The sequence below is a fragment of the Aegilops tauschii genome, chromosome 2 (genome assembly GCF_002575655.3).
Source record: "Aegilops tauschii subsp. strangulata cultivar AL8/78 chromosome 2, Aet v6.0, whole genome shotgun sequence".
Taxonomy (NCBI): Eukaryota; Viridiplantae; Streptophyta; class Magnoliopsida; order Poales; family Poaceae; genus Aegilops; species Aegilops tauschii.
Genome location: NC_053036.3, coordinates 35,912,658 through 35,984,404, shown reverse-complemented (window position 1 = coordinate 35,984,404; position 71,747 = coordinate 35,912,658). Strand labels below are relative to the sequence as shown.

The window sequence follows — 71,747 nt, the reverse complement described above, 5'->3', positions numbered from 1 at the left end:
TATGTTAGGCCAGAAATTATCCACCGCGGAGTTGATCCTCACCACGGTGAAGCTGAAATCAATCACGGTCGAGTCAGCCGTGGGAACAGATAAATGAATCGGCCGTGACGTTGTAAACCAGTGCGGACGAGCAAGTTGTCCTCCGCGTTGTAAACCGGTGCGGACGAGTGAACCGGTCGTCCGTTCATCGGGTAATGTGACACGGAGGAGAACACCGTTGTAGAACGTTGCCAGTGCGTGCTCTATACCCGCAGTATAACAATAATTTTACCTGTATATAAAAACACCAATAGGGCAGTGTAATGGTGCTTAGAGGAATTAAAATGTACTGATAAAATATATAGGAGGGATAACACCTGATTTTGTTTTTGTCGGATGAACGCAGATGCTGGTGCTATGTAATAGTGAATAGTATATGCACGTTGAGCTCCGCTGATGTGATGTAGCATAACATCCACGTGACCCTTTTTTTAGTATCTGACCACTTTGATTTTTCTTCAAACCAGTCCCCCTTAGAGCAACTCTAGCAGACCCCACATCCGCCCCCGACCCACAAAATAACCGCCAAAATGCGGGTACGGTCCGGAAAGCCTGCCCGACCAGACCCCGCATCCCGCCCCGGCCCGCAAAAATTTTTAGGGGGCGCGGCAAATTCCCGACCCCAACCCGGGAAAACGCGGGTTTCGCCCACGTGGCTGCGGTGCCCTGCATCATAGAGAAGCAGTTGGCGGGAGGGACATTTCAGCCCCGTGCTCTTTCCCCCTCCTTCCGCCGCCGCCCGCCCTTGCTTCCGCCCGCCCGCCGCCGGCGATTCCGGCCATATCTGCGGGCGGAATCTCTCCGCGGGCCCGCCCACACCCTCCCGCGCCGGTCCGCTGCACCGCCCCTCCGGATCCGGCGAGAAGAGCCTCCCCCCGTCGCCGCCGCCGCTGGGGATCGGCCACCGTCGAGCGCACCCCCCTCGTCGCCACCTGGGATCACCCGCCACCGGTCAGTCTCTTTTTGTGATTTTTGCGAACTGTGTGGTAGATTGACGCGCCGGTGTGCGTGTAGATGGAGTTGACCCCGTGCGAGAAGTTCTTGCTATCCAATTCGTCCGATTCGGACGACTCGGATGTGGAGACCATGCTTGCGACCTTTCGGCATCAAACATTAGTCATGGCGCTTGCCGTGAAGGAGCATGAAGACGAGTACCGGAAGAGGAGGCGAGGATCTACTGTCGGGCGTCTGTGCATTCCTCGGAATCGCCATCTTGGGAACGAGATGTTGATGCAAGATTATTTTGCGGAGAATCCTACCTATCCTGCACACCTCTTCCGCAGAAGGTACCGAATGCGCCGATCCCTCTTTGTGAAACTTGTTGAAGCTTGCGAGGCAAATTGCCGGTATTTTACTCAAAGAAGAAATGTCGCGGGCTTAAAGGGATTAGTGCATATCAAAAAATCTCCGCAGCGATGTGGGTGATTGCATATGGCGTTCTGGCTGACTATGCCGATGAGTATCTTCGCATTGGTGAAGATAGCACAATTGAGTATGTGCGTAGATTTGCGAAAGTGATCGTCCGTGTCTTTGGTCCTGAGTATCTTCGGGCACCTAATAAAGATGACACAAAGAAATTGATGGCAGCTAATGAGAGGAGAGGTTGGCCAGGCATGCTAGGTAGCATTGATTGTATGCATTGGAATTCGAAAAATTGCCCCAAGGCTTGGCAAGGAATGTATTGTGGCAAGTCTCGTGATGCAATAATTGTGCTAGAGGCCGTTGCATCCGAGGATTTATGGATTTGGCATTGCTTTTTTGGTATGCCTGGCACTCTCAATGATATCAATGTTTTGCAACGCTCTCATTTGTTTGCTAGGCTTGCTAGTGGTGATGCTCCTGCTTGCAACTACACTATCAATGGGCATGAATACACAAAGGGGTACTATCTTGCAGATGGTATATACCCTCCTTGGTGTACATTTGTCAAGAGCATCAAAGAACCCAAAACAAAAAAACAATGTGAATTTGCAAGGGTGCAAGAGGCAGCCCGAAAAGACATTGAAAGAGCATTCGGTGTTTTGCAATCTAGGTTTGCCATTGTCCGTGGTCCTGCTCATTTTTTGGATAAGAAAACCTTGAAGAACATCATGACATGCTGTGTTATTCTGCACAATATGATTCTTGAAGATGAGAGAGGAATGAACTTAGAATTCTTTTACGACAATGTGGGTAGCCGTGTTAGACCAGCTAGAGACCCAAAGCGCATTAGAGATTTTCTTCAGACATACAAGGAGATTGAAAATGCAGACACACACTTTCAACTTCAGGAAGATCTCATTGAGCACCATTCGCAAAGGGCTGGACAGTGACTAATTTTTGTATTCATTTGTATTTGTATTCATGACAAGTGACTAAGTTTTGTATTTGCATTATTTAAGTTTGCTACGGTGATTTGAATAATTAATTGTAATGCGGATGATTATTGTTTTATGTTCGATTTGAATAATTCAGATTGTTTTCGATTGTTGAATTATGTTGGATTTGATTTTTGCGGGCTGATGATATGCGGGATGCAACGGCGCAAAGAGCAGTCCCCGCATAGCCGACCCGTAAAATAGCATATTCAACGAATATGCCTTTTTATGGATCCGTTTGGGGGTCTGCATCTGTGCCAGCCCGAGCCGGCCCGCAAAAGCTGTTTTGCGCGAACTGCAAACGCGTTTTGCGGGTCGGCGGGATGCGGGGTCTGCTAGAGTTGCTCTTATCCCTTTTAGTAGGAATTGGGCGACTCAGTAGTCGAAGGAAAGCAGCAGGCGACCAGCGAGGTAGAAACAGCCTGCGCGGACGCAGCAGCACCCGTCAGTAGCGGCGAAAACCACGGCAGCACGGGCGGTTCAAACCCATGGCGGCGGAGAGCGGGTTGAGGCCATCGCAACAACTTGGAGCGGCAGGCGGCTCGATCGGGTGGAGCCCCTGCAACAAGGCGGCTCAGGCCATGGCCACGGCGGGTCATAACAATAGAGGCGGAGCTTGCAACCGCGGTTTAGAGCAGCAGGGCGGCTCGGCGACCTAGAGCGATGTGACTTATGTCTTGAATCGAACAGCAGAGACAAACAGAGGAGGCTCCGGTGGTATCAGCAGAAATTGATCTTGAGGCCGCGGAGACACGCCGGTTTAACTTGAGGCGAAATCGATGGACCGGCGTTGGTGAGTTGGAGCAGCAAAAAACGGGACTGCGGCGGTTTAACTTGAGGCCGTGGAGACATGGCGGTTTAACTTAAGGCCGCGGAGACGCGCCGGTTTAACTTGAGGCGGAGCCGATGGACATGCATTGGTGAGTTGGAGCAGCAAAAACGGGACTGCGGCGGCGAGTCACAGCAACTCGACGACGGCAGCTGAAGCAGGGACGCCAGGAGGCACTGCGGGTGACTGAGGAGCAGCACCAGAGTCACCCGGTCGGGGCGGCACAGGCGAGAGGCGAACTGCTGAAAAGCACGGGCGGCTCGTGGACGAGGAGGCCTCAAGCACGGCCGGCTCACGCAGCAAGGTTGGTGGCTTCAGAAGCATGGAAACGGGTGGGTCCCGCTCATTACGACCATGGTTACGTGACTCGCCGTTGTGGAATTTTGGCAATGGCAATGGAGCGGTGGGCGCACGTCCGGCGGGCGGAGGCAAGATCGCACGCGGGGAGCCACGCAGAGGCGGAGCTCGGCGGCTCAACGACGCGGCAACCCTGTGGTGAGTCAGAGCGGCCCTCCCGCTGTATTCAAGGTGGCAGACCACAACGGCGGTTTGAGCAGCACGAGGCAGAGGCCCGTGGCAGGAGACTTGACAGCGGTGGCGAGTAGAAATGGCTCCGCGCGGTGGCGGTTTGGCATGGTTGTCGGTCGACTTGCTACGGCGGGTCAACCAGCGCGAAGCAGCTCGAGGGCGAGGCTGCAGGGTAGGTCGTGGTGACGAAGGAGAACCGGCTGGGGACAATCGGAACAAGCCATGGCAGGTCTCGGTGGCGGCGGCGACTCAGACGCGGCTGGTTTGACGAGGCGATGGCGCCCACGAAGCGACGGCAGTTCAAGGCGGAGGCGAAGCTCTGAGCAATAAAGCGGCTTGGCTTAGGGGACCGGCGACTTAGCGCAAGGTACGTCAAGGCGACGGAGGAGAGCCGGCGATTCAGGCCCTGTTTGGTTCATAAGTCCTAGGATTTTTTTTAGTCCCAACTTATAAGTCCCAAGTCCCTAAAAAGTCCCTACCTGTTTGGTTCCTGGGACTTATAAGTCCCTATAAGACCATATTACAACTATAAGTCTCTACAAGACTCTCCTTGAGAGTATTATTTCATAAGTCCCAAATGCCCACTTTAAGTCCCTCCTGTTTGGTTTTGATGGGACTTATAGGGACTTTTTTTAAGTTCCTAAACCAATAAGTCCATGGAAACAAACACCCTCTCAAAACGAGGGCGACTCGATAGCAGGAAACTGAGCGCGTATTCCAATTCGGTTCCGGGTCGCGGCACCCTTTTTTTTCCTTTTCTCTTTACTTCCTTAGCACTACTACTCCATGGTTGATATTCTCTGGTAGCCCAATTTGCCTTGATCGACGCATAGCACAGGCGTGGATCTCCCGTCTACAGGATTTGGCCGCCGTTGTTGCCCTTCCCGTACACATAGCAGTGGGTAACAAATACTGTAGCTTGACGTGATGAGTACTAGTTGAATTACTAGTACTTGAATCGATGTGAACAGCTTGTAGTAGAAACCGATCTTCGATTGAAAAAAAATACGGACGGCCGCGACGCACGGACCAAAACGAAACGGTGCCGGCTTTGGCGGGTTACTGATGAAAACTTTGACACGCCAAGGGCCAAACAGGTCATAGAAGAAGATGATGTTGGCGACTTGTAACTTCTTTCCTGTTAACCTCAGCGGCTTAAGGTAGCGCACAGGCGCAGCCCTAATTCCTTTGAACCTTAAATCTCACAGATCTTGAACTCTGGACTAACCGACTTAAAACTGATGCAAATCCTTCTAAACCAGTTTCTCTTCATCCAGAAAATTATGAACTTCTCGATCCCTGTGAGAGATCCCTCCAAGAACTCAACACCACTGTGCGCAGGCCCCACGGTGGGCGCCTCCGGGCAGTGGATTCTCTGCCTTGCCGTGCCTCTACCTTTCTCCAACATTTAGTCGTTGGATCAAGAACGGACCATTAGAGTCACCCGCCCAGGAGGGGCCGGGTTACGTCATAATGGTCATCACGTGAAGCCTAGTACCAAGCTTGAAGATGGCGCGTCAGTAATGGGCTTGAGACCCGGAGGCAGCTTAAGGCCCGTAGTGATAAACCGCCGTTATGGCAAGACTTGTAGTGTAAGGCAAGAATAGTTAAGAGTCCGAGCCGGACACTGTTATAAGCCGGTCGGGACTCTGAGAGCCGCTGGGCGTCAACCTCTCTATATAAAGGGACAACCTGGCGGCGGTTCAGGACAGGCAACATCAGATTGATAGCCAGGCATAGCGGTTAAGCTCCCTGGTCATCGAAACCCTAAGTAATACCACCTCAACTGGACGTAGGCTTTTACCTTCACCGTAAGGGGCCGAACCAGTATAATCCTCGTGTCCCTTGTCCCGTTTAACCCCTTCAAGCTTCCTAGCAGCGATGGCTCCACGACTAAGTCCTTGCACGAGGACATCTGCCGTGACAATTCCACGACAGTTGGCGCCCACCATGGGGCCAGCGCACGGTGGATTTGAGTTCTTGAAGGGCAGCTTCGAAGGGCTCAAGGGATACGCTGTGGGCCGGATGACCAAGAGTCGTCGCGGCAAGCTCTACATCGACGATGAAAACTGGGGCCCCGACGCCGGCTCAATCGAGTACGGGTACCGGGTCCCCTTCGGCGGAATCCACGTTTTCATTGGCAAGATTGGCAAGCCGAGCCCTGAGCCAGACCTCTGCACCGACCTCATCGAGACGGCTCAGCGCGCGAGACCCGCCCGGACTCTGCCTGCCTTGAAGCGTGCTTTCGTGGGATGCGTCCATGGAGGACTCTCTGAAGGATCTGGATCTGGCGATGAGGCGACCGCACGCTCTGACGGCGAGTCGTCCACGGATGAAACCGACTCGTTATACCAGCTTCAAGATGGCAGGCTCAGGGGTTGTTCCCATGGTGACAGCATTCCGGACCCCTTTGAGCCACCCAGCCGGGTTGGAATCTTCATGGCCGGCGCACAACCTGTTCAAAACTCCGCCACTGGGGCAGGAGGCCCTGTGCACTCGCCGGCTCAGGTGCTGATGGATCTCACAGACAAGATGACGGCCCTGTTAACTGCTACGGTCGCCCCAGCGAATCAGGCTCAACATGATGCGGAGATAGCACAGTTAAAGCTGGATATAGCAAGAGCCAAAGAAGATCTGGCAGCGGAAGGGATCCGGATGGCTGCGGAACGGGCGGCTCTCGACGCCCAGACTCAGCTGATTCAGGCGCAATCTTTCCGGCTCACGATGGATCAGAACGCATCCAATGAGATCATGAGAAGGAGGCATCAGAAGGTTCAATCTCGACTCCCTCCGGTTTACGACCCTCGAAACCTCTTCAACATGCCTGGTGCAGGACCCAGTAACCCGCCGGAGATCATGGCACCTAGGGCTGGAACGACGATTCAGCCACAAGTGATGGGGCCTCCCCGGGTGAGCACTACCCCACCTCGGTACGTGCCAATACCCCCGGGTCATTATGCCAACCCATTGGAAAACATGATCGCCGCAGCGGCGCGACTGGCGGCTCTTCCAATCGAGGGCGACTCTCCAACGGCGGTCGAAACCCGCCGGGTCAGAGAACTTCTTCAGACGGCTCTGGCGCAGCAAGAGGCATACTCATATAGCCGGGACAGGATCCATTCGACCCCTCGTCCGAACCAGAGCCCAAGTTATAGCAGGCACATGGAATCAGCGACCGGCTCAAGCAACGTCCGGCGCCGTAACTTGCCAGCTGGCCACGACCCGGCGCATAATGAAGCCGTTAACATGGTAGACCATGACAGAGCACGACAAGAGGCGGAGCAGGCGGCTCAGCTGACGGCTTACCAGCCACTCCCGGCTTATCCGACGGCTTCTATCGACGCGGGTATACCTACGAGGACTGGAGGTGTCCCTTGTCTGGTGCCGGCTATCCGTAATGAACGTCTGCCCAAGGATTTCAAAGGGCCTAGGAAGGTACCTAATTACACGGCTGATTTACAACCCGGAGCGTGGATCGAGAGTTACGAGATGGCTATGGAGTTGCTGGAGGTCAGTGAAGCGGCAATGGCCAAGTACTTCACCATGATGTTAGATGGGACTGCCCGCACTTGGTTGAAAGGACTGCCGCCTAACTCTATCGGGTCATGGGCCGAGCTAAAGGCCCGGTTTATCCAGAACTTCAAAGATACATGCAGGCAATCTATGTCAATTGTGGATTTGACTAACTGCAAACAGCAAGAGGGTGAGTCTACAACCCGTTGGGTTCGCCGGGTCAAAGAGATAATACATTCATCTGATAAGATGGATGCCGGCTCTGCAGTCTTAATGTTGGAGCAGAATTGTCGTTTTGCGCCCCTGAAGATGAAGCTCGGGCGGCTTAAGCGTGATTGCAATGATATGGGTACGCTGATGGTGGCTCTGGTCAAGTACGCCGACTCTGATAGTACCAAGGATCCCGCATTGGATGATGAAAGGACAGGGAAGGGAAAACGGAATGGCAATGGCAAGGGCCCTCAGCATAACCCGGCGAACCAGGGAGGTAACAAGCGTAAGGCTGATGGCAGTATGGAGTTTGTGGCCAACGCCAATTCACAGGGTAACCACCACCGGCGTAAGGGGAGACCACCTCCCCGAGCCGGCGGGTCAGGCCCAACGCTTGAGCAGTTGTTGAATGAGCCTTGTCCAAGGCATGGCTCTAGGGAGAAGCCGGCCACTCATCTATGGAAGGATTGCACAATCATGAAGGCCTTTAAAAATTCCAATGCTTTCAATGGCAACAATTGCCCGAGCGGCGGCTCAGGTGCCGGCGGTTTTCATGGCCCAGGCGGCGGCTCAAATTCCAGCTCTCAGAATTTTCAAGGGGGCTTTAACCAGCAATCTGGCCAGGGTAATCAGCAGCAGCAACAGGGGGGATACCAGACCAATCCAAAGCAGCTCAATGGTGGAAAGTATCATGTGTTTACCACCAGTCTGTGCAAGCGAGACCAGAAGCTTCATAAGAGGGTTGTAAATGCTGTTGAGCCGGCGATTCCCCGTTATTTAAGATGGTCTGAGCAGCCTATTGTGTGGAGTAGAGAAGATCACCCTCCACGGGTTGATAATCCGGGTCACCTGGCCTTGGTGGTAGCTCCTCAGGTTGGAGGGTACAAATTCACTAAGGTACTCATGGATGGAGGCAGCAGCATCAACATTCTCTATTATGAGACTTTCCGTCGTATGGGTTTAACTGATAAAAACCTCAGCCAGTCCAACACTGTTTTCCATGGCGTGGTGCCCGGTAAGTCAGCGTATCCAGTAGGTAAGATCGAGCTGGAAGTGGCCTTTGGAAATGAGTACAACTATAGGGCGGAAAAAACTAACCTTTGAGGTGGTTAAAATAAAAAGCCCGTACCATGCTCTATTTGGGCGGCCGGCTTACGCCAAGTTCATGGCGCGGTCGTGTTACGTGTATTTGCAGCTCAAGATGCCGGGTCACAATGGGACCATTACGGTTCATGGCAGCCGAAAGATAGCCTTGGAATGTGAGGAAGGTGACGCTGCTTATGCTGAATCTGTTTGTGCAACAGAGGAATTGAAGTTTTACAAGGATAATGTTGACCCGGCAGATATGACGTCTTTGAAAAAGCCAACCACGGAGCATGAGGCGATAATGAAATTTAAGTCAGCTGATGAGACTAAACTTGTTGATTTTATTCCAGGTGACTCATCTCAACAGTTCAGCATCAGTGCCAATCTGGATCCGAAATAGGAAGGCGCGCTCATCGAGTTCATCCGTGAGAACAGGGACATCTTTGCATGGAAACCTTCTGACATGCCGGGTGTACCTAGAGAACTCGCTGAGCACACCCTCAATATTGATCCGAAATTCAAGCCGGTCAGGCAATTTCTCCGGCGGTTTAATGAGGAGAGGCGGAAAGCCATTGGTGAGGAGGTAGCCCGGCTCTTGGCGGCCGGGTTTATTGTTGAAGTTTTTCATCCAGAATGGTTAGCTAACCCGGTGCTCATGCTCAAGAAGAACGGCACTTGGCGGATGTGTGTGGACTATACGGATTTAAACAAAGCTTGTCCGGCTGATCCTTTTGCTCTGCCCCGTATTGATCAAATTATTGATGCTACGGCGGGTTGTGAGCATTTAAGTTTTTTGGATGCTTATTCTGGATACCATCAGATTAAAATGGCAGTTAAGGACCAGGAGAAGACAGCGTTCATTACTCCCTTTGGAGCCTTCTGTTATGTGTCTATGCCTTTTGGGCTCAAGAGTGCACAGGCGACTTACCAGCGTTGCGTGCAGAATTGTCTTCATAACCAGATTGGGTGCAACGTTCATGCCTATGTGGATGATATCGTGGTTAAATCCAGAGAGAAGGGGACCTTGATAGATGATCTGAGAGAGACCCTTGATAATCTCCGGGTCTACAAGATGATGCTTAACCCGGCCATGTGTGTTTTTGGTGTACCTGCAGGAAAGCTCTTGGGTTTCCTGGTTTCTCACAGAGGCATTGAAGCTAACCCGGAAAAGATCAAGGCAATCACCTCTCTGGCTAAGCCGGTGTGCATAAACGATGTCCAGCGTCTGGCGGGTCGCATCGCTGCCTTGAGTCGGTTTATAAGCCGGTTGGGTGAAAAGGCCATGCCACTGTACCAGATGATGAAGAAAATAGATGACTTTGTCTGGAATGATGTTGTTGATGCTGCTTTTGAGGATCTGAAAAGACAGCTAGCTGAGCCACCAGTCCTTGCTGCTCCTGCCGACAAGGAGCCTTTATTGCTGTATGTGGCCGCTAATACACGAGCCGTCAGTGTGGCTGTGGTGGTGGAGCGTAAGGAAGTAGGCAAGGAATATCCGGTTCAGCGGCCGGTTTACTACGTCAGCGAAGTACTCGTTGAGTCCAAACAACGGTATCCACATTGGCAGAAGCTTGTTTATGGGGTATTCATGGCAAGCCGGAAGCTTAAGCATTATTTCCAGGGTCACCCTATCACTGTGGTTAGTTCTGCTCCCCTAGGGGATATCATCCAAAACAGAGAAGCCACGGGAAGAGTTGCTAAGTGGGCTATAGAACTTGGGCCTCATGGCCTGAAATACATGCCGCGCACTGCTATCAAATCTCAAGCATTGGTGGATTTCATCAACGATTGGACAGAGCTACAGGTGCCTGAAGAGAAACCGAATAATACATACTGGACTATTCACTTTGACGGGTCCAGGCAGTTGGAGGGCTCGGGGGCTGGAGTTGTATTAGCTTCCCCTCGAGGTGACAAGTTTTGCTATGTGCTACGGTTGATGTTTCCCTGTACTAACAATGCAGCTGAGTACAAGACCCTGCTCCATGGTCTTCGGATGGCTAAGGAGATGAGCTTAAGCCGGGTAAGGTGCTTTGGCGACTCAGATTTAGTGGCCCAACAAGTGTCAGGCAAGTGGGATTCCAAGGACCCCCTCATGGCGGCTTACCGCCGCGAAGTGGATGCCATTGCTGGACATTTTCAGGGTTACCAAGTAGAGCACATCGACCGCAGGAAGAACGAGGCGGCTGATGCATTAAGCCGGCTGGGCTCTCAGCGAAAGCCGGTGCCGCCTAATACTTTCTTGGACATTTTGCATAACCCTTCTGTTAAGTTGCCTACAGAGGAAGACTTGGCTGTTCCTGACCCGGAAGCACAGTTGGTGGCGGCTCTCCACATTATCCCAGATTGGACAGTACCATACTTGGCTTACATGACCCGGGGAGAATTGCCTGAGGATGAAACTTTGGCCAGACAAATAACCCGGCGGTCTAAGTCAATGATAATTGTCAATGGCGAGCTGCATCGTCTCAGTGTCACTGGAATTTTCCAGCGTTGTGTTTCCCCTGAGGAAGGTCAAGAAATTTTACGTGAGATTCACGAGGGGGATTGTGGCCATCATGCCGGCTCGAAATCCCTTGTGGCCAAGGCTTTTCGTCATGGTTTTTATTGGCTGACGGCTCATGCGGATGCAGAGGACTTGGTAAGTAAATGTGACGGTTGTCAGAGGTTCTCACGACGGGCTCATGTGCCGGCTCAAGAGTTGAGGATGATACCAATCACTTGGCCATTTGCGGTCTGGGGGCTTGATATGGTTTGGCCTTTTAAAAGGTCCAAGGATAAGAAGACCCACCTCTTGGTGGCGGTCGACAAGTTCACAAAGTGGGTTGAGGCAGAGCCAGTTAGTAAGTGTGATGCAGCCACCGCGGTTCAGTTCATGAAAAAGGTGATATTTCACTTTGGTTTTCCACACAGCATTATAACTGACAATGGTACCAATCTGTCTAAAGGCGCCATGGAGGAGTTTTGTCAACGAGAGCATATTAGGCTTGATGTTTCATCAGTGGCTCACCCTCAATCCAATGGTCAAGCTGAGAGAGCCAATCGGGAAATCTTGAAGCGCATCAAGCCCCGGCTTTTGGTCCCTTTGCAACGGACGCCGGGTTGTTGGGTGGAGGAGTTACCCTCCGTGTTATGGAGCATCAATACTACTCCTAACAGGTCTACGGGTTACACGCCTTTCTTCATGGTTTATGGAGCGGAGGCGGTCCTCCCTAGCGACATCCGTCATGACTCGCCTCGAGTGGCGGCTTATGTTGAGGCGGATAATGAGCAGGCGCGTCAAGATGCTCTTGACTTGTTGGACGAACAGCGTGATGTGGCAGCAGCTCGCTCGGCGATTTACCAACAAGACCTGCGCCGCTATCACAGCTGCCGGGTTAAGTCCAGGGTCTTTCAGGAAGGCGATCTGGTGCTCCGGCTCATCTAGGATCAAACAGATGCACACAAGTTATCCCCGCCTTGGGAAGGGCCCTTTGTGGTCATCAAGAACCTGCACAACGGGTCATACTACCTTATCGATGTTCGGGAGCACAAAGATTCACGTAAGTCGGAGGAAGAGACCCGTCGGCCGTGGAACATAGCTCAGCTTCGGCCTTATTACACTTGAGCCACCGGCTCTCATAATATACATATTTCTATAGCCATGTATATATTATGATAAATAATAAAGCAGGACCTCTGTCCTTTTCTCCTCCAAAGGTAAATGTATCATTGTTATTTCCATTACAACATTACATGGTCACTTGGAGGTTGATCCGGCTTATGATCGTATCCGAATCTAGCCGTTAACAGTATGATCACTTGGGGGCTTCCTGTTCAAACATAGGTCGTATTCGAACCAAAGAGAACATAGCTGTCGATACCCACTTGATTGGCAAATTGCCGAGCTCATTGGGGAGTTTTTTCTTGATCATATTTGAATCATAGTTCAACCCCCTCTGAGAACCGACATGGATCGTATTCGAATCAGCGTCGTTAAACAACTCTCAAGGTCATTTGGGGGCTTCCTGTTCAAACATAGGTCGTATTCGAACCAAAGAGAACATAGCTGTCGGTACCCTCTTGATCGGCAACGCCAAAGCCACTGGGGGCTATATGATCGCATTCGAATCTTAGCTTAACCCCTTTGGGACGGTTCTCTGGTCGTATTCGAATCAGAAGCCCCTAAGTGTTTTATCTTTTGGTTTGCAACAAGTTCTTTTGATCATATCCAAAGTATGCACGGGTGATTCTTACTCCACCGGCTTAACTTTGATAATAATGTTGATAGCACACAATAAGCATTATAGGTGCTGGTGAACCGGGGTTGAGTTCTCAACCTCATTATTTGGGTTACATAAACTGAAAGTGTACCTGAAGGCTTACAGGTATGCTATTATGGTTATTTCAAAGATATAATTGAGAGCCGGTCTTTATGACCTTGGTTCATATTCCGGGTTATCTGTAAAATATATGACTCTCCATGCGGTAAGCCGCCTAGAGACTTGTGATTTGTTTTTCTATGCAGGACAATTAAAGACAGCTCTTTAAGCTTAAGAAAGTAAATGATCAAACATAACCCGGAGGAATATAAAAGAGCGGCTTCAACAGAGTTAAGCGCTGCACACATGCACGATGGCACGACAAAATTAAGTGTTTGTCCTACTCTATTATAGGACTCCCCGAGTCCAAAAGGTGAGGCATTGTTTTTTGGGCATAATCATGAGCCGCCTAAGAAATCAAAGCGCTTGTTGAGTTGAAGCTTCCGGCTCATCCCTCTCCACTCCTCCGGCTGTGTTCATAACCTGGAAGGTTGATGATTTCCAGTCAATGCCACTCAAGGCTTCAAATTGAGCCTCATCATCAATTAACCCAGCCGGGTCAATTTCTGGGGCGAAGGTATGCTTACGAGTCGGAGGGATCAGGCTGACTGCTTCATAGCGTGGAGTTGGGATCCTCTGATTCTCCGCGTCATAGCCCGGTTGATACTTGGTAAGGTCTGTGTCATTCCCAATCAAGGTGGCCACCGGACGCACGCTCTTCACACAGGCGGCGAAGTCTTTCTGGTCAAACGGGGTGCCGTCTTCCTTCAGGCTGGGGTATCCAAAAGCGATGTCGGCCGGGTCTAGCTCCGGTAGAAACGCCTTGGCCCGGCTCAGAGCAGCTATAGCTCCGGCTCTTGCAGAAGCCCGTCTCAGCTCTTGGAAGCGTTGAGGAAGTACGGCAGGCCGCCTGAGTACGTCTGCCAGGCGAGTGGGAACCTCATTTGGCAGAGCCACAACGGCTAAGGCACGCTGTGACCCGGTGTAAATTTGCTCTACCAAGGTATAAACCGCCTTCAGCTTGGTCAGCATGTTCTGATTGAGATTGGAACTTCTGGGACCTGCATGACAAAGTCAGGTGAGCTGACGGCAATGGTGAGGTTTATGGGAAATGAATGGTGTAAACTAGTTAGAAACTTACAGAGTAACTTACCGAAGATTGCGGAGACCATCTCAGACACATGGCGTTTCAAGCCGGAAAGTTCGGCGGTCCTTTCAGTAAGAGCGGCCTCCGCTTGTTCGGCCCGGCTGAGCAAGGCAGTCTTCTCATCCACCCAGGCTTTTCTTTCTGCTTCAAATTTTTTTCTTCAGTTTCTCTTGTGCAGAAACACTGAATTCAAATTTGGCATTGGCCTTTTGGGTCTCACTTTCCTGAGTCTTCAGGCGGTTCTTCAGATCAGAGATTTCCGATTCAAATTTCTTGCAGGCAGCCTGTACAATTTCCGGGTTACAGTTTGGGTGATTATCATGCAACATTAAAGTCCCAAGCACTTTGCAAGCAAAGACACTTGGCACTTGGGGGCTAATGTATGCTGAGAAGCTCTATTTACAATGTCGGTTTATGAAAATAAGTCCCAAGCACTTTGCAGGCAAAGGTACTTGGCACTTGGGGGCTAATGTGTAAGGTTGTTCAACTACTTGGTTAAAGTAAGGAAAGAACCAGGTGAACTATGCTGTTTAAGCCGGCCCTTGAGTGGTACCAGGTAAGCCGGTTTTCTTGCAGTAGTTATTAAGCCGGTATTAAGTCTACAACATATTTTATCATAAGTCATAGACTTGGGGGCTGGCATGGTAAGGGTAACTATGGAGTAAGCAAGAGAATCATACCTCAGATTTTTGCTGGATTTGCTTTACCATGTCAATTTCCAGGTCCCGGCTGTTGTGCACTTGATTAACATAGCCGGAGACAATATCTCCGATGCTCAAATTAGTATAGTCAGTGATATCCAGCCTGGCCCTGCGGCGTTCCAGCAGTTCTTCCTTGGCAGAGCATCTAGCTAACACAGTAGGTCTCCCCGGCTCGACAAACTCTGTCCGGGTGATTACAACGTCCGGGTCATCGGCCGGGTGAGCCGGGCTGGGGATCTCCGGGTTATCAAAGCCCTCCATGACTTGTTCTTCAGATGGAGCAGTGGTGGTTTCAGGAGCTGAGACAGACGGCGGCTCAGAGGCAGAGGCGTTGGGTTCAATCAAGACCGGCTCTTCGACCGGTTTATTTTTCTTTGCCCTCTTGCTGGGTTTTGCTTGTGCACTGAAAGTCAAAAGGTTAGTGCAAAAAACATGAGTAAGATAAGCACAAAATAAGCTGATCATCATTACCCGGGTGCGGTCTTGAAAGCCGGCAAGTTAGATTGCATGGAGTCATCGGAGGAAGGCGAAGTTTCCTGATAGTTTGAATCAGAAGAATTGAGTGGTTGACGAGTGACGCCCGCCAAAGGATGAAAAGGATATAAGTTGGAGATAACCTCGGTCCGGCGCTTCCTTGATGCTTCAGGTAAGCCGGAGGAGAGGTCTGCATCCTTGTTGGTCCGGGTTTGCCTCCGAATCTCATGAATCTGCCGCTTCAAAAGAAATTGAGGATCTTGATAAGCTAAAGGATGTGAAAATCTTACTTTCCGGGTTACTCTTCGGACTTTCAGCCTTGGCAAGGGCTCCGAGTCGGAGGAAAGTATAGTTACCTCTTCAATCACCGGGTTACTCGCTCCGGTATCCTCCTGCTGATAATCAGTGTCAATAAGGTGGTTAAAAAACAAACAAAAAACAAAAGAAGAGCCTAAAGAATCAAGGGCTACCTCTGACTCGGAGGTGTCATCCAGGTGAAGCAGGTCTGAGGTGCTAGGCTTACTCCCCTTCTTACGGGGAGCGGCTCTCCTGGCGGCTTTTTAACCTTCCTGGCTTTCTTAGCAGCTTCATGGTCATATCTGACCTTCCAGAATTTATCATTAGCCTGTAAAGGACAACAAAGATTAGTGAGCTAAGACAAAATCGTTAAAATGAAAGGAGAAGCATTCAGGTCGATGGTTTACCGCAGGAGCCGGGTTAGTCTTGCAGAAAGGGCTTAAGCCCACTCTCCCGCAATCTGCCAGGCTCTTGTTCAGAAGCGACTTGGTTGTATCATCAATAACGCCTTCAAGTAAGTCGTCTGGGCTGTGCCGTAGAGGGTCATCTTTCCGGCCTGTGTACTCACACATCAAGCTGGGGCGGCGGCTTAAAGGAATCACCCGCCAGGCAACCCAGACCCGGACCAGATCAATACCATTTAAGTCGTTCCCCAGAAGAGCTTTGATTTTGTTGATGGTGGGTGTAAGTGGTTGACGTTCAGCTTGAGATAATTTGTCTGGCAAGGGGTGATTTGATTCCAGACGTAGGGCGCGAAAGCTGGGCAGAGGGTTCTCGTCAGCCGGAGAAGTGTCCTGACAGTAGAACCATGTCTGGTTCCAATCTTTTGGGTGGCTTGGCGGCTCAGCATAAGGAAAGAGACAATCTCTCCGTCGTTGGATTGAAATTCCGCCAAGTTCCAAGCTAGGCCCGTTGGCACACTCATTCTGGCGGTTCAGATAAAACAACTCCCTAAAAAGCAGTAGGCTGGGCTCTTCTCCAAGGTACACCTCACAGAACACTTGGAAGTTACAAATGTTCGACACGGAATTGGGTCCAATGTCTTGAGGTCGCAGATCGAAAAAGTGCAGAACATCTCTGAAGAATTTTGAGCCAGGAGGTGCAAAACCCCGGCTCATGTGATCAGCAAATATAACAACCTCTCCATCTCTTGGTTGAGGTCTCTCTTCGGACGGGTCAGGGGCACGATAGGACATGACCTCCTTCTTAGGCAGGTAACCCGTTTTCACGAAGTCATATAAGGTATTATCAGTAACGTTGGATCTCACCCAGTTGCACGTAATGGGTGCCTTGGGAGCCTTGGGCGGCATTGTGAAAGGCGGAAGCCTATGACAAAAGAAAATTTCCGGTTCAAATTTAAGCCAGAGGAAGATTTCAGTTCAGTATTCAAGATGGCGGCTTATGAAGGGGCCTAATGATATATGGCTAATTGTGTCGGGTTATCTAAGCCGTTGTGGATATCATAAGTAATTCAGGTTATTTAAAACTCTATTATAAATGAGCCGGAAATTTCACAAAGCATGGCCTCTCTCTTTTAAGCCGGCGATATGAGCCGCCATAGCTAACAGATGCAGTTTTTGTCTAAGTGTTGCATAAACAAGTTTCACAGACTGCAGAGATTATTTTGGATCAAACGATCGTCCAGAAAGGAAAAATTTCTAGACCTAAAAAGCTGATACAGAGAAGTTCATAAGCCCTGAATGAGGTCTTTTTGCGGGCAAAAGGGGTCTACTGGCATAAAAATGGGTGAGAAACCACTACCGCAGGGAGTCTGTACCGTTTTCGGATCAAAAGGAGCCTTGGCGGAGGAACTGTGAAGAACTCGAGATGAAACTACGAAGAACAGGGGAGAATGACAGAACCTAATGCGAATCTACTGTATGGAGTAGCAAGGACTTACTGGTGCTGATGAGCCGCGGAGGTCGCCGCCGTTTCTCTGGACTAGTTCAGGGTGATGCAGCGGCCGAGGTTGAGGAAGACAAGGGGCGCGGCGGCGGTGGCGGAGCTCGAGCTCTGGAGCGTCAGAGGAGGAAGACGATGGAGGAGAAGAGTGACGAAGGCTTATGGACCGGGCCTATTTATAAGGGACGGCTGGTAAATGGGCGCGAGAAACGAGGAGGTTGAAGACGTGATTATCTTGCCACAGAAACGCCTCGATTCTCGGGATGGTCATTAAGATAAGATCCGTTGGGATATGACAGAATAAAAAAATGAATTTAATGGAAGATGACGTCATGGCGGGTTACTGAGAATCCAGAAGATGACGTCACGGCGGGTTATAACTTTTGCACAAGCAGAAGCCGGAAGATTTTGAAGATTGACGTGAACCGGTTCAAATCAATCTGGGGCCTAATGTTGAGGATATAACCATTAGAGTCACCCGCCCAGGAGGGGCCGGGTTACGTCATAATGGTCATCACGTGAAGCCTAGTACCAAGCTTGAAGATGGCGCGTCAGTAATGGGCTTAAGACCCGGAGGCGGCTTAAGGCCCGTAGTGATAAACCGCCGTTATGGCAAGACTTGTAGTGTAAGGCAAGAATAGTTAAGAGTCTGAGCCGGACACTGTTATAAGCCGGCCGGGACTCTGAGAGCCGCTGGGCGTCAACCTCTCTATATAAAGGGACGACCCGGCGGCGGTTCAGGACAGGCAACATCAGATTAATAGCCAGGCATAGCGGTTAAGCTCCCTGGTCATTGAAACCCTAAGTAATACCACCTCAACCGGACGTAGGCTTTTACCTTCATCGTAAGGGGCCGAACCAGTATAATCCTCGTGTCCCTTGTCCCGTTTAACCCCTTCAAGCTTCCTAGCAGCGATGGCTCCACGACTAAGTCCTTGCACGAGGACATCTGCCGTGACAATTCCACGACACAGTGCCTCTACCTTTCTCCAACATTTAGTCATTGGATCGAGAACGGACCGCCCAGATCTGGCGCAACAGGACCACTGAAACAGTGATATGAACAGTGCATGGCTACACTGTTGTATGAACAGTGCACGCTACAGTGATTAGCTCGATCTGGACTGCCAGCTTTTGATCCAATGGCTCTCCCGGCTAAGGTAGAGGCGGCCTTGCTGAAGGGAAGTCAGAGGATCCGCGCCCCAACCGGAGTATATCCCCGATAATACCCATGTCAAGTTATGTCAGTCATCTGGTAAGCCATTAACAAGACAATAATTATCAAATACTTTCGACTAGGAGTATTTTTACATGCATTTATATGTGCGGAGTAGTATTGGCAGCCTAATTACACATGAGTGCCCAAGTTATTATCCAGGAATAAGTATCTAGGGAGAACATGAGCTCTCTCAGAGCTTAGCCACTGCCGGCCGTCGGATCGAGTCGCTTGATGCGTTTTCGGGCGTCGGATCGAGCGGTGGGAGGAGCTGGGCCGTCGGATCGACCTAGAGTTACTGCTACAATGAACAGTTTCACCCCCCGCTGTAAAGATCTCGTGCCACCGCCGTTATTCTTGTCCCCCGCCGAGGGCATTTTTGTAATTTCGCTATGGGGTATAAAAGCCCAATGCCCATAGGGTTTCTCCCCAATCGTCTTCCTCCCTCTTCCTATTCACGGAGGGGGAGCCGTCGCCGCCCCTTCCCCTTCCAAAGCGCGCGCTCTTCCTCTCTTCCCCGCCCCCCTCGTGCCGCCGGCCGCCGGCCCGCCGACTCCTTCACCTCCGGGAAGCACCGCCTTGTTTGCTCCTGTTCGGCGGCGGCCGTGGTCGAGCTCGAGCCCGGGCGTGGTGGGGCGTTGTTGAGCACGGCTGCGGCCCGAAGCGGCGGGGGTAGAGGCGCAGGGCGAGGAGCCCCCGGCGGAGGCGCTCGATGTGGCTCCCCCGTCACAACTCCTTCTACGCTGACTGCAGGTGCTCCCTCGTGGCCCCTCCTTCTCCTCCATCGCTAGGCAGGGCTCGGCTGCAGTTCTACTCCAGGCCCTCTCTCTCTCTCTCTGACTGCTACTGCATCGATCATCTAGGAACCGCTACTCTTGTATAATATTTTTTCGTTCGATTTGTTATGTCCCGGTGCTCATCTAGGTCTTCTGTTGCCATTCGATTTGTTGATGTTCTAGGGTTAGGATTTGTTATTAGATTGGTGACTGCCATGAGCTGATAACATGTCAGGTTACTATGATCTCCCGTCCCTGTTGATCGAGGTTGCTTTGCTGATTCTGACATATGGATGTTGCTGTCCCAAAGTTGAATTTCAAGATACTAGGGGCTGGAATAGCATATGGTCCATGGTCTCCTAAACTGCAATGATTCTGATTATCTCATCACTTGATTGATATGAATGAATGGTCAATTCTGTAGTTTTTTATGGTGCTGGGATGTGCGTTAGATGCATCCTCCCAAGTGTCGGGAGATACCATGCTGCATGCTCGTTCCTGGATGCAGCACCGGAGTGAGTGGCGGGCCGAGGTGGTCATAGCCGACCGCGCGCTCGCCGGCGCCACCCGTGGGTGCTCCCCCTTGGATACGTGCTTTCTTACAGAAAACAAACAAGTATCTACCCAGTCCACAAATCCGTAATTGATGTGCCTCTTGTGTGTCCTGTAACTGCTGAAACATCATAACCATATTAACTTTGAATAAAAGCTTCTAAGGAATACGAGTTATGAATAAAATATTGTTGCATCAAAGAGCAGTAGCCTGTTGATATTGTGTAGTGCATCATGATCAACTACACTGCAAACATCTGCAAATATTACTCTTGGGTTAATCACTGTATATTTTACTCCAATAGTCATACATCTTCCATTTATTTGTTTACACATGTTTGGCATATTCGAGTTCCAGGTCACCGACTCAAAATTTACAGTTAATTTATTTGGCTCCAAATATATTTGCTCACTGATTTTCTGCATAGGTATCATTTTATGTGCTTAATTCCGACCTGGGAGCGGCGAGGGCAGATTACATCTGTGCGAGGAGCGCCCACCGCAGGCGCTGGATGTGAGGCTCACTCCTTCTCGTTGCTAGAGGTTGCTAAATTGGTGCGAAGAGAGCAAGAGGAAGATGATGAGGCGGCATTGAAAGGGTTCAGATTCCTTTACTGCCTGTACCCCTATTACTCCCACAACCCCACCTTTGCCTTTATTACTATACTGATACGTTGATGGATCTTTTTCTAATTATAATCAGTTCAAATGTAGGTTGTGAGAACACTGAGTTCTCAAAAATGGCTTGCTGAGTTTCTGCATCAAGGCTCCCTAGATATTGCTCTGTTTTAGATCAGATCCAGAGAAGGGCGAAGATAACCGAAACATCCTTCTGTCACTTCAATACTATTATCCCCCCTTCTCATCTCTAATACAAGCTAGCTCTCTATTTTTTTATTGCCGCATTCAGTTGTTCTACTCTTAATCCTAGTTAAGGTAAGTTGGTTGATTCAGTTAGATCATGGAGGCTGGTTATGAATGACACAGAAGCAAGATTTTCTTGCATTGAGACAGTCACTATCTTACTTCCAGCAGCAGGTTTAGCCTACCTTACTATGCATTTATGAAGGCTTGGTTCCCTCCCTGATCATGATGCATGTAGGCGCACAAACAAAGTTACGTCTTGAGATCTATTTCAGGAACAACTGTTGCTAGCCTTGTTTGTTGCCACCAACAATTATGCTTAGTGCCTCTCAGGTTTCTATTTTTCTTCTTTGCTAGGCATATATCATCTAATCTAATTTTCTTACAGTCAAGTGCATCCCATCAATCAAATCAATAAAAGAATAGATGGTATTAGGGTCCATCAGAGATTTCTCCCACTAAGAAAGATCAACAAGTTATCGGTTATTAGGAACCTGGATGCCCTGCACACAACTGTACTGTACTAGATTAAATAAATGCGGGGTTCAAGCACACAACTAAACGGTACCGTAGCTTTGAACAAAGCGATGGATGCGTATTTTTGTGTAGCTCTGGACAAAGCCCAGACATTTTTGTTGCATTCCATGCTTTTATATTGATCAAAGTGATTATGACATGGCTCATTTCAGTCGTCATGTGTGGTTGCTAGGTTTGGTTCCCTGATGCGCATTGGTGGTGCGCGATAGAGTGTGCACAGGGGATTCTTCTTCCACTCCGATGCCTCCCGCCCCGCCCCACCAGTGGCATCAATTCTTCTTTCACTCCTGCATCTCTGCTGGTAAGCCCCTGGTTCCCTCTCTGCTATCTATTTTGACCGGAAAACATCAGATATGGACAAATGGCACTGGAGTCTGTTCTGTCTAGATTCTTATGTTTTTTGGATGTGATTGTTGTTTCTATAGGCAATACATTTTCCTTCTCTATGTAACTAAAGGTCTTGCTTATATATGGTTGTCTAGAGGAACAAATCCTACATCCTCTGTATCTAATTACATTGAAACTTTTCAAATTTCACATGCCATCAAATCCGATCCAAGTTTATGTATGTAGTATACAACCTACCTGCTACTTGATGCAATTTTTATTTATCTTCCTAATTGAGACTACAAAACTCATGTTTTGTATCACTGCGTGCTCAATCGCTGGTGGGGCTCATTTGTCGGGCTCTGTGGATGGGTGTGAGCCCGGTGCGGCTCTTCTGTGGTAGAAAAATCTTGCCTGTTGAAGTAGTTGGTATAGATCAATAATGGTGCATTCTTGGATAACACACTGTTTGTTGATTATTGAAATAGTTGGGTGTCATAATAAAGTTTTCTTTCCTGTTTGGTTTCATGTGTGTGCATGGATGCTTCCTTTGGACTTCACGCAAGTGCTTTCTTAGGCCATTTTGATTTTGATAAGCTTATTGTTAAAGTTCAAGATACTAGGGCTGATGCCTGAGAACAACTGTATATAAATTGTCCTTGGAATTTCTTTTACGATATACTGAGTGGATTGTAAACACGGTTACCTTGGCCATTATTCTTTGTATGATGCATACAGTAAGAATGCATATGCTAAACCTGGCGTTTGGACCGGCACCCTCGCGCCAAGGCGCGATCCCGATCTACCGCATATAATATCCATCGTAGTTATATAGATGTCGCCATCATTTGTGTAATCTTTAGATCAACCTGACCATCGCAAGTATTTGCAAGGTCTGATTGTTATGCAATTTTCTTTGCGGTGTGTATGTACTGCAGGAAGTGAGCGCTATCCAATCCATTATTGCTGGTCCTTTTGGTATGAACTGTCAAAAAAATTAGGCATGTGAAGATCAGAGCTCAGGCAGCAGGTGAATGTTTTTGCTTGCTTCTAATGCTGCCATGATGTTCTGTACTAAAAATTACTGGTACACACTTGCTTTTCTCCTTAATGTTTATGATCAGTTGCCAAACGTTATAACAGGATATGCACATTTCTTCAAAACTGATTATGTTCCTTAGTGGTGGTGAATTTATTATGAAAAATAATTAGAATCCTGGCCCATGATGACGTGGTATTGCTACTCGGTAGGTTAACTGCTTATTAAGTGATATACTTGCATTAATGTGAAGCTTTTGTCGAATAGTTCAACTTTTGTTTGCTTTCTGATATGTGAGGCCTAACTAAATAATTATGAGTGTAATTCTCATTTGTCCTAAAACAATGTCTAATGGTTGCATACTATTTTCAGTTTCAATAATAATTATGAGGGCAAGATAATATTCAGAGTAGGAAGTGTGTTTGTTGCTAAACTTGCACAATCTTTCCATGACGCCAAATACCAACACCATGCTCTTCCAAAGGTGAGCCCACTTCGTGATGACTACCTATTATTTTTTATGTTGCTGATCTCATTTCCCATGGGTGCCACTACCAGATTTGTCGCTGCCACAAAGCCAAACTCCTGAGCATGTCGGAGGTGAGCAAGAATAGAGAAGGAAGTGTCGAGGAGGGAGAGGGCGCTCTTCCTTTTTGGTCCACACTGCTACAAAAGTTGAATTAGGGCATCGAAACTTGCTTTATGGAGTAGTACATCATGATACCTTGCATTTTTCCTATTCTGTTTGATTACTTGCCCTGTTTATGTGACAAAGGCATGTGATAGATATGATTAGGCACATATTGAGCTAGCAATTTCATAAATATTGAGCATACAGTTTCAATTTCAACTTAGGCACACAATCTGCTCTTTTTCTGAAGTAAGATATAGAGGAGGGTGATCATATATTGTCTATTTGATATTTGCATGTAGTTATTATTTCATAAAGACCTATGTTTGACCTTCTGTTATATCTGGACATCTTGGTTCTAAATTTCATTCCGGAGATATGCTAAGAACATAACTAGGGCAGTGCACATATAAGATTTATTTGTTTTTCTTTCATGTTGGATAGTGGTAGTACCTTGCCGATGAAACTACATTATTTCCTATTAGAGAGGTGTTTATATTATCTAGCTGGTTAATGTTTTCTTTCTTGGCTGTAATGTATTTGGCATTTGAGGTGATCACATATAGGAGTTGTGGCAGAAAAATGTCGTTTTATTTCCTTTCATGTGACTGCCCAGTTTTGGCTTCATGCCCAGAGTCTTGCAAGTTGTACCTGTGTCGAGATTTGCTATGGTTTCTTATGTCTTTGTTTCATGTTTATTTCAGGTTTTGCTTTGTGGCCTCAAGTATAGCGTATCCTTGGTTTTCATTTTTGTAACATAGAAGTTTATCCTGCTCCTCTTCATCTTATGCTTTGTAGTGAACTTGACATGGATCAGTTATCTTGCGCGCAACACTAATCCCTTGCTTTTGGTATGAGTTACCTCTGGCTATGTTGTACACTATATCATTATAACTTTGCAGATTGCACTGAGCAACACGCCTTAGGGCTTAGGTCTTACAACCAGTTTTGGTTTGGTTCTGAGATTAATTATATTAAAGAAACATAGGTTGCAACCAAGGATCTATTTCATGGTAGGCTTACAACCAGTTTTGGTTTGGTTCTGAGATTAATTATATTAAAGAAACATGGGTTGCAACCAAGGATCTATTTCATGGTTTACAAAAATGATTAAATACGCAATTTTCATCTATCAAGGGAAGCTATCTGCTTTTGTTTGGCTATTCTGTACATTTTATTGTTTTTGACTTGGCATAGACATCATTTTGGATTTGGTACACTTCCTTGATCTGCTGCAAGCATAGGTTGGTTATCCCTATTTTGTTGCTGATGTTCATAGTCATTCCATTCTTATAAGTTGAGTTTCCTTCTACTTTCCTGTGACTTTTTCTCTCCATCCATTTAGGTACCTCTAGGACAGACAGTTTACCTTCAAGGTCAAGACCTTTCGTCCCATCAATGCTCCCAAGCCCATGTGTGTTCATTCTGGCACCGCTCCAATGAGGAACAGGACCGGGCATGGAGGCTCACGCACTCCTAGGACAACCGGGGAATGACGTTGATGGCATGGCCGCCATGGTGACCGTCATGGAAGAATGCACGCACGGTCAAAGGGAGATTGGAAAGAAGGGACACACTATTAGGGTCTATGCACGAAGAGGAGAGCACAGCGGACACCCATGCACAAGTAAAGAACAAGCTCGCAATTCGGGAGGCTCGCCGGCAGCGGCGGGAAGGCGGTAGCGGCTGCCGCTGTTGAACGGACAAGCAGACAAGGAAGTGTATTTAGTTTATCAAAGTATATTAGTAGGTACTTAAAGAAAAAATAGCATTTCTTCCTAAATGGTACAGCTTGGTGATAAGGAAAATTTTAATTAATACATGTGTGACAGTATTAGTTATAATATCTCAAAAATCAACTCAATAGTTTAGTCTTTAATTTCTGTCCTATTCCAGTTCCAAAGGAATACATGTTAGTGTCTTTTTTCTCTTTATCATCTATCATGGACAAGGATACCTAAGTTGCCCAGAAGCTTATAATTTTGATATGTTTTCCTCAAATTGTTTAGTTGATTTCCCAAATATATCATGTTGTACAAATGGTTTTTTCGAGTGAATTGCTCGCCGTGAGGCGGGCAACGCGCGGCAAGCCGCGCCATCTATCTAGTAACATAGGAAGATATATGTTGATGGCTCGTTCTCAGGGGTGGATGGTACCGCGATGACATGATGGATCCGTTATATTCACTGCTTACCGGTATGTGTTTCACTACAATGACGCCCTTGAAGCAGAGATTTAAGCTATTATGCAGGGGATGGCTGTCACATTGCAAGACACAGACCTACTGGTGATTATTCAGTCAAATTTCATGGAGGCCCTGTCCATTTTTCTAACGATGGACTAGTACGCTTGACTTGCGGGCGTCTTGTTCAGGAGATCAAAACTATGATGAACGCGAGCGAGTTTGTTTCACATAATAGAATGGCCTACCGGTTGACAAATTATATTCGTACGGAGTGAACTACAGCTGTGTGGTTGCACCAATGACCACAATGTGTTAAGAAACTTTTGTCTTTCGACGGTAACTCTATGAACATTGAATTTTTTCGTAAAAAAAGCACACAGAGAAAGATATAGTTTTCATTCAAAACTAGACAGAGAGGATCATGATATCCTAGCACAAACCAAAAAGCTGAAAAAGAAGATTATTATAGAGAGAAACCAAAGGCGAGAGAGAAGGGAAAAACCGGGAGAAACCAGGGAAGCAAACCACCACACTCCCTCCCTCTCTTCTCCCCTTCCTCCATCCCTCCCTCCCACCTGACCAGCGACAGATCTGACCACCAAGCTCTCCCCCCACCCCTGCGGTTGGCTCCGCTCCCCGGCCCTCCCAGATCCCGATCTCCCTCCCCACCCATGCCGCCGCCCCCCCTCCCCTAGCCCCCCGCGCGCGCCCGCCATGGCCTCGCGCCCGCCCCTCCGCACCGCCTCCTCCTCCGCCTACTCCACCGACTCCCCCACCGCCGCCGCGGCCGCGCCCCCGGGCGGCGCCCCGCAGTCCATCACCTCGCTCCTCAACAACCCGCTCCCCTCGGCCTCCGCGGGCTCCTACTGGCTCCCGTGGCCCCCGCCGGCCGCGCTCCCGGAGGCCCCGCCCCCGCCCTCCCACCCCCCCTGCGAGGTCTCCCGCGCCGACTTCGCGCCCTACCTCGCCCGCGTCGCCGATCCCTTCGCGCGCTTCGCCGACGTCCGCCTCCACGCCACCGCCGAGCTCGCCCTCGCCGCCTCCGACGACGGCGCCCCGGCCGCCGCCTCCCCGTCCTCCGGCCTCGCCGCCTGCCTCCGCGAGGTCCCCGCGCTCTTCTTCAAGGAGGACTTCGCGCTCGAGGAGGGGGCCACCTTCGAGGCCGCCTGCCCGCTCGCCGAGCCCGCCCTGCAGGAGCGCCTCGGCCAGCACCTGGACGTCGTCGAGGCGCACCTCGTCCAGGAGATCGCGCGCCGCTCCGAGTCCTTCTACGAGGCGCAGGGCCGGCTCCGCGGCCTGGACGGGGAGATCGTTGCCGCCGTCGGGAGGATCCGGGAGCTCAGGGAGGTCGTCCGGGTGCTCACGGGCGACCTCGTCGGGGACGCCCAGCAGGTGCAGGAGCTCAATGCCACCCGAGGGAACCTCGTCGCCTTGCAGGAGAAGCTCACCATCATCCTCTATGTCAGTCAGGCTCTCGCAGCCCTCAAGCTGGTGAGTGGTCTTACCGGGCATTGCGTTTTGTTTGCTTGTGGATCAGCAATGCTGCTCCCAGAAATGGTCCGGACATGTACTGCACATTGTTTATTGATGTGGTGTGTTACCATTTCTCTCATAGTTTCGTGAGTCGGTTGATAGTCAGGTTAGGTGCGAAGTATGCAAAGCCACAAAACGAACATTGCTCTGGGGGTTAGTAAACTGATTGATTAGCTGACAACCATTGCTGCGCACGGAACACCATGAATTGCTACACTATATGCATGACTGTGTTTTTCATGGAATGACCTTGCATATTTTCCATATGCTACTGGTACGGTGGTACCTTGGAAGTCACAAGTGTTAAGTGCCAACTGTAGGTCGACAAGGAGAGATGCTGTCCATTCTTGAGTTGTTACACTAGAAAAATGGATGAATGGGAAACGGAACCTAGCAATGTCTTTGGATCCATCTTCTTGCCTTATTGGGGACAATGGTCTTTATTTGATCTCAGAGAAATTATGATCGGTCTTTGTTTGAGAGGATATGAGCTTGTGTAAATGCCCCATAAGCACGTACTACTGTTCTATTTTCTAAATAGTGGCTGCATATGACATTCCTTGTCCAACTGCAAACACAACCACATTTGTTTTTTTTTGCTGCTAGTCCATAATTATCATATTTTCTGCCAGATCACTGCTGTGCTATTTATGTAGTCCAATGATCTATTGTATCTGATTTGACAGCCTGACCTGAGCTGTTCATAGTTAAGCAACAACTAGATTTTTGTTTTGCTTCTGTACTGAATATTTGAATCATAGTAAACATATTCCTTAAAGGTCCCTCCTGCCTTCAAATCTCCTCTGTGCGTTGGGTTTATAAGCTTGTTCTGCATGTGCAGCTTGTGCTAGCGGCAGATTGTGCTGGTGCGCTTGATGTCATTGATGACTTGCAAAATCTCATAGTAAGTTACCTAATCATTACCTTCTACATGACCTGATGCCAGTGCTATCGTAACATTCCTATGCCGTTACTCTTTGCCATCACACACCACCTAGCAAATTTCCAATAAATGACTGCAGTCAGCAGACATGTTCAGTATGTGTAACTTATGTTTATGATACATAAATTCTTTCAATCAGGACACTGATGAACTTGCGGGGCTTTATTGCTTTCGGCATATTCGTGATCAGTTGGGAACATCATTAGATTCAGTGAACAGGTATTTTCGTACAAACTAAACATATGTCCTATCAATATGATGTGCTCTTATTTATAGGGGCAATACTTATCACAGGAATGACAGCTCTGATGTGAAAAATAAATACCTTTACATGCTTAGAACTACATTATGAATTCTGATGGAAAGCTTGAAACATAATCTCTATCAGTGTAGGTAGGCTGATTTATGAGATCAGGAACCATGTAGTATTTTAACTTCAATTGCAATTTCATCTGAGTATCTGAAACAAAAGTGATACTGCAGTCATTTGTTGGTATCTTGTCGTAGCAGTATGATCTATCAGAATACACATCAATGCTACAAATGCGCCAAAGTCACCCCTAGGTGGTCTGTCTAGGCGCAGCAAGGCAAAAGTACCCGAGGCTACACAGGGCTCAGCGCCTTTGTGATGCAAGGTGCATGCCTGGTCAAACTGCATGTTAACAAGATTAAGAGAGGGCATTGAATCCTAATGTAAAGGCCCTAAAGTCAAAATAAAGCCAATGTAATGCCCCAGTTTTCATCATTGCGACCTAATTTCCCGTTGATTTACCGATGTAGCACCTCAAGTGTGCCTTGTGCCTAATACTGCCTTCGTAGCCATCCATATGATTGGCACTTGAATAGTTCTGGGCCATCGTTTTCTTTGTCACATGTTTACTACATGAGCCAAAACATTTTGTTGGCTTCTCAATATACTCATACATATGGATCCCAATAAGATACTTTAAGGGCGTGTTCGGAAGTCCTCCACGCTCCGCGCTCCACGAACTCCGCGCGAGAAATTAGGCCGAACGGTCTTAAGCTTCCTGGAGTCAGCTTCGAGAAGCTGTACCGAGCTGTAGTGCAATTTGAACGAGTCAAAGAAGCTGGGTTTTCGCAGCTTCACGGAATCCTCAGAAACGCGTAGTTCGCCTAATTACGTGTGATGCCACCGCCAAGTGATTTCCCGTACCGGTTCGTGCTCTCGATTCTTTTGTCACGCGCAGTCCTCTCGATCGTTGGATTTGGCAACGTGAAGACATCATGACACTCAGAGCGTTCCTCCAAACTGGGCCTAGCGTTGAGAGGAGCTGGCGCACGTACCGAACGGTGCTGGCTTCTCGTTTGAGTTGGAGCCCAGAGCGCAGCTGAGAAGCTGTGGAGTTGAGCAACGCGGAGGACTTCAGAACACGCCCTAAGCGAAATACATTTGTTGATCCTTAATTTTTGTGCAAGCCAATGACAAATGCAATGATTCTGTTCCAATGATACTCAAATGTCAACTAGGCTTTAGTCAGCGTAATGTTTCAGTTGTTTTGGGGGATATTAAGGCCTAAATCAGTACATCCATTTAAGTGACATTTTAGTGAAAAATGTACCCTAGATCCACCTATATCCTTTAAATTTAGCTTCTATATTGTTTCATTGCTAATTGTATGTTATCGTCATCTAGAATATGAAGGTCAATTTTTTCATTAATCAGAAGCTACCTTAAAATCGTGTAAATTTATTTTCTTTATATTTGCCCCCTAGAATAGTAATGTTGTTTGCAGCCTTTTCTGCCCCATCAGCAACTTGCTGTTTAACTTATTATTCATTCTTGTAGCATTCTTTCAGCAGAGTTTGTACGGGCTGCTGTTCCTGATGGAAAAACTGTTGATGCGATGGTTTTATCAACTGTGAAAAGGAAGACTTCTACTCCCCTCAATGGGACCGAGCATGAAGTATGTGCGCTTTCAGTTTTGCAATTCTCCATCTCATAATTGGCCTGTCTTTACCTGATTTTAACGCAATGCGTTCATGCTGAGTTTTTTGTGTACCTTTCATGCCAACTTTAAATAATATTAATTAGTTAACTGAAACTGAATGAACATGACTAATGAAGTGTGACTGAGAGATCTAGAGAGGCTAAGAACTGGTAGGGAGTGAATACCTACCATTCACACCGAGTTAGTGGTACCTGCAGCGCCTGTTTCCACTTGCAACCATTGGCTCTGTAAATGAATCAATGCCAAGAAGGCAAGGACATTGCTATTTTGATTTCTTTGTAGCCTCATCACATTACATTATTATTTCTGTCATTGTATCCTTGTTTTGGGAAACTTTTGTATTGTGGAGTCGCATCCATATAGCGTACCCAAGCAATGTAGTGTCTTTTTTTCAAGAAAATGCAGAGGACAGAAAAGAAAGAGTTTGGTTACAATCCTCCTAAGAGGCCAAGTTCAAAACAGCAATGTAGTTTCTTGATGACAAATAATTTTACCAAAATTTCTGTTTGATGTATGTCGAGTGTCAACATAGGATCCTCATGTCACAAAACGATTCGGCCAGGCGACTGATTGAAGGGCAGTGGATGATTGCTGCTGGAGTCTGCCTCATTCTACTTTTGGTTTTCTTGCTGCATTAGAGCTGGCTTTTAGACTATGCATGATGATCCTTTTGGACTCCTGCTGTTTGGTTTGTAATAGGACTAGTTGTTGCTAGCTGGTGCTGCCAGGTTGTCGCCCCATGGCATCCGTTTCGACGGCAGGCGGATGCAGTGTGTTTCCTGGCAGTGCTTGAACTCGCTGTACCTCTTTCCGCTCTCCCTGACAATGTTTCTGGAACTGTTGTATTTCCGTTCATTTGCAATGGAAAGGGGTTTAGCCCGGTTCAAAAAAAAAGGATCCTCACGTCACAAAACGTGATCCCGAAATAATTACAGTTTTCAGATCATAAACTATGTTACCACACTGTTACCATATATACCACGACTGTGGTCCAATCAGTTCTTGATCTTCTCCAATTTGCCAAAAGGTGAAATACTAATTTGTTTTTTTTAACAATTGTTTGATGTGTACTGTACTCCTTTGGTTTCGATTATGGTTTCATTTTTAAGCTACACTGTTGTTGTTCTAGTAAAATGTTTTCCTTCTATTGACCGACGTTCATCATCTCAATGCAGGTAAACGTTGATGAGGAGGATGGCTTCATCCTCAGAGATCGTCTTCTCCCCCTCATTATTTGCCTGCTGAGAACGGTTAGTTCTGTCAGATATTTCCATTAAGTTGAGATATTCAAATGGAGGGTGGATGTGCAGAAAAATAGGGTGTCCTGTGGCTGCTTTTCTATTCAATATTATATAGCTAGCAATTGGGGCTTTAGTGTAAGACGACATGTAGATTTAGTTCCAGAGAAGCACTTATTCACATTTGTATGCGCTATTTAGCCACACAATGAGCACAATAATATTTGTGATTATTCAATGAGTTTCTCACTCATATATACGCTGGGTTTATGGGGCCTTATAAGTGACTACCCTCACTAACAGGGCACTTGTAAATAAAATGCCCTCTAAAATTCCATGCATACAGAAAACCAAGTTCAGTAATTTTTTTTGAAAGGTCAATCACCTATGAGCTTAAAAAGCTAAGTGGTAGAAGGATCATGCTTATTTATTAATGGATGGATATTTGGTATATTCAGTGAGTCATTAGTCTGTGGGATACAGAATAATAAGGTTCACATTTATATCTCGCAGGACAAAGTTCCTGCAGTGCTCAGAATGTACCGGGATACCCTTATTACTGTTATGAAAGCTTCAATCAAATCCACAGTTGCAGAGATGCTTCCAGTCTTGATTTCCAAACCAATAGATTCTGATTCAGTAACTGGAGACAGAGCTGCCGATTCTGATGGTCTTACATTTTTTTCTTAATTCAATATCTGTCTTCATAGCTTGCTACTATGCACACTAACTTCCTACTTGTTTTGAACTGCAATTGTGCAGCTGGAGGCCAGTCTTTAGCAAATAAACTGCGTAGTCTATCATCTGAAGGGTTTGTTCAGCTTTTATCGGCTATTTTTAGTATAGTTCAGGTAAATTGGTTTCTCAATACGGTATCATTTTGTTTTCCTTTAAATGAAGATTGTCTACCAAATTAAACCTTAATGTGCACCTCCTTTCCAGGTACATCTCCAGCAAGCAGCTGAAGTTAAAAAAATAGTTCAGTGGATCATGCGAAACCTTGATGGGAACATAAGTCCTGATGACAGAAATCCTGTCGTACAACATGGTGGCTCAGTTGATCTTTCCCAAGAGAAAGACTATGATGTTACTTCACGGGTCTCTAATACTGTTACACGCACGCCTACTAAGCTTCCGTTGTTTCAAGGAAAGACAAATGATATGTCCAGTATAAATTCAATAAAAAATATTCGGTAAGTTAAGTTATAACTTGCTCTTTGTTCTGTAAAAACCAATTTAATTGCTGGTATCATGGTGATGCTGTGGTCAGTATTGGCAAATATTGTATTTCATTACTTGCAAACCTTTATATGTGATGACGCAAACACAGATTTGCTTGAGCACTTGCATTTTCTGTAGAGCTGATGTGTTGAGAGAAAGCACAGAAGCAGTGTTTGCTGCATGTGATGCTGCACATGGACGATGGGCTAAGCTGCTAGGTGTTCGTGCTGCTCTACATCCCAAGTTAAGGCTTCAGGAGTTCCTGATCATCTATAATATAACAGAAGAGTTTATAGCTGCTACAGAAAAGGTTATTATTTTCTCTGTTTAAATTATATGCACATATATCCATGTTAATTGCGTAAAAGTAAGTTGTGATATTATTTTCACCTCTTGTCCTCATAGGTTGGAGGCAGGTTAGGTTACAACATTCGCGGAATTCTACAGCAACAGTCAAAGCAATTTGTTGAGTATCAGCATAGTGTTCGGGTGAGTTATGTATTACTTTGCTGAAGTTTACGGAAGTTAGATTTACAGTTTTACAATCAGATAATGGAACAAAGTCAGAAGCTTGTTTTAAATTTTGTTAGTACGAGCAACAGCTTATAGGATAATGACAACACCATTGTGCCTGAAACATGAATTGGTAATGGTGCTATTTCTGAAGTATAAAGCCTTCAGCCTTCTCGCTCAGTTATAGCCTATGGATGTACAATAGCTTGTATACAATGCGGTTCCTTTCTAGTTCTGTTTTGCAAACAATATTACCCAGTATTGGTATTCACCATCATCAAATAACTTCAGGTTGAAATGATAGTGGAACTGAGGACACAAAGGCCTAAGCTGCTCGTCAAAATTATTTGAATTATCTTAAAAAATTATAACACTACGATTTATTAAAAAAATTGATATAGATTTTGGATTGATACCAATCTTATTTTATAGTTGATGCATGATTTATAGTTTTTTGTGCTCTGAACGTTTAATATTCCTTTGAAGATGGCAAAAATTAAGGCAGTTCTTGACCAAGAGACGTGGATTGCTGTTGATGTTCCTGAAGAGTTCCAAGCGATTGTTCTGTCACTGTCATCAACTGACTTTCCTGTTAATGGCATGGAGATGCCTAGCAATGATAACAACTCAAAGCTCAGTGAGGATGGGGTTTCAACAAGTCAAGAATCAGCACATTCAACTGAAAATAATGTTGAAAATAGCAATGGGACATCTACGACAAGCAATGAAAACAAGGTTGAATCCACTTCTCAGACTGAAAATAGTGTTGCTGGCCATGTTAGGCCAGTCGCGCAAACCATTGTGCTTGGAGGTGTTGGCTATCATATGGTGAACTGGTTAGTCATCTAAAATTTTCATTTAATTCTTCAAAACAAGTTACTGTTTCTTCTTTCTAAAACTTGCCATGTTGAGGATAAATTAGATCAGTTGCCACACTTTACTAATCCATAAGTGTGGCAAAGAATTCATCCAGTAACAGTTCCTGTATTCATCTGCTATTCTTCTATAGTGATATATGCTGTCTTTTTTCTGTTTCTCTCGTCATCTTATGTACTCATTTAATCATCTGTGTTTCTGTGAGATGTATCCTTGCCTTTTCTCAATAACGCTTCAATTTTTGTTTGGCAGCGGTTTGATATTGTTGAAAATGCTATCAGAATATGTTGACATCAGTAAATGTTTGCCATCGTTATCTTTTGAGGTGGTCCAACGTGTTGTTGAGATATTAAAGCATTTCAATACCAGGACTTGCCAACTGGTTCTTGGCGCAGGTGCCATGCAGGTATCATTGTTTACCATTGGTAACAATAATTCCTCATTGTTTAAATATGTAAACACAGCTCGTAATATGCTATTAGCATTTTCTCATAATTTACCATTTAATGCGGATTGTTTTAATAAATCTTTGAATAAATATATGTCTCTGCTGAGAACCACCTCTTGGTCTGGTGGTGGAGCTGTGGGGGCATGACTCCACCCACCAGGGTTATAATTCTGGTGCTCACGTGTATGCTGTATCTGTATGGGTCTCCTGTACAGTCTTTCTATTAAAAAAGTAAAAAACGCTCTTATATTATGGGACGGAGGGAGTAGATGTCTGCTAAATGAACTTGCTATCAATTTCTCATTGTTCATCATCGTATAGGACACTATTTGCACAATAGTGTTTTAGCTATATGGATACACAACAATTTTTAAGAAAAGACAAAAATCTTCTCTGTTTTTTTTGAACAATAATACTTCAATGCACCAGTAGTTTCCTCAAATCTTAATCAAGCTAAATAGCTATTTAATGTAGGCATGTGCTGCCACACTTCTTTTTTTATATATCAAGAAGTCTGGACTGCTTGGTTTATTTTCCTTTGGTTCCTTTTCAGGTATCTGGTCTGAAATCAATTACTTCTAAGCATTTAGCTTTAGCAAGTCAAATTATCAGTTTCGTACATTCTTTGATTCCAGGTAAGCATTTTTTCCCTACCTTCTGTCTTTTTGCTGCACTGTTATTTATTGTATCCATACTTTCTGTTAATTTTGCCAAAACATAGAGTTCTGAAGGCTGACTATCCTGTCACTTCAAGTGATTGTGTGTTGCATTATCTTATCTTATTATATGTTTTTAGTTGATTATTTTTGTGTCTTGATTTGTTGGTGGGATGGAGGTTTGGAAAACTGGAAACCAGGGTCCTTAAAAGATATCTACAGAAATATAAGCTGAAGCGCTTTTGTCTCTCCCTAGAACTGTTGGTATTTGAGTAGCTATATGATGTAGAAGGGTAGGGAACAACACAAACTTGAAAAAGTAGAAGCAATAGCTAGTTTCCAGCTTAGGGACCAGTACCAGGTGTGCTGTTCCCCTTTGTTTATCTAGAGCCTGATTCATGTACTCTGGTAGCTTTCATGTGATGGTGATAGCCTGATAGGCAATAGATTTATTTCGCTACAGGTAAACTGCCTTACAGCCAACCAGAACTAACATTGCATTTAATTAATAAATTCACCAAATATGCAACATATATCCCAAGAGCCATCCTGTTCTTGCTGCACCCAATATTTACTTAGGGAAAAGAAAATGCAAATGGCCATGTTGAATCAATTTTTTCAGGATGAACTATTTGGGAATCCTTGAAGTATCTGTGATTTTGACCACTGCTTGGCCAAACCATTTTTTTTAAATTGCAGATATTCGTCGAGTACTTTTCCTGAAAATACCGGAAGCACGCAAACATCTGTTGATGTCTGAACTGGATAGAGTTACTCAGGTATGATTTCTGTTTTATTTATTTGACATTTCATGGGTAAGGGTAACTCTTGACTGGCACCAACCTGTTTTATGTACTTGCATGAATTTCACTTCTTACAAGTTTCTGGTAAATGACAGGACTATAAGGTTCATCGAGATGAAATTCACACCAAGCTAGTCCAGATAATGAGAGAGAGATTGCTAGCAAATCTTAGAAAATTACCGCAAATCGTGGAGAGTTGGAATGGACCAGATGATAATGATTCGCAGCCAAGTCTATTCGCCAAAGCTGTTACAAAGGTAGTTATGGTTTAGCACATTACTCCTTCCGTTTCTTTTTACTGCGCATATAAGATTTGTCTGAAGTCAAACTTTGTTTGACCAAATTTATATTAAAAATATCAACATCTACAATATTAAAATTATATAATACGAACATTAATTCCATGATGTATCTAACGATATTGATTTGGTATTGTGAATGTCGATATTTTTTCCTATAAACATGGTCGAACTTTATGAAGTTTAACTTCAGAGAAATCATGTATGCGAAGTAAAAAGAAATGGAGGGAGTATCAATGGAAATCACTCTGTTACTATCTCTGTTCCTAAATGTTAAGACATTTGAACTTAAAAAACGTCTTACATTTAGGAACAGAGGTTGTATCATTTTATTATGATTTGTAGCTACACTCATTGTGATTGTTCAATGGAAATGCAAATTCATCTGTTGCTACTTGGAATCAACATCTTAACTCATTTATTGACCCCTATTTACCGTCCTTTATTCTCCTGGAATCTCGTTCAGGTGTTTTCACTTATTTATGTTATTTGAATTCTGACTCAGGCTTTCCTTTCAGTTTAGTTAATTGTTTTTGTACATAAACATTTTGCAGGAAGTCACTTACTTGCATCGCATCCTTTCTCAAATACTGCTTGAGGTAGATCTGCAAGCGATATTCAGGTAACGAAGTATCCTGTGTATCTTTAGAATCTTTGGACCATATCTTTTTTTTAGAATGGTGAGGTAGCTTCGGCTCTTATTCAGTGTATGTAGCTGGTTAACTTATTCATGATATGTAGAAAACCCTCAGTGGAACACCAAACCTACATCACTTTAAAACAATTGGAGCACTGAAGTTTTGAAAACAATCTGTAAGGTGTTACTGTTCTCTAAGATGAAGCTCGGTTCATTGGGGTAGCAACCATACGAGGGCCATTCAGCATAGCTGAAGGCTAGAGATCGTAGGGGAAGTTGCTTAACTGAGCATGATGATAGCGCCTCCTTATTTATATGGAGTTCCTAACATATTAGGCCTAGAGATAAACCAATTAAAGCCATCTATACATAAGTCAAACTATTTGTCTAAATAATTTTAATGATTTACCCCCTGGGTAATGCAACTTTGGCAAACCGAGTTAAAAACAGCATGTGGTGGTAGTGACGCTGCTCAAGCTGAAGTAACCACGTGAACAATACTCTAATGGGCTTCATGTAATGCAAGTAGCACCATTATTTCTAATTTTGTTTTTTATGTTCAATAATGATTTTGCTGGAAATATTATCCATAGCATGACAATTCGTTATTATTTGTTCCCTTGCAAGATCTTATTGACTCTTAATATCGTTTGACCCTTCTATGCAATGCAGGCAAGTAGTCCAGATATTCCATTCCCATATCACAGAAGCATTTTCAAAGTTGGAAGTCAGTAGTCCTCAGGCAAAGAACAGGTACAGTACCAATAAATCGTACTGCTACACTTATGCCATTTTTCCCAACATGCAAAAAAGAAGAAGAATCGATTAATTTTTCGTATGTGTTGTATGCATTCTATACCTACTTTTTTAACACTGCTGTTTTAATGATTGATGAAACCCAGATTATGTCGAGATGTTCAACATATTCTTGTATGTATTCGAAAGTTGCCTGCTCAGAACTTCAGCTCAGAACCTGTTCGAAATTATGGTCTTCTTGACGAGTTCTTGGCTGAGAAGTTCGGGACAAAAGTTGACGAGTGATTGACATGTACATTAGGAACTGACTCCTGTCTGCAAATGTTCAGTGGTGGTAAATATGGTAAATGTGAAGTTATCAAAGACACCACTGTTGGCATAAAATCCTATGCAGGTATAATTTGGATTCATACCTTTGCGGCTTGTTTGCTTTCTCACGACGTAGACAACTAAATATCTTCCAATGAAAAAACGTCTTACATTATGGGACGGAGGGAGTATTTGAGTTGTACGCAAGTTTGATCCTTTATCTTATATTACCTCCGTCCCAAAATTCTTGTCTTAGATTTGTGTAAATACGGATGTATCTAACACGTGTATTTGACAACTAAATGTCCTGACAACTAATTTGCAATGCTGCAACCATGCAGGTATTGCTGCGGAGGGTATCGGAAACAGAGCGCTCTTGATGGCAATGAATTACCATGTCAATACATCCAATAGCGCTTTGTGGGATCACATGCCAATGGTTTTCCACACCTGACCTAAGCCGAAATTTTTGCACCGTACTTCCGGCATGTTAGGCCGCGTTTCATCTTTTGCTTATTCTGATAGTATTTCAACCCTTTTTGTGGGAAATGCTGATATTGGTTAGATGTTGGGTATAGAAGAGCCATAGAGGGAACCTGACAAAGACATTTTCGGCAGCACGACCCATTCTTTGCATATTGCGTCCTGCGTTTGGTGCAGTGTGTTATTAATTGGATATCCTGTCATCGATGCAGCCGGAGTGTATCTTGTTCCTGTAAGGTTTGTATAACTATTCTTGTCAGTGCAGTAATAAGTAATTGTGAAATGTTTAGTACATGCAGATATTCATACTATACATGGTTATTTTACAGGAATTTGGGGGTTTAAGCGTGCCCATTTGTTATTATTATTCTTTGTACATGTAGAATTCTTGAGTTAATTTTTTCTGTAAGCCTGAAAGATTATTAAACATGGCGATCTTTTATATGGGTGGAAATATGAAATTTGCGGTAAAAATATTCTTGAATAGTTGGCAGAATAAATCAACGGGTTTGAAATTTATGAAAGCGACAGAATTCGTGAGCAAAAACCATTGTCTGTGCTAATCGGTTTTGTTTTAATATTTAAATATTTTGTCATGATGAAGATTGTATTAAGTTGGGATGTGTCTGCCGTGTTTCAAAGGAATGGGACAATTCTTCACTTTTGGAGTGAATAATTTGCACGGTCCAAATTGTATAAAATCTACTGTAAATGCCTTCCCTTTAATGATCATCACAATTCACAACAAAGTCGAATACAAGTCCAGTTCAAACAAATAATACTCCGCACTTTTGGGATGTGTCTGCCGTGGTTCAAAGGAATGGGACTCCTGTCTGCAAATGTTCAGAAGAAAAACAAAGTCCAAACACTATTCAAGTGTACTCACGGGTCTAATCTGTTCGGACCGTTTTCTTTCGACTCAACAGATAAAAAAACCCGGCGCATTTTGTTCAGAAGAAAAAGAATAGAAAAAATGCTTCTCCTCGTCCCATCCACCCTCCCACGGGCACCCTACGGAGCAGCCGCGTCCACATCGTCGCCGACGCCGTTATCCATTCACCCGCGGCCAAGGCGGCATCCTCTCGCCGTCGCGCGCTGCTCCGCTCGCCGGACTCCGCCGCCCACCGCCGCAGCCACCGGCGGGGAGGCCGCGGCTGCTGCTGCTGCTTCGTGGGCCGGCAAGCTAGCGGGCGCCGTGCCATGGAAGGCCGCCGTCTCCGGCGCGCTCGCGCTCACCTTATCCTTCTCCTGCTGTAAGCCACCAGTCTTATTCTTCATCTCTCTTCCATCGAGGCAGTTGCCAGGAGCTGCTCGCAGTTGCACGTTTAGGTTTTCTGATGCCCTTATCTGGTAACGAAATGATGCGCGGCTCGTTGGTGAATCAACAAATTTGTCATCTGAATTTTTTTGGTGTGCCACATGGTAACGCTATGCGAATCAATGCACTATCAACACGAGGCCGAAGCTCGAGTCTGAACCCGAAAGGCGAAGCTCAGTTCATTCAGAGTGTACAGCGTGTTTGGACGCTCTTTATCCATAGTCAATGTTACCAGAAAGAATGATTCTCGCCGCCGGTGCCTGCTGTACAGAAATCATCCATTTTCTGTTTCAGCAATTGCCCCCCTTTGCTGTAACAGTAGTGTCGGCGGCAGAGGCAGAGGCGGCTGATGAGTTGCATCCACGCGGAACTGAAAATCTTTTGCATCCTCGTGGTTGTGCAACGGATAAAAAAAATTCTAATCTCTTGGTGAGGTGGTGAAAATTGTGGGCTGTGGCATAAATACAAGATGTGTTGTTGTTTTGGAGTGGCATTTTGCAAGTTTTTCTTTTCTTTTCATTATCATATTTTCGATGGCACGCTTGAATGAAAAAGGATCATATGTCTGCTTTCTTAGTGGAAACTTCCCCTTGATGCTACGTGCTTGCAGTTGTTGGTTTGGTCAATGCCAAGGCTGGGGTCAACAAGCCTGAGTTGCTCCCCAAGGAGTTCACCACCGTCATTGACGTCGCCGGTTTTCTCTCTTCAGGCCAGGTAAATTCAGACCTCAAATCTTGCACTATGAGCTGTCTGATGATCCACAACTGCTTGCAAATTTGGTGTCTGCGAGAAACAGAGTGAGGCTAAAAGCAAATTTGCAAATTCCCTTGTGCCTAATTTTCTTTAACATGTCGTATTGACTTCCATAAGGGTGCAACTACAAATAGTTCTTATCTTCAGAGGGTAGTTTTAGTCTCTCTACCTTCTATTTTTTGGTGTTGATAATTGGATTACATATGTTCATAGTTGCTGACTATTTTGATTTGTTCTTAGGAAAATCGTTTACGTCAAGAGATTGAAGACCTAGAGAAGGACACTGGATATAAGTTGAGAGTTCTCGCACAAAATTATCCAGATACACCAGGTGACTTTTGCTTCTTTTTCACATTTGTATGAGTTGCATTGTATTTTATTTTATTATTTTTCTTCAGTTCATATGTGCATAGATATATGCAAGGATGGTATGTCTGTGGTCAAATATTGCTGAAGATGAATATGACTATAGCTAGTAAAATTTTCTTGACTGGCCACATAAAGAACATACATATTATCTTGTTGTTGAAATTATTTCCAGTACGCAATTGTTTTCAGTTTTGTCACATACTGTCACAAATTTAATGGTTAAAATCATTATAGAAGTCACACACTTAGATATATTGCTGATCCTAAGATAGCACCTTTTGACCATGGGGAATACAAGTCTGGCCCACGAGGGCAGCTGCGTATGTATTCAATTGGATCGGGAATGCTGATGTCCTGAGTTTGCTGGACTTACGAAGATTAATTTGTGAATCTATGCTGATTCTTTTTACTCGACAATCTGTATGTTTTCTTGATTAATGTACAGAAACCTCGTGTAATATGCAGTAGGATTATTCTCTCCTTATGTGGGAAACATTTACTCTCAAAACCAATGTAGAGCTTGTACTTGGGAAACGTTTAGATCACTACTGTAGTGATCTAAACGCTCTTATATTTCTTTACAGAGGGAGTATAAGCTATTATCGTATAATCTTTTATTGAGCTATTATCATATAATCTTTTATTCTTCTCTGTTATAGCTAAAAGGAGTCATTAGTTCGCACTCTCATGATTGTGCACATGTACCGTAGCACATAAAAATTGACTCATGCTCTGTGTTACAGGATTGGCTATCAAGGATTTTTGGCAAGTTGATGACAGAACTATTGTCTTTGTTGCAGATCCTACCTTCGGTATGGCACTTCTGTTTTAAAGATAAATATTCACACTACACTTAGTTTTTCCTTTGCCATGGCTATTTTGTTATCTGAATAACGAAACTGATCCCCCATATTGATTGCAAATTCTAGTATATTACTCTATAAAGTTCAGATATGGATCATTTGTAAAGTGCAATTCCTGAACTAAGAAAAATGAACACTGCTGGGGTGAAGCATGATGCAGGAATGATCATGACAACCATTCGGTTCACTTATCCATGCAGCTGATATGTCGTTTAATCCTAAGGGCATAGTCAATGATGTTAATTCCTGGTGTATACATTTTGTGTCTGCATAATATTATCTTGCAACAACACACGATTCTTGATGTAGGCTGCACTATTGCACACAAGTGCATGCACTAGGGTGTGTACGATGCCATGCACTTGATCCTGATCCAGAATTCCAGATTTGTTACATCATAGCGCCTTCAATTTTGCAATAAAACTCATTTTACAGTATTTTTATTTCTGCTAGATAATTTTTGAAACACAAGTGTTGTCACTGTCACGCACTCGTGCTTACTGGCAGGACAGATGCTCAAGCGTGGCTCTGTTTTTGTAGGTAACATTATAAATTTCAACATTGGTTCGTTGATTGATCTAGACATTCCTCAGAGCTTCTGGAGTCGTGTTGCAGGGAAGTATGGGAACATGTTCTATTGGAAAGAAAAGGTGAACACGGCTTAACCTTCCTAATGCTGCGTAGTTTTCCTGTAGCTTTTCCTGATCATGCCTTTGTTTATGGCACACATGGAACAGGGAGAGGATGCGTCAATTGAAGGCGCTGTGATGGCAATATCGCGCTGCCTGAGAGAGCCCACAGGGGCAAGTAATTGTTCCGAGGTGTTTTAGAGGTGGAAGTTCATCGCGGAAGGACTGAGACATGAGGAACATAAGACCAGCGAATACTATATGTACATAATCGAAATGCCAGTTACATTAACTGAACATATTTTCGCCTTAATTTTTTAAAGTCAAAGGACATTCTTTTATCCTCGCTAGAATGCTGCAAAGATACAAAATCATCACCACCTGGCATCTGATAATCTGGGCAGAGTCAGACAGGACCAAGAAATAGCCCCTTGCAGTTGCCACAGCCATGGGAACCGGCCAGTTTCAGCCGGTTTTTATAGCCAGTGTAGACCAAGATATGCTATCTGAACCGGCTATCAGCACTGCTGATTCAACATTGATTCCAATCATCGTTTTGGCTGGTTCGATCGACTCTGGTCAGTTTGCACCTATTTTCATGTTAATTTCCAGTTGGAAGATACTAGTTCCATCCTCGATTCAACTTTGAACATGACTTGGTGTTTGACATGAGGATAAGCATATCTACATTGGGTAAAATAAAACTGTGGACATGCCAATGTACCTAAGAGCATCTCCAACGGCGTGCCTCAAAAAGCCTGCAAACATCCGGACCGACGCGTCTAGACCATTTTTGCCATCCAATTCGGTGCCGCATACCTTCACAGACGCGTCCGCATGTCTGAATTCCCGCAAACCAGCACCAAACCCGGGGGAGGTTTGCGGGCATCCGGACTCGTGCCATGTATGCGTCTGACAACGCGGTCCCACCCAAAATCCTCCCGCGCGTCCTCTCCAATAGTGCTTCCATGCTGGGCGCTGCATTCATGCGGGTCCAAAGAGGATGCGGTCGGTCTGCAACATGTAGTCCAGAAGGCACGACGACATTGAAGCGGCGTGGCGGCTGACGACGGGCAGATGTTGGACATCATCCACGACGAATGCGGCTTCAAGGACGGACACGTGGATGACTCCCAGCTAGAGACAGGCACGGGCACATACCGCGAGCAGTCCGACAAGTACACCTAGCTAGCAGCTGGACCCGTACATCGAGCAGCCAGACCTTGAGCATGACGATTCGATGCGAGTGCCGACCCAACAAAGAAGAAGAGTGGGGGAGAAAGTTTCAATTTGAGGGAGGACAAATTGTTGTGTGATGCTTGGTTCAACATTAGCATTGATTTGTTTCATGACATGGACCAAAAGGGCTCAACCTTTTGGTTGGATGTTCATACTTGGTTACATGAGCACAAACACTTTGATCCGTATCGCACGGATGTGATCCGGAATCGTGGTCCGAAGTCGCTGACCCATCGATGGTACACCATTCAAGAGGCCGTCAATAAGTATTTTGCAGCCATTTGAAACAACTTCAAGGCCGATGGCCAAGTGGTGCATAAATCACTGAGCATGTAAATTATTGTATGTGTTGGTTATTTGGCCGGAGATGCTCTACGTGTTGGTCATTTGACCGGATATGCAACTAGTTGAACATGCCTTTTTTTGCTAGTCATACCGTGCGTGCACATTGTTCTTGGAGGTGGAGAAGAAGCACTTCATCTTTATGCATTGTTGGTCGAAGTTGAATCACACCACAATGTCTTCTATCCATTGCCAATCCCGTCACGACTACCAACATGGCCAATGAAAATGAAGATGGTGATCCAACCGACCCAACAAAAGAAGGGCTTGATCCAGCCAAAAAGATCAAGAGGGGGTTTCGTGGTGGTGGTGGGGGGGGGGGGGGGGGGGTGGGAGGAGAAGGAGAAGTGAGAAGGGACATTGACCAAGATGATAGATGATAGAGAAGTTCAAGGACATCATGGCGAAGAAGGAGGACGCATGTGTCAAGCGCAGTGGCATGAATGAGGAAAAGAAGGTCGAGAGATTTGAGAAGTTCATGGCGGAGACAAAGAAGAAGATCACACTCGAAGAGAAGAGGATTTAGCTTGCGGCCAACTCGGACGATGCTAAGATGTTGACCGTGAAGATAGATGATTTAGATCCCGATGCGGCAAAGATCGTGTAAGCCTAGTAGCCTTCCATGCAAGGATGTTGAAGCACGTGGCGGCCGAGTTGGAGGAGCCCACCGATGAAGAGTAGCCGGCTGCAGTGAAGAATTTGCCACGCATAGCCGGCTGCTGACACAAAAATCGACTTTTTTGCACGAACAACTGGACTGACAACTTTTGGGATCGGTTGGATGTAAAAATTTGTTGAACATTCAATGCTTTTTGGTTCTGATGCACATATTTGCAAATATTTTATGTATGCAGAACATGCTATTGATTCAACATTGGTAAACGAAATTAGCAAGGAGCTAAACAGAGAAAGCAAAAAAGAACAAAGAGGACTATACAAAGCAAGTGTACAAGACTTATCGTTATACGAAAGGAGTTAATTCCATTCATCAAGACTCTGATTCTTTGTTCGCTGTGCTCTGTACTTCATCCACTGAAGCTCCTCTTTAAATCTTCTTCTGCATGAATATAAACTTGGTTGGTGGCCTTTGAAAATGAAATCATTTCTCGTATTCTAAACCACCCAATAGATAAGGGTGATTATATCCAGAAAGAAAGGAACACTTGAGTGAGCCTTAAGCTGACTGATCTGCCCCTGAATGTCATCATGCATTGGTGTCCATTATCTGTTATCTGTTAAAATACTAAGCACACTTGAATCGGAGCCTCCTGTTGCATTCGGGTTGTAGGGTCGCTAAGGTTCCGTCTGTAAGTGTGTTGTTGGTTAGTTGTTTTGTGTTTCACTTTTTTCCTCCTATTTTTTCTACAAATTTAGAATCATGAACATTTACTAAAATTCATGAACATTTAAATACTGTAAACAGTATTAAAATCCATGTACATTTTTTTCAAACTCATGAACATTTATCTGCGGATATCCCAAAAGTTCCCAATAAAATTAAAGTTAGTGAAGATTTTTCAGTTTAGGAACCTCCTTTAAATTTTCACAAATATTTTTTGAAATCCATGAACATATTTTTAAGTCACGAAGATTTTTTAAAAATCCATTGTTTTTTTTGCGGGACCATTGTTTTTAATTCAGAACAATTTTTAAGATCCATTTTTTAATCCGTGAGCATATTTGATTTAATGATTTTTTCAAATAAAAATATATTAGCTGGTTTTTTTCCGAGCTAGCAACGGAGCGAGCGAAAAAAGCTAAATAAGCCAGTGGAAAAGGGAGCCAAGTTGAGCGAGCCAGAGCTTCACCGAACGGCCTATGTGAGCGGTATAGCAGCAATTCCACGGTTTGAACGTGGAATAGGAGCTCCCAATGCACACATAGCTACCACCGCCTCCTCCAAAAACGCTAGGGTTCGTCGGTCTTCCGCAAGCGCCGCCACTAGTCTGCCTCGTCTTTGGTGGCTCTAGAGCCATGGAGACGTGGTGGATCCTGTGCCTTGCTGAGAAAGACGAGACAGAGGCGGCTCCCTGAAGATGGAATAGGATTCTCCCCGCCTAGCCCCCGTTTTGGTGGTGTGTCTAGCATCATTGGAGGGCGTATGGAGGCGTGTGTCTAGCTGGTCTTGCAGAATTCGGTCGGTGGTTGTCTTTGATGGATCTGGTCTTTGTTCGTCTACGTTTGTGTTTCTTCAGGTTAGATTCTTACGATCTACGCGTCTTTTCATCAGTGGCAGTTGTTGTTTTGGTGCGCTGGTCTCATGGGGCCTTAGTACGATGACTTCCCGACTATGTACTACAACAAGTTTTGCCTAGCTCCGGCGAGGGAAGGGTGATGACGACGGCGCACCTTCGCTTCGCTTCAGTGCTTGTAATCGTCTCTAGGTGTTCTAAGGATCTGGATATAACTTTTTATTATTTCTGGTGTTCGCTGTACTATCATGATTGAAGATGAATAGATTGAAAGTTTTCCTGCAAAAGAAAAGAATAGGAGCTCCCAAGGGGCTCAGACAACCACCAACAACTGACACCGAGGCCGAAACGTGTAAAGACACCACAGCCATGCATCGAACACTCCACTCATCTCTTAGAACAAATATTGTCTCCAACCACAACCTAGCACGCTATATGCACAGAAAAACACCGTTATAACATAATTAGAATCTAACACAACACAGGTAAAATCAAAACAAAAAAACCATTCGAAATAATCTACTAGATAAAGAAGAGTTAACCCCACAGGTGAAGAACAGTGTTGCGAAGCATGTGTTAACCTCTAGTAGTATTGATAGATTCTGGTGTTTGTGCTAGGCTTATCGTTCGCGCCCTGCTGCCCTCTGTGGCTCTATTTATTTCACGTGGCTGCAAGTGCACGCTAGGGTAGGCCTACGTTCTCCAAGCTGCTGCCATCTCTACCCTCTGCTATGATCTCCCTTTTAAGCGACCCGCGTCAATGGTGCATGTTATCTCTTTTTCTTTGCGAATACACAAATATTGCATATCTTTCCATTGATAGAAGAAGAGTGACAACAATACGTTACGACCGCCTACTATCCCATGTACACAAAAGGCATGGAAGCGAGCAGAGGAGCATACATAGAGGGGGTTGTTCAGCCCCTAAAACAAGACTAAGTCTCAGGGATGATATTCGCTAGCCCTGCGGCGCCAGCCCTGGCCCAAAGCCGCAACTCATCTTAGATGGTCTTGGAGACAAGAGAGATAGAGGGCCGATCGCCATCAAAGACGCAACCATTCTGGTGTTTCCAGAGCCACCAAGCAGATAGGATAATGAGTGATGATATGCCCTCGCGAAGCTGAGGAGGGGCTTGATCACATGTAGCAGCCCACCAAGAATGAAAGGGAGTATCAACATTCCGGTGTTTTGCATGAATGTCGTTTAATTCCTGTTCTGGCAAATAACGGGCACTCGATATGTCCTACTTTCTAGCACAAGTGAAAGTGCAATCATGCCCTTAATCATATTTTGATATTGTTGACAACATACATATAGGGAATTAATCATTTCTGTCAAGTGCATGTCAGGTTTAGTTCCCAAAAGGTTATAGTGTGGATCATAACTCACATATTCAAGATACTCAAAGGAAGGAGAAACAAGACACAAAGCTATAGATCTTTCTCAGTTTTCCCTTTTATTTGAGTATAGGGATCTCACACTATTAAGAGGGGATCACTGGTTCTCGCAAAAGACTTCCTCAAACTCTAGGATAATCTCCAGGAGGAGTTCTTATCTTAGCTATGTTATTTGGCCTCTGCTGTGTCCGGACGACCGGTGCTTCCCAGTTCTCCTGCTGTCCGGTGTTCTCCGGATGACCGGTGGCACGCCACAGAATAGAAAATCTCGGATTTCTGGTCCTTCCAGACGACCGGCTTCCGGACGTCCGTGGGTGACCGGTCATCCGGTGTCACTTCACAGAGCCAAAATTAACGAAAGTCCATCCTCTCCAGACGACCGTGCACCAGACGACCGACGCTCTCGGACGTCTGCTCCCTGTGCTTTTATCCTCTCTAATACTGCGCTGGACCACTCCATTCTCTGATGGCCGGATGACCGACGCTTGTCGGACGCCCGGTCCGTCTTTTCTGACCAGATGTCCGGTACCAGCTGTCGGACGTCTGACGTCTGCGCAGCTTAAGTGGCCTCCAACGGCCACTTTTACACTATGACTATAAATATCCTTCTTCCACCTCGTGTGAGGTTTGTCCAACACAGTGCAAAGATTCCAAGAACACCTTTCCCTCTCACTCTCTCTTGCATTCACCAAATCCTAGATCCCAAGAGCATTTGTGAGGATTCTTGAGTGTCGTCCCTCTCTCCTCCTTTCAACCAAAGGAATTCGTGATTTGAGCAAGTCTTGAGCAGTTCCCTTAATCTTGGTACTCTTGAAGGTTGGAGACTCCTAGGCGGTAGGAGTCTTTCGGTGAGGAATCAAACCATTGTGATTACCCCCGGAAAGTTTGTGAGGGTTTGGAGACCACCCCAAGGTCTACCACTAGTGGTTGAGAATCGCCTTCGTGGTGATATCTCAAAGAGAGAATAAGGTGAGCCTTCGTGGCGTTGGTGTGCCTTCGTGGTAACATCCACCTCTCTAAACGGTGACGTAGCTTCCCTCCAAGGAAGTTAACATCGGCATACATCCTTGTCTCTCGAAGTTGCGGTTATTCCTAACCCTAGCTCCCTACTTGTGGTTACTTGTCTCTTTATCTTTACTTGTTCCATATTGTGCTTGCCTAGTCATATTCTTGTATTACTTAGTCACCTTGCTTAGCTCATTGTATAATCTTTGCAATTGTTAGGCTTACCTTCATATTCCGCATTATTGCCTAAAATTGCTAAGTGACAGTTAAAATTTGTAATTGTACCTATTGACCCCCCCTCTAGGGGTCCATCTCGATCCTTTCAACAAGTCATGCCAAAATTCAAGGAAAATTTCGCATGACCTTTGCTAAGAACAGGACAAATCCAGTGCCTGAAATTTGCGGGAATGGAAATGAATCAACATTCCGATAAAACATAGGCACTCGGGTTTGTTCCCTACAAAATGCATCCATGCATCAATCCATCTAATGAACATACATCCATTTTCATATATATTATAAAAAAACTAAACCTAAAACTAAATAGAGAGGAGAGGAGGTGCTCATGGTGGACGGGGCGGGACCGAATGGGAAAGGGGGACGCGACACGAGAAAGCCTGCGTATTCCATCGAGTGAAAAATTTACATAATCAAATCTCATATAACATTCTTTGATGAAGAAGTGATAACGACATAAAAATAATTCACAATATAAGTGGCAACAACATTTTTATATTTTATTCGACACCTAAAAATTTCTACATTCAAAAAACCTATTCGATACCTAAAATTTTCTATTCTATTACTAATTTTTTTACTGAAAATTTTCTATTATATTACTAGTTTTTATATTCTACCCCATTACTAGTTTTTATATTTTATTGTTTCTTTACCTAAAACATTTCTATATTAAAAAACTATTTGATACCTATAATTTTCTATTATATTACTAAAATTTATATATTTTACTATTTTTTTACTGAAAACATAGAGGAGAGAGGAGGAGGGAGGAGGGAGGAGAGAGAGGAGGAGGATGGCAGCCGAAGGAGGGGGAGGATGGAGGATGGAGGAGGGAGGTGGGATGAAGGAGGAGGAAGGAGGGAGGAGGGAGGGGATAGAGGAGGAGGAGGGAGGATGGCGGCCGGAGGAGGGAGGAGAGCAGCTTTAAGGAGGAGGGACGAGGGCGATAGGTGGAGGAGGGAGGCTGCTTACCGAGGAAGGAGAAGGGCGGCGACGGCAATGGGAGGAGAAAGAAGCATGAGTGAGTGAGAGGGTCGTCGTTGGAGGAGGGATAAGGTTGCCACAACAGTATCTTGGGGAAGAAGACCCCCGCTATTGCTATGCCCATTACGTGTAGCGCTCTATCATGCACCAGCGCTGCTGCTAAATGGGGCCCACCAGCTAGCCCTGTGTACTAGTAGTGGCAGCGCTTGGTATAAGCCCCGCGCTATAGCTACCATGTTAGTGGTAGCGCGGGTCTTATACCCAGCACTGCCACTATGGCTCGACCCGGGGGTACCGTGGGGCTCACTTGGCAGCAGTGTTGGGTGTATACACCCGCGCTACTACTAGACCTGTAGCGTGGTGTTTTGACCCGCACTACTGCTACTTAACAACAGCGTGGGTCACTTACCCAGCGCTACTGCTAAGTATCTACCTGTAAGGTATTTCCTAGTAGTGGTATATTGGCCAACATTCAAAATTTGGAACTATAACTCATACAACTTCTAATAACTAGAGGAGATATAGTTTAATACATGACCTTAGATATGAAGCATTAAGTTGCATATAAACATCAGTCGAGAATATTTATGTGGGGATATGACTCACTAATAACCAAATATTCGCAACTAATATTGATTTCCCCATTTATACTTGGGCGAAGATCGGCGCAGATTTTCTGCATGCGTGAAGGCGGTGGAGATAGGTTGCCCATTGTCCACACTTACCTTTTCCCAGCTATAAATACCTCGTCATACCAGGCATACCAGCACCCAACCACCAGACTATCTAGTGGGAAGAGCAGGAAGATCCCCAATCTCCTCCAGCACCATCTGGCTCTAACCTTCAGGTACATGTTCCATTATTTGTTTTCCTGCCTTGTCTTATCATCAGGCTTTTGCTGCTTTTAGTGTCCACGCTTTACATACCGGAGAATGTTAGAGGTGGATCTATACCAGTATAGGGTGGAAGTATGCATTTTAGTTTGATCTGTTAATCAATACCTTTGTTGTGGTTGTTGTTGCTACCACCCATCTATATGCATTTATGTATAATTGTTGGCATGTTCATTGTTTATTTTCCACGTTGATGTTATCTAGGCGCATTGATTCTTTCAGTCCTACATATCGTATAAAAAGGAATGATCATGGGAAACTTTACATGCATAGCACAATTGATCGTTCTCTATCATTGTTTTCATTTGAAATACACAATTTTGTTTCATTGTGTTATGTGATGTCCTTGATTAGTTAAACTATTAGTTTAGTAATATATTAAGATTTTGTTAGTTGATTCTTGTCACGAAAAACAATATGCTTGAAGTACTAATTTGGCATGCATGGATCAAGAATAAAATATATTCATGTGTTTGTAATTTGTTTAGGTGATCATGGAGCTCAAGGCCAAAGGATCCACCTCTATCAAGGCACTACTTGTAGAGGACATTGGAGTTTGTAGGTTGGTCCTCTCAACGTTTCTGCTCAGACTTCACTGTGAGGTTACTCTAGCCATGAATGGGAAGGAAGCTGTTGATTTGTTCCTTGAGGGGAAAAAGTTTGACATTGTTTTGTTCGATAAGGATATGCCCGTCATGACTGGTCCAGAGGTAATTAATTCTATATCATCAAGTATTTGGCATGTACTTATATAAATATAATCCATTTATTTACAAAAAATCAATATAATTTTTATATTGCTCGACAGGCAATTGTGAAGATCCGTGCTATGGGGGAAACTGATGTGAAGATTGTTGGGGTTTCTGCCGATAATCATGCCATGGAGGCGTTCATCAGTGCTGGTGCTGATTTATTTGTGCCCAAACCAATAAGGATGGAGGCCCTCGGTCCTATCATTCAGGATGTCATCAACAAGAAGACGAATGACATGGTCTAGCAAAATTCATCTTGCTTAAGTGATGGAGGAAATAATAATGTATAACTTTTGATCTATGTTTGCTTCAATCTACATTATTGTGTTGCTTGTTCAATTGTATCATTTGATTTGAGAAGTTCATGTTAATGGAAAGACATCATTGTCCCTAATAATAAGGTACTTATGATATATTGGATCAATATTATCTACAAGTCTTTCTGTTTTTGGCCAAGGCTTCTCACTAACTCAAGATTCATGTTGTGAGTCGTGTACCCTTTTGAGAGGAAAATTATCGGCTATCAATATTTTGTAACTGTTATATGGTATGGATTACTAGTTAATGGCCAGTGTGGTGTATCCAATTAATGTCCACTATTATTAATCCATCACTGATCCTTTATATAAAACTATTGGTATACAACCCCATAACTCTGCCATGTCCATGTAAGTTAAATTAACTTTCCATGCACCCATCCATCTGCTTGAGAAAGGTTTCACTACTAGTGCAGCTATGGATTGCAGCAAGGTTCGAAGACCCCTTACTCGAAATCTTAGCATTTATGGCATTAACACATTTATTTCCCGACCTTTCTCCTCTTGTAACATCAACAAGCACAAACGTTGGCATTTGGCTCTAGCCCCGCCATTCAGCCTCCCTGGTATCGATGAGTTATACACCTCAAATCTTACAATCTACTATGAGGTTTTTTAAGGAAGTATAGAGGAGCGTTGTATCCTACTTCCAGTGATTGGCATCGACACACCATACATCCAATCGGGTCCACGCAGAAGAAAGAGGGCACGGGCGAGCTGCATAAACGAATTGATCAGAATGGGAGCGAAGCTTGCTTCGGAAATGGAGAACTAAATTTAGTTTAAGGATCTATTATCTTGTTGAGGAGCTCCTTCTTGAACAAGGGAGGAGCTCCAAGAGCGAGATAGGGCTTGGGGCTGCCTCAAATAGCCTTTGACCATCTATGTCACTGCATCTGGCCTCTACTTGAACTATTACTACGGGAAAGAAAAATACACTACATATGTACAAAGAATAGTAATCCTTGATTTTCCTGTGCATATATAGCATAATCAGATATTACAAAGGAGAACACAAAGCTTGTATAGACATGATAACCAACGGAAGTACGTGCATAAATCGGTAAATATGGATTACAGATTTACCATCAAGTAGTGGGTCACTGGATGAAGAGTTCCGATTATTCACAGACAGTACTTATGCAAAATTTTGTTCCTTGTTTATGCTTCCCATTCATCCCCGAATAGTTGTGATGGGGATTGCAATATTGTATTTCAGTGCATCACAAGGGCTGTATGACAACTTGATTATGTATTGGTCATCTTGAATTTTGACAAGCATATAAGATATGTGTAGTAATTTGTGCATGAATTACAACTTGGACTGGTAGCATGGATTGGAAAACCGTCCCTACCATTTTGGCCAGACCACATGCAGGTGCTGCGAGGTGCGAAGGCCGAGGCACCCGCCGAGAAAACGGGGTTTTACGTGGTGATCAAGTACGCGCATGGTATGCTCTTCTAATTTAGTACAATGATTTCCACATGTTATGCCCTTCTTATATGCCGGTGAGTGTTGCGGTTGACGGCAAAATGCCACGTCGTTGCACTTCCGTCTAGTTACACTCTTTGCCGTTAGTGCGCCCGAAGATGAGGACAAAGGACATGCCTTTGCCGTCAGTGTCCCGTTGCTGTCAGCCTTTGTACCTGTTTGCCCATAGTGTTTCTTTGTCATCAAGTTTTCCTCTATTTTTCTGTCAGCTGTTATTTGCCGTCAGTGACTGACGGCAAATTTCCTGTTTCCTATAGTCAGTCATGCCCATACATGTCTTGTTAGTGGCTGATCCCCCTGCAGAAATATTGGAATGGAGAAACTATTTGTAATATCAATTTGAACCTTCTATATGTTCATGTTCAGCTAATCAGCATGGGTGTCTATAGCTGTATGACAAAGGTTCTGCAGAAGCTGGATTTCATTTGCAATATCAGTTTGAACTTTAGCCTTGTAATACTGGAAACTGAACCTTGTAATGTTTTTGTCATTTGTGATATAATCATTGAAATGGCATTGTGTTCTTTTTTCTTTGAACTGTCATTCTGCAATTTATATATGTGGAGTACTGTCCGACTAGGGATGTAAGCGGCCGGCGTCCGCATGACATGGGATTGAAAAAATCCAAAAGGAAAGTTGTTCATTTCTATGAGAAGAACAATTTTCTTGTTAAACATTTTTCGATTTGAAGCCATCTTAGTCTAACTCCTACATAAGAGCGAGGTAGTCAGTTCAAATCTCGCAGACACAATTTTTTCTTTCTATTTATACTCCATTCACTAACCCATCCATGATTTTCAATGACAGTAAAAACTATCCCAGAAAATGGACATGCATGCTGAAGCCCAAAATTGTTACCTAAAATCAAACCAAACCTTCACCAAGGACGCCTAGGGCGCCGCCCCGAGGAGCATATGTAGGAGTATTCCAAAAGTTCATAATAAAATTAAAGTTGGTGAAAAATTTTCAGTTTAGGAACCTCCTTTAAATTTTCACAAATATTTTTTGAAATCCATGGACATATTTTTAAGGCACTAAGATTTTTAAAAAACATCCAGTGTTTTTAATTCAGAACAATTTTTAAAATCCATCTTTTAATCCATGAGCATATTTGATTTATTGGTTGTTTTCAAATAAAAATATATTAGCTGGTAATTTCTGGGCTAGCACCGGAGCGAGCGAAAAAAACTAAATAAGCAAGTGGAAAAGGGAGCCAAGTTGATCGAGCCAGAGCTTCAGCGAACGGCCTATGTGAGCGGTATAGCAGCAATTCCACAGTTTGAACGTGTGATAGGAGCTCCCAATGCACACATAGCTACCGCCGCCTCCTCCAAAAATGCTTGGGTTCCTCTGTGTCCCGCAAGCGCCGCCGCTAGTCTGCCTCGTCTCTGGTGGCCCTAGGGCCATGGAGACGCGGTGGATCATGGGCCTTGCCGGCGGGAGGGATTCCTTTTTAGATGTTTCTATTGGTTTGGTTAGTGTTTGTGTCCTGCTGAGAAAGACGAGACAGAGGCGGCTCCCCGAAGATGGAATAGGATTCTCACCGCCTAGAACCCGTTCTGGTGGTGTGTCTAGCATCATTGGAGGGCGTGTGGAGGCGTGTCTCTAGCTGGTCTTGTAGAATTCGGTCGGTGGTTGTCTTTGATGGATCTAATCGGATCCGGTCTTCGTTCGTGTGACTTCAGGTTAGATTCTTACGATCTACGCATCTTTTCATCGGTGGCAGTTGTTGTTCTAGTGCGCTGGTCTCATGGGGCCTTAGTACGATGACTCCCCTACTGTGTACTACAAAAAGTTTTGCCTAGCTCTGGCAAGGGAGCGGTGATGAAGGTGGCGCACCTTCGGCTCACTTCAGTGCTTGTAATCGTCGCTAGGTGGTCTAAGGATCTAGATATAACTTTTTATTATTTCTGGTGTTTGTTGTACTACCATGATTGAAGATAAATAGACTGAAAGTTTTCATGCAGAAAAAAGAATAGGAGCTCCGAAGGGGCTCACACAACCACCACCAACTGACACCGAGGCCGAAACGTGTAAAGACACCATAGCATGCATTGAACACTCCACTCATCTATTAGAACAAATATTGTCTCCAACCACACCCTAGCACGCTATATGCACAAAAAACACCGTTATAACATAATTAGAATCTAGCACAACACAGATAAAATCAAAACAAAACAACCATCCAAAATAATCTACTAGATAAAGAAGAGTTAATCCCACAGGTGAAGAACGGTGTTGCGAAGCATGTGTTAACCTCTAATAGTATTGATAGCTTATTGTGTTTATGCTAGGCTTATCATTCGCGCCCCGCTGCCCTCCGTGGTTCTGTTTATTTCACGTGGCTGCAAGTGCACGCTAGGGTAGGCCTACGTTCTCCAAGCTGCTACCATCTCTACCCTCTACTATGATCTCCCTTTTAAGTGACCCGCATCAATGGTGCATGTTATCTCTTTTTCTTTGCGAATACACAAATATTGCATATCTTTCCATTGATAGAAGAAGAGTGACAACAATACGTTATGACCACCTACTATCCCATGTACACAAAAGGCCTGGAAGCGAGCAGAGGAACATACATAGAGGGGGTTGTTCAGCCCCCAAAACAAGACTAAGTCTCAGGGATGATATTCGCTAGCCCTGCGGTGCCAGCCCTAGCCCAAAGCCACGCCTCATCTTGGATGGTCTTGGAGACAAGAGAGATAGAGGGCCGATCACCATCAAAGATGCAACCATTCTGATGTTTCCAGAGCCACCAAGCAAATAGGATAATGAGTGATGATATGCCCTCGTGAAGCTGAGGAGGGGCTGGATCACAGGTAGTAGCCCACCAAGAATGGATGGGAGTATCGACATTTTGGGGTTTTGCATAAATGTCATTTAATTCCTGTTCTGGCAAATAATGAGCACACGATATGTCCTACTTTCTAGCACAAGTCATTCTGAAATTCAAGGAAAATTTCGCATGACCTTTGCTAAGAACAGGACATATCGAGTGCCTAAAATTTGTAGGAATGGAAATGAATCAACATTCCGGTAAAACATAGGCACTCAGATTTGTTCCCTACAAAGTGCATCCATCCATCTAAAGAACATACATCCATTTACATATATATATATTAAAAAAGAACTAAACCTAAAACTGAACATAGAGGAGAGGAGGTGCTCATGGTGGACGGGGCGGGAGCGAACGGGAGAGGGGGACGCGACACAAGAAAGCCTGCGTATTCCACCGAGTGAAAATTTACATCATCATATCTCATATAAGATTCTTTGATTCAAAAGTGATAATAACATAAAAATAATTCACAATATAATTTTCAACAACATTTTTATATTTTTATATTTTATTCGACACCTAAAAAATTTCTACATTAAAAAAACCTATTCGATACCTTAAATTTTCTATTCTATTACTAATTTTTTACTGAAAATTACCTATTATATTACTAGTCTTTATATTGTATTCCATTACTATTTTTTATATTTTACTGTTTCTTTACCTAAAACATTTCTATATTCAAAAAACCTATTTGATACCTAAAATTTTCTATTATATTACTAAAATTTCTATATTTTACTATTTTTTTTACATAAAACATAGAGGAGAGAGGAGGAGGGAGGAGGGAGGAGGGAGGAGAGAGGAGGAGGATGGCAGCCGAAGGAGGGGGGAGGATGGAGGAGGGAGGTGGTATGAAGGAGGAGGATGGAGGGAGGAGGGAGGGCATAGAGGAGGAGGAGGGAGGATGGCGGCCGGAGGAGGGAGGAGAGAGGAGGAGGAGGGAGGAGAACAACTTTAAGGAGGAGGGACGAGGGCGACAGGTGGAGGAGGGAGGCTGCTTACGGAGGAAGGAGAAGGGCGGCGACGACAACGGGAGGAGAAAGAAGCATGAGTGAGTGAGAGGGTCGTCGTTGGAGGAGGGATAAGGTTGCCACAACAGTAGCTTGGGGAAGAAGACCCGCGGTATTGCTATGCCCATTACGTGTAGAGCTCTATCATGCACCAGCCCTGCTGCTAAATGGGGCCCACCAGCTAGCCCTGTGTACTAGTAGTGGCAGCGCTTGGTATAAGCCCTGCGCTATAGCTACCATGTTAGTTGTAACGCGGGTCTTATACCCAGCGCTGCCACTATGGCTCGACCCGGGGGTTCTGTGGGGCCCACTTAGCAGCAGCGTTGGGTGTATACACCCGCTCTACTACTAGACCTGTAGCGTGGTGTTTTGACCCGCGCTACTACTACTTAACAATAGCGCGGGTCACTTACCCAGCTCTACTGCTAATTATCTACTCCCTCCGTTCCTAAATATAAGTCTTTGTAGAGATTTCACTATAGACCACATACGGATGTATATAGATGCATTTTAGAGTGTACATTCACTCGTTTTGCTTTGTATGTGGCCCATAGTGAAATCTCTCCAAAGACTTATATTTAGGAACGGAGGGAGTACCTGTAAGGTATTTCCTGGTAGTGGTATATTGGCCAACATTCAAAATTTGGAACTATAACTCATACAACTTCTAATAACTAGAGGAGATATAGTTTAATACGTGACCTAATATGAAGCATTAACTTGCATATAAACATCAGTCGAGAATATTATGTGGGGATATGACTCACTAATAACCAAATATTCGCGACTAATATTGATTTCCCCTTTATACTTGGGCGAAGATCGGCGCAGATTTTCTGCGTGTGTGAAGGCGGTGGAGATAGGTTGTCCATTGTCCACACTTACCTTTTCCCAGCTATAAATACCTCATCATACCAGGCATAGCAGCACCCAACTACCAGACTATCTAGCGGGAAGAGCAGGAAGATCCCCAATCTCCTCCAGTACCATCTGGCTCTAACCTTTAGGTACATGTTCCATTATTTGTTTTCCTGCCTTGTCTTATCATCAGGCTTCTGGTGCTTTTAGTGTCCACGCTTTACATACTGGAGAATGTTAGAGGTGGATCTATACCAGTATAGGGTGGAAGTATGCATTTTAGTTTGATCTGTTAATCAATATCTTCGTTGTTGTTGTTACCACCCATCTATATGCATTTATGTATAATTGTTGGCATGTTCATTGTTTATTTTCCACGTTGATGTTATCTAGGCGGATTGATTCTTTCAGTCCTACATATCGTATAAAAAGGAATGATGATGGGAAACTTTACATGCATAGCACAATCGATCGTTCTCTATCATTGTTTTCATTTGAAATACACAATTTTGTTTCATTGTGTTATGCGATGTCCTCGATTAGTTAAACTATGAGTTGAGTAATATATTAAGATTTTGTTAGTTGATTATTTTGAAGAAAAACAATATGCTTGAAGTACTAATTTGGCATGCGTGGATCAAGAATAAAATATATTCATGTGTTTGCAATTTGTTTAGGTGATCATGGAGCTCAAGGCCAAAGGATTCACCTCTATCAAGGCACTACTTGTAGAGGACATTGAAGTTTGTAGGTTGGTCCTCTCAACGTTTCTGCTCAGACTTCACTGTGAGGTTACTCTAGCCATGAATGGGAAGGAAGCTGTTGATTTGTTCCTTGAGGGGAAAAAGTTTGACATTGTTTTGTTCGATAAGGATATGCCCGTCATGACTGGTCCAGAGGTAATTAATTCTGTATCGTCAAGTATTTGGCATGTATTTATATAAATATAATCCATTTATTTACAAAAAAGACAATATAATTTTTATATTGCTCGACAGGCAATTGTGAAGATCCGTGCTATGGGGGAAACTGATGTGAAGATTGTTGGGGTTTCTGCCGATAATCATGCCATGGAGGCGTTCATGAGTGCTGGTGCTGATTTATTTGTGCCCAAACCAATAAGGTCCTATCATTCAAGATGTCATCAACAAGAAGACGAATGACATGGTCTAGCACAATTCATCTTGCTTAAGTGATGGAGGAAATAATAATGTATAACTTTTTGATCTATGTTTGCTTCAATCTCCATTATTGTGTTGCTTGTTCAATTGTATCATTTGATTTGAGAAGTTCATGTTAATGGAAAGACATCATTGTCCATAATAATAAGGTACTTATGATATATTGGATCGATATAATCTACAAGTCTTTCTGTTTTTGGCCAAGGCTTCTCACTAACTCAAGATTCATGTTGTGATTTGTGTACCCTTTTGAAAGGAAAGTTATTCAGCTATCAATATTTTGTAACTGTTATATGGTCCGGATTAGCAGTTAATGGCCAGTGTGGTGTATCCAATTAATGTCCACTATTATGAATCCATCACTGATCCTTTATATAAAACTATTGGTATACTCCCCCATAACTCTGCCATGTCCATGTAAGTTAAATTAACTTTCCATGCACCCATCCATCTGCTTGAGAAAGGTTTGACTACTAGTGCATCTATGGATTGCAGCAAGGTTCAAAGACCACTTATTCGAAATATTAGCATTTATGGCATTAGCACATTTATTTCTCGACCTTTCTCCTCTTGTAACATCAACAAGCACAAACGTTAGCATTTGGCTCTAGCCCCGCCATTCAGCCTCCCTATTGTCGATGAGTTATACACCTCAAATCTTACAATCTACTATGAGGTTTTTAAGGAAGTATAGAGGAGCGTTGTGTCATATCCTACTTCCAGTGATTGGCATCAACACACCATACATCCAATCGGGTCCACACCGAAGAAAGAGGGCACGGGCGAGCTGCATAAACGAATTGATCAGAAAGGGAGCGAAGCTTGCTTCAGAAATGGAGAAGTAAAGTTAGTTTAAGGATCTATTATCTTGTTTGAGGAGTGATGACCCACAAGTGTAGGGGATCTATTGTAGTCCTTTCGATAAGTAAGAGTGTCGAACCCAACGAGGAGCAGAAGGAAATGACAAGCGGTTTTCAGTAAGGTATTTTCTACAAGCACTTAAATTATCGGTAACAGATAGTTTTGTGATAAGGTAATTTGTAACGAGTAACAAGTAACAAAAGTAAATAATGTGCAGCAAGATGGCCCAATCCGTTTTGTAGCAAAGGACAAGCCTGGGAAAACTCTTATATGAAGGAAAACGCTCCAGAGGACACATGGGAATTATCGTCAAGCTAGATTTCATCACGCTCATATGATTCGTGTTCGTTACTTTGATAATTTGATATGTGGGTGGACCAGTGCTTGGGTACTTCCCTTCCTTGGACAAGCATCCCACTTATGATTAACCCCTATTTCAAGCATCCGCAACTACAAAAGAAGTATTAAGGTAAACCTAACCATAGCATGAAACATATGGATCCAAATCAGCCCCTTACGAAGCAACGCATAAACTAGGGTTTAAGCTTCTGTCACTCTAGCAACCCATCATCTACTTATTACTTCCCAATGCCTTCCTCTAGGCCCAAATAATGGTGAAGTGTCATGTAGTCGATGTTCACATAACACCACTAGAGGAAAGACAACATACATCTCATCAAAATATCGAACGAATACCAAATTCACATGACTACTTATAGCAAGACTTCTCCCATGTCCTCAGGAACAAACGTAACTACTCAAAAATCATATTCATGTTCATAATCATAGGGGTATTAATATGCATAAAGGATCTAAACATATGATCTTCCACCAAATAAACCAACTAGCATCAACTACAAGGAGTAATCAACACTATTAGCAACCTACAGGTACCAATCTGAGGCTTTGAGACAAAGATCGGATACAAGAGATGAACTAGGGTTTGAGAGGAGATGGTGCTGGTGAAGATGTTGATGGAGATTGACCCCCTCCCAATGAGAGGATCGTTGGTGATGACGATGGTGATGATTTCCCCCTCCTAGAGGGAAGTTTCCCCGGCAGAACATCTCCGCCGGAGCCCTAGATTGGTTCCGCCAAGGTTCAGCCTTGCGGCGGCGGTGTTTCTTCCCAAAAGCTTGCTTATGATTTTTTCCAGGACGAAAGACTTCATATAGCAGAAGATGGGCACCGGAGGCCTGCCAGGGGGCCCACGAGGCAGGGGGGCGCGCCCAGGGGGTAGGACGCGCCCCCACCCTCGTGGCCAGGGTGTGGGCCCCCTCTGGTTGATTCTTTCGCCAGTATTTTTTATTAATTCCAAAACGTGCCTCCGTGAAGTTTCAGGACTTTTGGAGTTGTGCAGAATAGGTCTCTAATATTTGCTCCTTTTCCAGCCCAGAATTCCAGCTGCCAACATTCTCCCTCTTCATGTAAACCTTGTAAAATAAGAGAGAATAGGCATAAGTATTGTGACATAATGTGTAATAACAGCCCCTAATGCAATAAATATTGATATAAAAGCATGATGCAAAATGGACGTATCAACTCCCCCAAGCTTAGACCTTGCTTGTCCTCAAGCGGAAGCCGATAACGAAAAATATGTCCACATGTTTAGAGATAGACGTGTCTATAAAATAAAATACGGACATGAGGGCATCATGATCATTCTTATAACAGCAACATATATAAGTATTGTCATATGATTTCTTATGCTCAAGTAATAATCTATTCACAATGTCAAGTATGAATCAGAAACTTCATTGAGAACCAACAAACTATAATCTCAGTCATTGAAGCAATTGCAATTTATCATAACATCGGAAAGAGCCAATATCAGAGCTTTTCAGCAAGTCCACATACTCAACTATCATTTAGTCTTTCACAATTTCTAACACTCACGCAATACTTATGGTTATGGAGTTTTAATCGGACACAGAGAAAGATAGGGGCTTATAGCGTTGCCTCCCAACCTTTTACCTCAAGGGTAATGTCAACAATAATAGTTCATGCTAACTTACATCCAATTGGATATATATATCAGGATCTTTCCAACACGATGTGCTTGCCAAAGGATAAAATATAAAAAAGGAAAGGTGAAGATCACCTTGACTCTTGTATAATGTATAAGGCAAGAATAAAAGATAGGCCCTTCGCAGAGGGAGGCATAGGTTGTCATGTGCTTTTAAGGTTGGATGCACAAAATCTTAATGGAAAAGAACGCCACCTTATATTGCCACTTGTGATATGGACCTTTATTATGCAGTCCATCGCTTTTATTGCTTCCACATCACAATATCCTATAAAGCTTATTTTCTCCACACTAATAAATCATGCATATTTAGAGAGCAATTTTTATTGCATGCAACAATGACAACTTACTTGAAGGATCTTACTCAATCCATAGGTAGGTATGGTGGACACTCATGGCAAAACTGGGTTTAAGGGTATTTGGAAGAACAAGTAGTATCTCTACTTGGTGCAAAGACTTTGGCTAGCATAAGGGGGAAAGGCAAGCTCAACATGTTGGATGATCCATGACAATATACTTTATTTCGGATATAAGAAAACATAACCCATTACGTTGTCTTCCTTGTCCAACATCAACTCTTTAGCATGTCATATTTTAATGAGTGCTCACAATCATAAAAGATGTCCAAGATAGTGTATTTATATGGGAAAACCTCTCTTTCTTTATTACTTCCTATTAATTGCAACGATGACCAAAACTATGTTTTTCAACCCTCAACAACTTTTATTCATCATACTCTTTTATATGTGAAGTCATTACTCTCCATAAGATCAATATGATCTCTTTATTCATTTTATTCTTTCCTTTATCTCCTCAAGATCATAGTAAGATATTCAAGCCCTTGAGTCAAAACTAATCTTTATTATATAGCTCACGGACTCGATTACATAGTAGGATCATAAAGCAAAAATCAAAACTAGATCATACTAAAACTTTATTCTACTAGATCAAGATATTACTAAAAGGATCGAACTAAGAAAAACGGTAAAGATAGGAGTGTGATGGTGATACGATACCGGGGCACCTCCCCCAAGCTTGGCAGTTGCCAAGGGGAGTGCCCATACCAGATACTCAGTTCTCTTTTGCCGGTGAAGAAGATGGTGGTGATGATGGATAGTCACACATCGAGCGTAGGAGATCCTCCAATTTGCGGATAATGCCCTTGAGTGCGGTGATATGCTCCTTCAACAAGACATTTTCACGTGTGAGATACTTGTTTTGTATGTGAGCTAATTCAATCATCTTGAAAGCTTCAATCTCCGTTGGGGTAAGAAGATTGTGATGAGGTTGAAGGATGTCTTCGTCTTCTGCTGCCGGAACTCGATCCTCCATGGCCTTCTTGATCCCATCATCCTTCTTGATCTCCCCGGGTTCTTCTCTCTTCAGCTCTATCTTCATTGGCCAAGCATCGTTGCCCTCATTGTTGGAGAAGGGGGACGACATGATACCTGGCCTTGACAACTCCGGCAGAAAACAGCTCAAAAAAAAACAGAGGATATTTGCGTGATACAGTGGTCAAAACCTTCGGGAGATTATATAATGAATTTTTACCGACCAAAAGAAGTATCGTGCAAGAAAACGGAGTCCGGAGAGCACACGAGGTGCCCACAAGGCAGGGGGCGTGCCCAGGGGGGTAGGGCGCGCCCTCCACCCTCATGGACGCCTCGTGTCCTTCCCGGACTACTTCTTATTTTCCTATTTTCTTAAATATTCCAAAACGGAGAAAAATTTCTATTAGAACTGTTTTGGAGTCGGTTTACTTACCGTACCACATACCTATTCCTTTTCGGAGTCTGAACCATTCTGGAAAGTGTCCCTTATATATTCCTCCGGGGTTAAAGTTTCAATAACATTAGTTTAAACATTATTGGGTTACCTGAGATATAATGTTTGATTCTTTGACCGTTCACCACCTTCGGATTTGTGCCTTCGAAGTTGTTGATTTTTATGGCACCGGAACGATAGACCTCCTCAATAACGTAAGGCCCTTCCCATTTAGAGAGAAGTTTTCCTGCAAAAAATCTTAAACGAGAGTTGAATAGCAGCACATAATCACCTACGTTAAACTCACGCTTTTGTATCCTTTTGTCATGCCATCTTTTAACTTTTTCTTTAAACAGTTTGGCATTCTCATAGGCTTGAGTTCTCCATTCATCAAGTGAGCTAATGTCAAATAGCCTTTTCTCACCAACAAGTTTGAAATCATAATTGAGCTCTTTAATGGCCCAATATGCTTTATGTTCTAGTTCGAGAGGTAAGTGACAAGCTTTTCCATAAACCATTTTATAAGGAGACATACCCATAGGATTTTTGTATGCAGTTCTATAGGCCCATAAAGCATCATCAAGTTTCTTGGACCAATTCTTTCTAGATCTATTAACAGTCTTTTGCAAAATTAATTTAAGCTCTCTATTACTCAGTTCTACTTGACCACTAGACTGTGGGTGGTATGTAGATGCAATTCTATGATTAACGTCATACTTAGCAAGCATTTTACGAAAAGCACCATGAATAAAATGTGAACCACCATCAGTCATTAAATATCTAGGGACTCCAAACCTCGGAAAAATAACTTCTTTAAGCATCTTAATAGAGGTGTTATGATCAGCACTACTAGTTGGAATAGCTTCTACCGACTTAGTAACGTAATCAACAACAACTAAAATATGTGTATACCCATTAGAGGAAGGAAACGGTCCCATATAGTCAAAGCCCCAAACATCAAATGGTTCAATAACAAGTGAATAATTCATAGGCATTTCTTGACGTCTACTAATATTACCAATTCTTTGACATTCATCGCAAGACAAGACAAACTTACGGGCATCCTTGAAGAGAGTAGGCCAATAAAAACCAGATTGCAATACCTTATACGCAGTTCTATCTCTAGCGTGGTGTCCTCCATAAGCCTTGGAGTGACACTTGCGTAGGATCTATTCCTGTTCATGCTCAGGTACACAACGTCTAATAACACCATCTACTCCTTCCTTATAAAGGTGTGGGTCATCCCAGAAGTAATGTCTTAAATCATAGAAAAACTTTTTCTTTTGATGGTATGTGAAACTAGGTGGTATAAATTTAGCAACACTGTAATTAGCATAATCAGCATACCATGGAGCAGTACGAGAAGCATTTATGACAGCTAATTGTTCATCAGGAAAGCTATCATCAATAGGTAGTGGGTCATCAAGAACATTCTCTAACCTTGACAAATTGTCTGCAATGGGGTTCTCAGCTCCCTTTCTATCAATAATATGCAAATCAAATTCTTGTAGTAAGAGAACCCATCTAATAAGTCTAGGTTTAGCATCTTTCTTTTCCATAAGATATTTAATAGCAGCATGATCAGTGTGAACAGTTACTTTAGAATCAACAATATAAGGTCTGAACTTATCACAAGCAAATACAACTGCTAAAAATTCTTTTTCAGTAGTAGCATAATTTCTCTGGGCACTATGAGTTTTACTAGCATATTGGATAACATTTAATTTCTTATCAACTCTTTGTCCTAGAACAGCACCTACAGCATAGTCACTAGCATCACACATAATTTCAAAGGGTAAATTCCAATCAGGTGGCTGAACAATAGGTGCAGAAATCAAGGCTTTCTTAAGTATTTCAAATGCTTCTACACAATCATCATCAAAGACAAAAGGAATATATTTTTGTAAGAGATTCGTCAGAGGCCTAGAAATTTTAGAGAAGTCCTTAATGAACCTCCTATAAAAACCGGCATGACCAAGAAAACTTCTTATACCTTTAATGTCCTTAGGACACGGCATCTTTTCAATAGCATCAACTTTAGCTTTATCAACTTCAATACCTCTTTCAGAAATTTTATGCCCCAAGACAATACCTTCATTAACCATAAAGTGGCACTTCTCCCAATTCAAAACAATATTAGTTTCTTCACATCTCTGCAAAACTCGCTCAAGGTTGCTTAAGCAATCATCAAAAGAAGTTCCATACACGGAGAAATCATCCATGAAAACCTCAACAATCTTTTCACAGAAGTCAGAGAATATAGCCATCATACATCTTTGAAAGTTAGCAGGTGCATTACATAAACCAAAAGGCATACGTCTATAAGCAAAGGTACCGAAAGGGCAAGTAAAAGTGGTCTTTTCTTGATCCTCCTTTGACACAGGTATTTGAGAAAAACCAGAATAAGCATCTAGAAAGCAAAAATGTGTATGTTTGGATAATCTTTCTAGCATTTGATCAAAAAAAGGTAAAGGGTAATGATCCTTTTTAGTAGCTTTATTTAGTTTGCGGAAATCAATTACCATTCTATAACCTGTGATAATTCTTTGTGGGATCAATTCATCTTTATCATTAGGAACAACAGTAATACCTCCCTTCTTAGGGACACAATGGACAGGACTTACCCACTCACTATCAGCAACGGGATAAATTATACCTGCCTCCAGAAGCTTTAGTATTTCTTTTCTTACCACTTCTTTCATCTTAGGATTTAACCGTCGTTGGTGATCAACTACCGGTTTAGCGTCTTTCTCCAATTTAATTTTGTGTTGGCATAGAGTGGGACTAATGCCCTTAAGATCATCAAGAGTATATCCAATAGCAGCAAGGTGCTTCTTCAGAGTTTTCAATAATTTCTTTTCTTCATGCTCTGAAAGGTTAGCACTAATAATAACAGGATATATATTTTTCTCATCAAGATAAGCATATTAAGAGTATCAGGTAATGGTTTAAGCTCAAACACGGGATCATCCTTGGGTGGAGAAGGATCCCCTAGAATTTCAACAGGCAAGTTGTGTTTCAAGATAGGTCCCTGTTTAAATAATACTTCATCTATTTCCCTTCTTTCATTCATAAACATATCATTTTCATGGTCGAGCAAATATTGTTCTAAAGGATCATTAGGAGGCACGGCAATAGAAGCAAGACCAATAATTTCATCTTTACTAGGCAATTCTTTATCATGGGGTTGTCTACGATACTGAGCAAAATTAAACTCATGAGACGTATCCCCCAAACCAATAGTAACAGCATCCTTTTTGCAGCCTATCCTAGCATTAACAGTATTCAAGAAGGGTCTACCAAATATAATGGGACAAAAGTTATCTTGTGGGGAACCAATAACAAGAAAATCAGCAGGATATTTAACTTCCCCACACAAGACTTCAACATCTCTAACAATCCCAACTGGCGAAATAGTGTCTCTATTGGCAAGATTAATTGTAACATCAATTTCTTCTATCTCAGCAGGCGCAATATCATGCATAATTTCTTTGTATAAGGAATGAGGTATTGCACTTGCACTAGCACCCATATCACATAAGCCATGATAGCAATGATCTCCTATTTTAACAGAAATAACAGGCATGCCTACAACAGGTCTATGTTTATTTTTAGTATCAGGTCTAGCAATTCTAGCAGCTTCATCACAGAAGTAAATAACATGCCCATCGATATTATCGGCCAAGAGATCTTTAACCATAGCAATATAGGTTCAACTTTAATTTGCTCAGGGGATGTAGGTGTTCTAGTATTACTCTTACGAACCACAGTTGAAGCTTTAGCATGATTCTATTTTCAAACAGGGAAAGGTGGTTTCTCAATATAAGCAGTAGGAACAACATGATCAACATTATAAGTGATAGTCTTTTCTTCAACTTTAATAGGTGCAACTACTTTTACTTCAATGGGAGGATTATATTTAAACCACTTCTCAGAGTCAACATGAGTAGCAAAGGATTCACAGAAAGAAGCTACTATCTCAGAGTCAAGTCCATATTTAGTGCTAAATTCACGGAAAACATCGGTGTCCATAAAAGATTTAACACAATCAAACTTAGGTGTTATACCTGACTCCTTACCTTCGTCGAGATCCCAATCCTCAGAGTTGCATTTAATTCTTTCCAATAAATCCCATTTGAATTCAATAGTCTTCATCATAAAAGAGCCAGTACAAGAAGTATCGAGCATGGAGCGATTGTTGAGAGAAAGCCGAGCATAAATTTTTTGAATAATAATTTCTCTTGAGAGATCATGATTGGGGCATGAATATAGCATTGACTTAAGCCTCCCCCAAGCTTGAGCGATTCTTTATCCTTCGCAAGGCCAAAAATTACATATATAATTACGATCACGATGAACAAGATGCATAGGATAAAACTTCTGATGAAATTCCAATTTCAATCGGTTGTAGTTCCATGGTCCCATATCATCACATAGCGTAAACCATGTCAATGCCTTTCCCTTCAAAGATAAAGGGAAGACCTTATTCTTGATAACATCCTCGGGTATACCTGCAAGCTTAAATAATCCACAAACTTCATCCACATAGATTAGGTGCAAATCGGGATGTAATGTTCCATCACCTGTGAAAGGATTAGCTAGCAGTTTCTCTATCATACCCGAAGGAATATCAAAGTAAACATTTTCAGTAGGTTCAGTAGGTTGAGGAGCAACTCTTTTCTCTACTGGTCGGGGTGAAGATACCCCGAAGAAGCCCCTCAAAGGATTATGTTCCATAGTAACAAGTGACAGTAAATTTCAGCACACTATATAAATTTTTCCTTACCAAATTCCACTTACCAAAGGCGCTTCACTCCCCAGCAACGGTGCCAGAAAAGAGTCTTGATGACCCACAAGTGTAGGGGATCTATCGTAGTCCTTTCGATAAGTAAGAGTGTCGAACCCAACGAGGAGCAGAAGGAAATGACAAGCGGTTTTCAGTAAGGTATTTTGTGCAAGCACTGAAATTATCGGTAACAGATAGTTTTGCGATAAGGTAATTTGTAACGGGTAACAAGTAACAAAAGTAAATAAGGTGCAGCAAGATGGCCCAATCCTTTTTGTAGCAAAGGACAAGCCTGGACAAACTCTTATATGAACGAAAACGCTCCCGAGGACACATGGGAATTATCGTCAAGCTAGTTTTCATCACACTCATATGATTTGCGTTCGTTACTTTGATAATTTGATATGTGGGTGGACCAGTGCTTGGGTACTGCCCTTCCTTGGACAAGCATCCCACTTATGATTAACCCCTATTGCAAGCATCCGCAACTACAAAAGAAGTATTAAGGTAAACCTAACCATAGCATGAAACATATGGATCCAAATCAGCCCCTTACGAAGCAACGCATAAACTAGGGTTTAAGCTTCTGTCACTCTAGCAACCCATCATCTACTTATTACTTCCCAATGCCTTCCTCTAGGCCCAAATAATGGTGAAGTGTCATGTAGTCGACCTTCACATAACACCACTAGAGGAAAGACAACATACATACATCTCATCAAAATATTGAACAAATACCAAATTCACATGACTACTTATAGCAAGACTTCTCCCATGTCCTCAGGAACAAACGTAACTACTCACAAATCATATTCATGTTCATAATAAGAGGGGTATTAATATGCATGAAGGATCTGAACATATGATATTCCACCAAATAAACCAACTAGCATCAACTACAAGGAGTAATCAACACTACTAGCAACCTACAGGTACCAATCTAAGGCTTTGAGACAAAGATCGGATACAAGAGATGAACTAGGGTTTGAGAGGAGATGGTGCTGGTGAAGATGTTGATGGAGATTGACCCCCTCCCGATGAGAGGATCGTTGGTGATGACGATGGTGATGATTTCCCCCTCCCGGAGGGAAGTTTCCCCAACTGAACAGCTCCACCGAAGCCCTAGATTGGTTCCGCCAAGGTTCCGCCTCGTGGCGGCGGTGTTTCTTCCCGAAAGCTTGCTTATGATTTTTTCCAGGACGAAAGACTTCATATAGCAGAAGATGGGCACCGGAGGCCTGCCAGGGGGCCCACGAGGCAGGGGGGCACGCCCAGGGGGGTAGGGCGCACCCCCACCCTCGTGGCCAGGGTGTAGGCCCCCTCTGGTTGATTCTTTCGCCAGTATTTTTTATTAATTCCAAATTGTGCCTCCGTGAAGCGTCAGGACTTTTGGAGTTGTGCAGAATAGGTCTCTAATATTTGCTCCTTTTCCAGCCCAGAATTCCAGCTGCCGACATTCTCCCTCTTCATGTAAACCTTGTAAAATAAGAGAGAATAGGCATAAGTATTGTGACATAATGTGTAATAACAACCCCTAATGCAATAAATATCGATATAAAATCATGATGCAAAATGGACGTATCAAGGAGCTCCTTCTTGAACAAGGGAGGCGCTCCAAGAGCGAGATAGGGCTTGGGCTGCCTCAAATAGCCTTCGACCATCTATGTCACTGCATCTGGTCTCTACTTGAACTATTACTAAAGGAAAGAAAAATACACTACATATGTACAAAGAATAGTAATCCTTGATTTACCTGTGCATAGCATAATCATATATTACAAAGGAGAACACAAAGCTTGCATAGACATGATAACCAGCGAAAGTACGTGCATAAATCGGTAAATATGGATTACAGATTTACCATCAAGTAGTTGGTCACTGGATGAAGAGTTCCGATTTTTCACAGACATTACTTATGCAAAATTTTGTTCCTTGTTTATGCTTCCCATTCATCCCCGAATAGTTGTGATTTGGATTGCAATATTGTATTTCAGTGCATACACATGGGCTGTATGACAACTTGATTATGTATTGGTCATCTTCAAATTTGACAAGCATATGAGATATGTGTAGTAATTTGTGCATGAATTACAACTTGGACTGGTAGCATGGATTGGAAAGTCGTCCCTACCATCTTGGCCAGACTAGATGCAGGTGCTGCGAGGTGCCAAGGCCGAGGCACCCGCCGAGAAAACGGGGCTTTACGTGGTTATCAAGTACGCGCATGGTATGCTCTTCTAATTTAGTACAATGATTTCCACATGTTATGCCCTTCTTATATGACGGTGAGTGTTGCGGTTGACGGCAAAATGCCACGTCGTTGCACTTCCGTCTAGTTACACTCTTTGCCGTTAGTGGGCCCGAAGATGATGACAAAGGACAAGCCTTTGCCGTTAGTGTCCCGTTGCTGTCAGCCTTTGTACCTGTTTGCCGATAGTGTTTCTTTGTCGTCAAGTTTTCCTCTATTTTTTCTGTCAGCTGTTATTTGCCGTCAGTGACTGACGGCCAATTCTTGTTTCCTGTAGTTAGTCAAGCCCACACATGTCTTGTTAGTGGCTGAACCCCCTGCAGAAATATTGGAATGGAGAAACTATTTGTAATATCAATTTGAACCTTCTATATGTTCATGTTCAGCTAATCAGCACGGGCATCTATAGCTGTATGACAAAGGTTCTGGAGAAGCTGGATTTCATTTGCAATATCAGTTTGAACTTTAGCCTTGTAATACTGGAAATTGAACCTTGTAATATTTTTGTCATTTTTGATATAATCGTTGAAATGGCATTGTGTTCTTTTTTCTTTGAATTGTCATGCTGCAATTTATATATGTGGAGTACTGTCCGACTAGGGATGTAAGCGGACGGCGTCCGCATGCCATGGGATTGAAAAAATCCAAAAGGAAAGTTATTCATTTCTATGAGAAGAACAATTTTCTTGTTAAACACTTTTCGATTTGAAGCCATCTTAGTCTAACTCCTACATAAGAGCGAGGTAGTCAGTTCAAATCTCGCAGACACAATTTTTTCTTTCTATTTATACTCCATTCACTAACCCATCCATGATTTTCAATGACAATAAAAACTATCCCAGAAAATGGACATGCATGCTGAAGCCCAAAATTGTTACCTAAAATCAAACCAAACCTTCACCAAGGACACCTAGGGCGCCGTCCTGAGGAGCATATGTAGGAGTATTCCAAAAGTTCATAATAAAATTAAAGTTAGTGAATTTTTTTTAGTTTAGGAACCTCCTTTAAATTTTCACAAATATTTTTTGAAATCCATGGACATATTTTTAAGGCACTAAGATTTTTAAAAAACATCCATTGTTTTTAATTCAGAACAATTTTAAAGATCCATCTTTTAATCCATGAGCATATTTGATTTAATGGTTGTTTTCAAATAAAAATATATTAGCTGGTAATTTCTGAGCTAGC

General features: G+C 43.9%; 3 protein-coding genes and 1 pseudogene across 4 annotated transcripts; all 4 read left to right on the top strand.

Moving 5' to 3' along the window:
- The first annotated feature begins 25,990 nt into the window (after positions 1-25,990).
- On the top strand, positions 25,991-38,668 carry LOC109743729 (vacuolar protein sorting-associated protein 54, chloroplastic). 2 transcript variants are annotated; one of them, XM_020302819.4, is made up of 20 exons: positions 26,013-27,000; positions 27,884-27,946; positions 28,125-28,204; positions 29,793-29,910; positions 31,131-31,205; positions 31,707-31,863; positions 31,956-32,044; positions 32,136-32,386; positions 32,553-32,724; positions 32,820-32,903; positions 33,414-33,763; positions 34,056-34,209; positions 34,805-34,886; positions 35,607-35,686; positions 35,806-35,967; positions 36,564-36,631; positions 37,319-37,399; positions 37,549-37,796; positions 38,053-38,431; positions 38,524-38,668. In XM_020302819.4, the coding sequence occupies exons 1-18, from the start codon at positions 26,224-26,226 to the stop codon at positions 37,685-37,687; spliced, it is 2,982 nt and encodes a 993-aa protein (XP_020158408.1). In that variant the 5' UTR covers positions 26,013-26,223; the 3' UTR covers positions 37,688-37,796; positions 38,053-38,431; positions 38,524-38,668. The 2 variants fall into 2 exon arrangements, with proteins under 2 accessions (XP_020158415.1, XP_020158408.1); XM_020302826.4 differs by having other exon boundaries at positions 25,991-27,000; positions 38,053-38,539.
- A 435-nt stretch (positions 38,669-39,103) lies between these two features.
- Positions 39,104-42,467, top strand: LOC109743743 (thylakoid lumenal 15.0 kDa protein 2, chloroplastic). Its single transcript, XM_020302833.4, has 6 exons — positions 39,104-39,447; positions 40,123-40,226; positions 40,506-40,596; positions 41,378-41,446; positions 42,038-42,147; positions 42,235-42,467. The coding sequence occupies exons 1-6, from the start codon at positions 39,168-39,170 to the stop codon at positions 42,325-42,327; spliced, it is 747 nt and encodes a 248-aa protein (XP_020158422.1). The 5' UTR covers positions 39,104-39,167; the 3' UTR covers positions 42,328-42,467.
- A 7,832-nt stretch (positions 42,468-50,299) lies between these two features.
- LOC109743772 (two-component response regulator ORR42-like) lies at positions 50,300-51,548 on the top strand. Its single transcript, XM_020302864.3, has 3 exons — positions 50,300-50,373; positions 50,908-51,129; positions 51,228-51,548. The coding sequence occupies exons 2-3, from the start codon at positions 50,914-50,916 to the stop codon at positions 51,414-51,416; spliced, it is 405 nt and encodes a 134-aa protein (XP_020158453.1). The 5' UTR covers positions 50,300-50,373; positions 50,908-50,913; the 3' UTR covers positions 51,417-51,548.
- A 6,227-nt stretch (positions 51,549-57,775) lies between these two features.
- Positions 57,776-59,051, top strand: LOC109743761 (two-component response regulator ORR42-like; annotated as a pseudogene).
- Positions 59,052-71,747: the final 12,696 nt, after the last annotated feature.

Excerpts from the sequence above, each read along its gene's own strand:
- LOC109743729 (XM_020302819.4), top strand. The coding sequence starts at position 26,224 with ATGGCCTCGCGCCCGCCCCTCCGCACCGCCTCCTCCTCCGCCTACTCC. Across the intron at positions 32,045-32,135 it reads CTATTTTTAGTATAGTTCAG|GTACATCTCCAGCAAGCAGC; the intron begins GTAAATTGGTTT and ends CCTCCTTTCCAG. Across the intron at positions 32,725-32,819 it reads TTATAGCTGCTACAGAAAAG|GTTGGAGGCAGGTTAGGTTA; the intron begins GTTATTATTTTC and ends TTGTCCTCATAG.
- LOC109743743 (XM_020302833.4), top strand. The coding sequence starts at position 39,168 with ATGCTTCTCCTCGTCCCATCCACCCTCCCACGGGCACCCTACGGAGCA. Across the intron at positions 40,227-40,505 it reads GTTTTCTCTCTTCAGGCCAG|GAAAATCGTTTACGTCAAGA; the intron begins GTAAATTCAGAC and ends ATTTGTTCTTAG. Across the intron at positions 40,597-41,377 it reads AAATTATCCAGATACACCAG|GATTGGCTATCAAGGATTTT; the intron begins GTGACTTTTGCT and ends TCTGTGTTACAG.
- LOC109743772 (XM_020302864.3), top strand. The coding sequence starts at position 50,914 with ATGGAGCTCAAGGCCAAAGGATCCACCTCTATCAAGGCACTACTTGTA. Across the intron at positions 51,130-51,227 it reads CCGTCATGACTGGTCCAGAG|GCAATTGTGAAGATCCGTGC; the intron begins GTAATTAATTCT and ends ATTGCTCGACAG.